The 72,089-nt window shown below is 36.7% G+C and overlaps 4 protein-coding genes and 2 pseudogenes across 4 annotated transcripts; 5 read left to right on the top strand and 1 right to left on the bottom strand.

Moving 5' to 3' along the window:
• The first annotated feature begins 30,695 nt into the window (after positions 1-30,695).
• Positions 30,696-32,513, top strand: LOC143612546 (uncharacterized; annotated as a pseudogene).
• Positions 32,514-38,092: 5,579 nt separating this feature from the next.
• Positions 38,093-38,935, top strand: LOC143612535 (prohibitin-3, mitochondrial pseudogene; annotated as a pseudogene).
• A 6,073-nt stretch (positions 38,936-45,008) lies between these two features.
• On the top strand, positions 45,009-46,567 carry LOC143612531 (putative carboxylesterase 16). The gene is made up of 2 exons (XM_077086496.1): positions 45,009-45,805; positions 45,888-46,567. Exons 1-2 carry the CDS (start codon positions 45,009-45,011, stop codon positions 46,426-46,428), a joined length of 1,338 nt encoding a protein of 445 aa, XP_076942611.1. The 3' UTR covers positions 46,429-46,567.
• Positions 46,568-46,997: 430 nt separating this feature from the next.
• Positions 46,998-49,194, bottom strand: LOC143612542 (uncharacterized). The gene is made up of 6 exons (XM_077086502.1): positions 48,947-49,194; positions 48,212-48,282; positions 47,998-48,134; positions 47,864-47,913; positions 47,715-47,789; positions 46,998-47,618 (listed from the first exon to the last, which is right to left on the bottom strand). The coding sequence occupies exons 1-6, from the start codon at positions 49,147-49,149 to the stop codon at positions 47,066-47,068; spliced, it is 1,089 nt and encodes a 362-aa protein (XP_076942617.1). The 5' UTR covers positions 49,150-49,194; the 3' UTR covers positions 46,998-47,065.
• Positions 49,195-59,156: 9,962 nt separating this feature from the next.
• LOC143612540 (myb-related protein 315-like) lies at positions 59,157-60,602 on the top strand. Its single transcript, XM_077086501.1, has 3 exons — positions 59,157-59,289; positions 59,877-60,006; positions 60,092-60,602. Exons 1-3 carry the CDS (start codon positions 59,157-59,159, stop codon positions 60,600-60,602), a joined length of 774 nt encoding a protein of 257 aa, XP_076942616.1.
• A 2,393-nt stretch (positions 60,603-62,995) lies between these two features.
• LOC143612545 (uncharacterized) lies at positions 62,996-64,361 on the top strand. The gene is made up of 4 exons (XM_077086504.1): positions 62,996-63,097; positions 63,171-63,278; positions 63,973-64,037; positions 64,129-64,361. Exons 1-4 carry the CDS (start codon positions 62,996-62,998, stop codon positions 64,274-64,276), a joined length of 423 nt encoding a protein of 140 aa, XP_076942619.1. The 3' UTR covers positions 64,277-64,361.
• The last annotated feature ends 7,728 nt before the right edge of the window (positions 64,362-72,089 follow it).

Here is a 72,089-nt window from a genome sequence, read left to right as displayed (position 1 = left end):
GCTTATTTTTCCTCAGGCCCTCGCTTATTTTGCGCCTTGCGCCTAGGCCCTAAGCGAGGCCTATACTCCTTGAGTACGCTTAACGCATTTGAGAACTACGGTTAGGAGTAGTATTAAAATTACGCTCTCGTTCAATGTCTTGTCGATGTTTATGTTTATCAAATTAGGGTTTTTATACCTTGTAATCGGAGATTAGCCATCTTGAATCAGGCCCTTTATCTTAATTTCAAGCAGTCGATTTCCAGTTGCTACATATTATTGTAATCTTTTGTGAATGTTTTATCCAGGATATCTTTTTTTTGAGTACCTGAAGGACATGACTGGTGCAGCTAAAAGAGTCCAGATATGGAACTGAAACTGGTGAGACAGGAGAGTACCAAATTGACTGAAGCAAAGATCATGTTGAAAACTTGAAATATGTGAGTTTTATGTCTTTGCAGTTATCGTTGCAAAACGCTTTTATGCCCGATATTAGTATAGAAGCATACTTTACATAAAATAAAGTCACGTGATATTCAATTTATAATCGCAAATGTGTTTTATTTTATTAAATATAATTTGAAAGTAGGAGTTGCTTATAGTTTGAAATTTTACAGATATCAATTGGTGGCTTCATATCTACCATCTTTTTACCTTGTTTTTGTTTTACAGTTATCGGTGTTTACGTGTCGTTCTAGGCTGGTGCTAAATGGGGCGGTAACCTATGTTAGGACCAGACGTCTTGAGACAGTTTAAGCTCGTTGTTAATAAGACACTCCGTTATAAGGGGCTCTGGGCTGGCACTCCGAGTGTTAATAAGATGCACACTTGTTCAAATTACCAAATGTAAATAATTGTGCACTTGCTCAAATTACCAAGCGGGTGACACTTGTTCAATTACCAAGTGTTAATAGCACATACATTTGCTCATATTGCCAAGCGGCGGGTCATGCTTGGTCAAATTATCGAGTGTTAACAAGGCACAGGCTTGCCTGAATTACCAAGCAATGGGTTTCATTTGTTCAAATTACCAAGTGTTAATAACATGTACGTTTTGCTGAAATTATCAAGTATTAATAAGACGTGCTTGCATGAATTAACCTGCTATGAAAACTTGGAATGGTTGTGGCGGTTACCCAGCCCAACCGGTGGCGAGGCTTGGGCTTAGTCACTGTGGTAACCGAAGTCACAAACCCAGTATCTTGGGGGGTGACCGTGCTTAATATCTATGAGAATTTTCGGACGAACTCGCGTAAATTTACCTACTAAACAAAAAAAGGGCAGTGACCGCTTACCCATTTAATGTACCACGTTTACCCTAATTATAAAGATGTTTTAGAACTAATTAGCCACCAACGGACCCAGCTCTTTACTTCTTTAGGTGGGAATAGAGGCCCACGTAATTTCTTAAAAAAGTAGTTTATGGCCCTGTATGAAGTCTTGTGGCCCACTATACATATTGAAATAAATTGAGTCTATGGCCCAATTGGCCCATACTAATCCTTTATAACTTGAAACTTAATTTTGTTAAGTTTTTTTCTTTGATTTTGTCTTAAACTAGTATTTAGCCCTCACGTTCCGGCGTGGGCATAAAACAATGAAAAAAGTAGTGTTGAAACGTTCTGTCGAACCAGTGTTGAAGGGTCGTCGAAATTATAAAAGATGAAAAATATATGGTTAAAAGTAAAAGATGAAAAGTATGTATAAGGTTCAAAGTAAAAAAAAAATAATAAAGTAATTATATATTATATTGTTCCCACCAACATTTGAGAGCGGTTTAAAGTCTTGAACATTCCATCTTAGCTTTGAAAGCTTGTAGAAGGGGCAGTTCAGAGCGGTTTGGTTCTCTCTTTCTTTTACGGTTTCTATTCTCCCCCGGAGCTGGTAACCGGTGCAGAAAAAGTGATTTATAAAACGTAGCTATTGAAAGCCATCATAAATAATCTGTTCTATTTGATACCCTCCTCTCTGTTCTTTAGCTCAATAATCAGACACGCTATTGATTCTGTTTCTGCTCGATTACGGTGGTGCCATATCTTCAAGGTAAGAACTCACCCTTTATTATTATGATTTATATTGCATTTAGGGTTACGCCATGGTGCACTAATCAGCTTCTCAGATTCATATTTGAAAGAAAAATATGTATTTGTTGTTTGATTTGTTCGAGTATGTGCCCTATCAGATTACAATCATGTTACTTGTATCCAACTGGTTGAAAGAAAATGTGAAGGCTCTACTTGAAATTGAGATGCGATTTCGAATTTGGATGAACTTCATTACAATTTTGACACTTGATGTAGAGTTTGATATTTGATGTAATTATGTCTAACCTTCATTTGAATTTCACCAATTATTGCTTCTATTTGTGGTTAATTTTGTGCATTAGGATGTTGGATGATTATAGAGGAGATGATCAATGATGGTATGCATTGAAGGTTGGATGATTATAAACTTCAAATGTTTTCGTTTTCTATTTTTTTTTATTTTGTTCTTTGTATTTGAAGGCTCGCTCACTTATTTTTTTTCTTTGTATTTGAAGGTAATTTGGTGTGAATGTGTTTTGGCATCTATTGTACCACAATCTGGGGTGGGAGTGTGTGCATGAGTTTTGGATCACCAAGGGAATTTATTGTAGCTGTGGGTGTCTTCAATTGGTTTGTGGTAGAATACTTCCTTTCGTGTTCTTTGCCTTCGTGTGGTGTGAGTTTCTTTTCCTGGGTGTCATACCATCATGGGGATGGTAAAACATTTGCAGGGGCGTGTTCTATAAAGCGGATCAACAAGAACACCCTAGATGAAAAAAATTGAGAGAACAAAAAGGTTACATCAGCAGCATGTTAAAAAGGTGGATAGAAGAGTCAAAGGATAGGGGAGCTGCAAAATTAGGAAGAGTGCTTAGGATGTATTGAATCTAAGAAAACAACCCCAAGAAATTAGTTCATCAACAAAATGACAAAGGGCAAAAAGGAATATCATGTAAATGCAATAAGCAAATTCAAAGGTTGGAGGAACTAGAAGCAAGCTGGTATACATTGAAGACAAAGAAAGTTGGTACTATTATCCCCGCAAAGAGAAACCTTGGCCCATTAACGAAGAAGGCCCGCTGCATGGCTGTGAAAGCAATTGATCTCTACTCAATTTAGTTGTTTTGGGTCAATTACCATGACCTAGGCATCTTATATGTTAAAGAAACTATGCAAATGGTTGTATGGCAGCATCTTGCTGAACTTGTCCATGTACCTTTTCTGTGTTAATTAATGATAGATTGCTGGAAAGAAAATTAAGCTTATTGCTTGCATTTGCTGTTGACTTTGTAAATTAAAATGATGGATGATAATAGGGTGGAGGTGATCAATGTTGGTATGCAAGAGTTTTATGCATAAAAAATACAATTACGTAAGCTTATTATTTAATAAACCCAGGGTCAGTTTTTAACTCATAAGTTAAATGAGTTAAAATTTTATCTTAAGCGTTGACTATTTGGGTTTAGAATGCAAAAAATGATTGTTTTGTCATTATGACATTAAATTACCTGGTCACCAAGCGGGTATAAAACTAGTTAAGACATATTTGTCATGAACTTTCTTGGTAAATGAATAAGTTCTTCATCGGAGAGAGTATACACATAAAAACATTATTTACAAGCAACTATGCAAGATACAATATGCATGGCACGTTATACAAGCTTGCACAACAAAGTTCCTAATTGTATATATAAATCCTAAAGCAAGGCCGTCTTTAAGAATCCTTTAAAATTTTAGGGCTTGTGACAAACAGAAAAAAGGGTATTTAAAATCGTGTTTTTAATTATGTGATAAATAATTTAATAACTTTACAAATTGGGTTGTATTTTCAAAGCCAATACGGAACAAAGCAATATAATAATATTAATAATAATAGTAATAATAAAAAGTTACTAAAATAACCAATATAAAACATAGAAAAGAAAGTTTTTTATATAAAATTAAAAAACCACCAAAAGAATTAAACCCTTATATAAAATTAAATGCACCATCAAAAGGAATCGCATCCATGACATTTTATACCGTATACTATTACTATTTCCTTTCCACCAAAGAGTCATTTTATTTGTTTATGTTTAAAAACAAAATTAATACTAAAATATATATTATTTTTTTAAACAATTATAAGCATCTTGAAAGAATAGGCCTAGGTCCATCAACCTCCTTGACCCTCCTTTGGGCCGGGCTTGTTGTAAAGTCTTTAACCCTGACATTGATATATAGGTTATTTTTTTGCTTATATATGATAAAAGACAAGTAATCAAGCGGGAAGCTTCTAAAGGACCCCCGCACCCAGATTCCTAAGTCAAGTTTCGTCATTGGTTATAATAATAAAACTATAAACTAAATTTTGTTTGTGATCACAAGATAATTTTTAAACGACTCTTCATATCATTACAACTAGTTCAATTGCTAAGATACTTAACATTGATTTAGCCCATACGGTTTTCAACCGATTCCCCCGACCATTTTTATAATGCAATAATATTAAAATAAAGTAGTTTTATAATTTTAGTTAGTTTAAATAACAAGAAAACAAAATTAATTGCTTCAATTATTACTAACATATATAACAGTAGAAGCTTCAACATGATTATTATTATTACAAAGATGACATAGAGGTGGCATTTAGTCATAAAGTTAGTTTGGTAAAAATGATTAGAGATGGGGCCATTAGGCAAAAACATAGACATCAATGAAGACTAAAGAGTGTCAGCCACATACATATGCTCCCTGTCACCTAAACCAACACACATGAGATGAGATGATAAGGATCATACTTACTAGTTACCACTTGCAACATTTAATTGACTGTACATTTTTCTTTTCTTTTTTGCTTTTTAGTTTTTACAAGTAAGCAAATAATTTCTAGTTACTATTCTCCAACTTCAAAATTTATATTCAACTTAGTTTAAATCATACACACAAAGTTCAATACTTCATATACGTACATTTTATCCCCCAAGGCTTGCTAGCTGGTTTAATTCATGTGCATATTTTCTAAGTTAGAAACAAATTAATATTTGAATGATACAAAATTAGTTGATTAACGAAGTTTATCGTGTTTACTCGTTTCTATTTTAACCACTATGTTAAAAGTCATTATAAAACAATATGGGTCGCAAAAATATCTAAAAACTCTTGGAATTAAAACCGGTTTGCCGGTTTAAACAGTTCTTATTATAAAAAAAAACCGGCGGTACGTTGTTCTCCAAACTGCCCAAAAATACCGGGTTCTAACTATCGGTTGCCTTAAAAAAATCCATTATAGCCAGTTCAACTGACCTGGTTCTAAAGCATTATATCTAATATCCATAAGGCTATGTGTAGTGGATTGGCTATAAAATTGAGCGATTTTTGACATGTGGCTCACAGTCAGTAAATGTGGAATTTTTGTTTTAGGGGTGTAGTGGTGCGTTGTAGTCCATTATATATACATATGTGTATGTATATATAGAGTTGATTTCTTTTGATAATCACTTTGAGTTTTAAAAACTCAAAAGAACTTAACGTAAATTTTTTTTTACATGTGTAATATGTAGGTTACATGTATGTAAAAAATCACAATATTTTTTTACGCACCAAATCCATTTTTTACATGTGTGTAACTAACGTTTACACTAGTGTAATCATTACACATCTTTATTATCTCACATGATTTATTTTTTAATTAGATTTAATATCAGCCACATCTTCTATACTATGTTAGCTACCCGTGTACAACACGGGTTTAAGAAATTAATTTTATAACTCCAAAACGTTTAAAATATTAATAACAAAAATTCATGATAGATAAATTTGCTTATTAAACAAAAAGGTACAAACAAACAACAATTATTAGATAAGTACAATTCTGGGTATTCTACACATGCTTGACTTTTAGCACATTTTCAGCAAGTGTATACCTATTAAAAAAATACTTATTCAAAGTTAGGAAAGTAAGTTTTAAACCCGGCTTGCTTGCGCCTTCATTCCCTGAAAGTTTAATCAAGTTATGATTGATGAATATAAAAAAATAAAAATGATGTTGAAAATTTACCTCCCCGTCCATTATAATGTCATCACATTTTGCTATGTATAACACGATAGAATTACCAAGTTGTTAATGAATTAATTTGATATAAAAATGTCATCACCTTTTGTCACGGCCCCCGACCCCTATACCCCGGGAGGGGAGCCGTGAACGTTGAGTGGTGGTATCGATGTTTATTAAAATAATTTGCAGCGGAATATTTCATCAGAACCGTAGTTAGGAAAATTAACCAGAGTTATAAAAACACCATATTTCTTATTTCATAAACTGGGATAAAAACCCATTTTTATACAAACAAAAGTTTTATAGGGATAAACCCTAATTTACAAAACACGTTTCTTTATTCTGGTGACAAGCCACTTATTTAAGCTGAAAGCCCGCAGGCATCATTCCTTTGTCTCTAACAAGTCACATGAAACATGTTTAAAAAAATTTGATCAGCAGGAAATACTGGTGAGTACATTCATTTATAAATGACACATTTTACAGTTACAGCATTAAGATGTTTTTACATTTTCCTGCTTACAAATTACCGAAAGGTACTTGTCACTCGACCGTATTTGTGACTGTGGTCATATTACTTATTGGCTAGCACTTGTCTAATAAGTAACGTGTAATAGCCCAGTAGGCAAGCCTTGTATACAAAACCCCACAATACCAGTAGTAACCATCCCGTAAGTCTACAGAGACTTAATCACTGTAATGTAGTTTAAATCCTTTGAAAACATTTAAACTATCCGTCATGAGTTTGATGGTTTTGGAAAAGCATCATGACAGTGTTGGAAAATCAATTGTCTCACACAAATGTGAGTTATGCAAGAATTCGAATGTCTCACCTTGCAATTTTATATTTAACAAGCCTTCTGATGTTAAGCACCTAGATTAAGCACAATGTAGTATATCTATATTAGTATAAACCCATAATTATAACGATAATCACGAGACATGAAACTTTACACGATGGCACAATGTCATGTCTTGGTTAGGTAGAGCTTTTGGATTCGTGTTATAAAAGTTCCTTTCGATCGGAGAGGTACCATTACAATTACTTGCTATAATACTAGCCTTATATAAGAAAATTTTAGAGAGATATCAAAAGTTTTTGAACGATTTGTGCAGTCCAACAAGCCTCCCTATTTATACTCGAAATTGAGCATCTTCGCGTATCGCGAAGTTGCAGTAGGGTTGCCGAGTCAGCCCTAGCTATGCCACGTGGCGTGACACGTGTCAGGCTACGTATCAATGTTGTGTAGCTTTCACGTCACATCTTCGCGAATCGCGAAGAAGCTTAAGCATACTTTTTCGCGTATCGCGAAGATGCAAAAACACTAAGGCGGGCTTTAAGCGGCTCGCGGCGATGCGAGCGTGCGAAGTGCGCCATCAAAGCGCCACATTGCGCCCATCGCACTTCACCCGAGCCCGTGCGCGTCGGGTGCTTCGCACCCTCCGCTAGGACTACTGGGTGTGATTTGGCACATAAGAATATTATCATGTGAACTCTCTTCCTTATAAAGAGCTTACAAGTTTTGTAATCTAGCGATGTGGGACAAGAGTTAGAAATCCTATTTATACTATGGTGGAAACCTTCCATTTTCTCCCCTCCACCAATGTGGGATGGAATTTTCCTTTACATTTTCCATTATTCCTTTTACTTCTCTTTTCTTTCTCATTTCTTTATTTCTTTCTTTGATTAGTTTATTCTTTATTATGATTTGTTACACGTTTGCTATTTATAACACTATAGAATTAGGAAGCTGTTAATGAACAAATCGTTTGCTTTGGAAACAAAATAATTATTTTGATTATTAATCAAATTTCCATAATTTGTATAATAAAACACAAAATTTGTTGTTGATATAAATAAGTTTGTAACTGAATTGAAGGATTAGATGTAATTTAGGTTGACATCTAGGTTCACATAGAAATTAAATGACACAGTCAACTTGCTAAATTAGATAGAGTCATTATAAAATCATAATTTGAATAATTTGAATTTCACACAGCAAAACGTGATTCAAATAGTTTGACAAGTTTTGTTATTTGGAAACGTTTTTAGACGACTGTAATTAGGGAGTAAAATGCGAAAACTACTATAATTAATTAATTATAATTTCTATTCATAAATGATATATTCAGTCATAGAAAAAGCCATAGAAAACCTACCAGTTAGTAAAAATTAGTAGTTATTTACAAGATTTTAATTATACAATCAAGCAAATTGTTTATCAAGAACTTAAATGTCACACCCCGAACAAAGGCGGCGGAACATGCCGGGGTGCAACGTGATTGGACAAATACACAAGACACTATTTAAAGTGACAATATTTATTCAACTCATTTTAGTTCAACAAATCAATAAACAACACATCTCATTCACACAACCAAGTTAAATACAAGTAGCAATTATATTGTTCGTTTTACTAATATCCTAATAGTCTTGGTAACGTTTTCGTCAAGTCCTCGAGTCAACAATAGTCAAACCTGTAACATTTCATAAAATAAAGTTTGTCAACACAAAGGTTGGTGAGCAATTCATAAGTTTGAGCAACAATAGTATATAGTATGAAAAGCCACAAAACTAGTATACAAAACAATAAATAAGAGCTATAAACCTGGATAAAATAGTTATCGCTAAACAAGTTAGCGACACCTAGCTATTGGCAATTAGTCTAGGATTTTATTGACAATTGCTAATAAGCTTACATTATCACCACCTAACTACAAGGGGTTGCCAAGTAGTCTAGGATTTTATAGTTATCGTTAATTGCATTACGTTAACGACACATTGCCTTTGCCAAATGGTATAGGATTTATAGTTCCACCATCCAAAAGCTGTAAACACATAGGCAAATAAGCATAGAACACCAAATCGAGCAATTATTCAAGTCAAGTATACAATCACGTTTGTGGGTTTAAGACTCAAGTAAATAAAGCATTTAGTTTGATAAGTATGAAATGTCACCCCAAAACGAAAGATGGAAAAAGGGGTATGAAAGTACTCACCTTGAAATTATAAAGTTAACGGGAAATTTAAGGATATGGTTAAGCGAGCTGACTGGTCAGAAAATAAATAAACCTGAAACTTTGAGAGAATAATATACAATTAAAAACGAGAACGTAGCCGCTGGAAACAGGTCTAACGGATGTCTAGAACTTGAGTTATGAAATAAACAATATTTAAGCGAGCTGGTACTGTTCAGAATCCGAACTGCGAGTCTGGAGTCGGGTTCTGACCACTACACTCAAGATATTATGACGAACATAAAAGTCTTCTGGTCCGAAAGCTAGTTCTAACCAGAAGATAGAGTATTCGAATTATTTCAAAATTGACTAAAATGCCCCTTAACGGGCCGGGATCGATTTGACCACCGAAAGCTCCAAATTAACAGATTTTGATTTAAGGCTTACGTTTATCATGTGAAAAATGTACATCTTTTATGTAAACAACTTTACCCAAAAGATGGTGTCGGGTGTTTAAATAAGTTATGTTCGTTATTTATATATTTACGATATATACATACATACATACATATATATATAGATTAAATTAGTTTAACGAGTCAAGCCGAGAAAACAGGTTATAACGGTGTTCGGTTTTAATACGAAAAAGTTTATTTATATTTAATATTAATTTTTATAAGTTTTATAACCCTTAAAATACTTGCAAAAAGAAATAGTCGAATAGCTCGAAACCATAACAAACGAACTCTTATTTAGGCAAATAAGATATCCACGCGACCGTCTCATTGAACTCTACTATCTGTACCTGTTTTCGTCACTGGAAAACACCTTCACCGTCGCCGGAAAACCAAACAGTCAGCAGGAAAACTGACCCGACAGCCGGAATACGAACCCTTTCTTGTTTTGCTCATAACTTGGTCATACGAACTCGAAATCAAGCAAATAATATATCCACGCGACCGCGTCGCTGAGAGTTACCGCCCTGAACCAGCGCTGTAGCCTGCAGCCACCGAAACTGTTGCCGGAAAAACGAGGGAAAGGGAATGAGAGGGTGCCGGAGGTGATGGGGTTACCGGAGAAGGAGAGGAGGAGGTTTGCGGGCTGCCGGAAAAGCCGAGAGACGAGAGATGGGAGAGTGTTGGTGGTGCGGCTGGAGGTGGTGGGTGGTCTTGCCGGAAAACGGGCCGGAGATGGCGTCGGGAGCCCGCCGGAAAACGGCAGGGGGTGGGTGGTGACGGCTGTGTTGTTGTGTGAGTGTGTGTTGGAGGTGGTGGCAGGAATAGTGGTGCTCGCCGGAGGCGGCGGCGGCCGGAGTAAAGAGAAAGAGATGGGGGTTTATGTTTAGGGTTAGGGTTTATTCTATTTATATGGATGGTGTATAAAAGTTACATTTTGGCCCCTCAAGTTCTAATAATGGTTTAATACAAGTTTAAAGGTTTTCAAAGCTTGTAACGAGTTTACGAAAATCATTTTAAACCCCTTATGTTTTTCTTAACGATTCTATAGTGTGACAAACATCGATTTATTTATGATTGAGGTATATAATAATATTATATGATAATTAAATAAGGTTCTAAAAATGTTGGATCGGTTTTATAAAATAAAATTGACAAAACGAATATATACTCGAGACTCAAATTTGACGAATGTCACAGTATCCCCAACTTTTTGGAAATTTCGTCCCGAAATTAAAATAAACTTAAAGAAAAGTAATTATTAACAAATGTTGTCTTTAGTAAGATAATTGCATGAACAAACTTTAAGCAAACGAATAACATCAAATCCTTGCATGATTTGAAAAAACGCTACAAATGAGAAACATAATAAAGACACTTATATATAGGATGTACCAGCGGCGTATCCACCATGCCCTTATCATGATTTCGCATTTTTATCGTTTTTCTGCCATCATCCTCGGGTCTGAGTTATCGCACACAAGTGTACTTACTATGGCTTCCATACGGGGATTTCGATAATTAAGTGTGCACCCATAATTATTTAGATCGTCGTATGGTCCACATGGATCGTTCCATTGTGTGGTTTAAGAGGCATATTTATATGAAATATTTAAAATGGATATGTAAATAAATTTGTTGAATTTTACCAATATTGACAAAACAGTATTAACGGTTGAAAATTTCGGGATTGACTTTTTAATAAGTAGGAAAAAGGGAATACTTAAATGAAACATTTAAAATCTTAAAGTATAACCAAAGTGAAAATAACTATTTTGGTTTAAATAAGTGAAGATGTTCGCATAAATAAAAATTCCGGGTAGGCAATTACGAGACGAGAATTGAAGTCAGATGTCCTCAGTGTGAAGGAATAAGTAAATCATTAAAATCCATGGTTTAAAGTCGGGCCACTAAATTAGTATAAGATCTGATGAGTGAAATTTTACTAATAAGAACTCTGATAGATGTAAGTGTGAAATCCAATAAGTGAAATAAGGATCCAAAGAGTGAAAAACGAGAAGACTGAAAGGTGAGTACATGAGGTCGAGGGAAACAATGTTACAATTAGTAATAGCGTGCAATTAGTTTCATATGTGGGCAAAATTGAGGTTATAAGTATTTAGGATAGGATTACTTGAAATGTAACAATATGAGGAATGCGGTGAGTTTCTTTGGGGTGACACATACGTATAACCATATAAATAAAATAGTGTTCAGTTAACAACCAAAACAATCGATGAAATGTGATAAAACGTGAATACGACCACTATTGTGAAACCATTTATATAATCGTCATTATAATATCGGTTTCTAATAGCGCCAAAACTTGTAGACAGCCACACATAGGCTGTTAATAGATTAGATGAAATGTTATAGATTAGTGTATAGAATCATGTTTACATAAATGCTCAAACATGAACAAGATAGTTATGAAAGTATCATTCAAAAGATAAACGGAAGTATCACACAAATGGGTATTGAATAGTTGAATTTGGTCATGAATAATCAAGACACAAAAATGAAATCTCATGTGCATAATATTGTCATCGAAACATCTCATCAAATGAAAGTAAAATCGCAAAAATTATGAAACTCGAATTTAATGTCGAAATATGTAAATCGCGTAGAGTATAATAGACTAAAATTGAAAACGAGGTCTTAAGTAAGGCCGTTTTATTGTTTCTAAGAAATTTACAAATAACAAGGCATCGCAGTAGCGCGTAGCTAGAGAAACATTTAAATCATTACCAAATATGAATCTTGTAAGCCAATTTGTTAAGGGAATGTGCATACATAAAGCGGTTGTGATGAAAAGTATTTATAAAATAATGCTTGCGATAATAAGATGTAATAGTTTGTGTAAATCGTTATTGAACAAAAACTTGTGTAACAATATAAAATATTTATAAGCGCGTCCCAAAAGATTTGCAAAGTCATGGTCATTGAGTTTATGCAAGATGGTGAAAAGTTGTAATTTACTATTGAATAAATCTCGAATTCGACATTCAAAATGAAACCTCATATTTATAAAGTTATTAAGAGATTTATCACTTTAGGTGACAATATTTAAAACCTTGAAAACACGCAATTAGCCGTTTAATATTTTATTTGAAGACAATTCCTCATAATAGAATTTTTGTTGCCATGACAATCTTAGATTTTTGGAAAGATGTTTTATAAGCTTTGGAAAAATTGTAAAATCGTTAGTCTTGAAAGAGCTTATAATCTATATGTGATTATTTGAACACATGAGGTTGTCATAAATACACTAGTTGTTTATACATACATAATTTTTTTTTGGGAAAATGAAGTCTGCGTGTGTATGGAGAGGTTTCAGGCTTCGAATGATGAATGGTTTGGAAATTTGGTGTAGAGAATGTGTTTCCGGTTGGCTTGCGTAATTGGGTTTTCTTGAGTTGAATCGATGGGGTTTGTTGAGTATAGGTCTTTTGAGTGGGTTAGGTTTAGATGACTCGTGTGGGTAGCGGTTGGGCTATTTAGGTGCGGTTTTGCTGATTTGAGCTCGGGTTAAGTTGATGGGTTTGATAATTTGATCTTGGCTTAGTTTGGGTTGCTATTTTGATATCAAACTCTATGGTTGGATGAAAGCGGTGTGGCGATATGGTTTTGGTGAATTGACATAGCATGAGTCGAAGAATTTGAGTCATAGTGGGGTAAGCTTTGTTGTATAATTCTTGGGTGTGTTTGTCGGTGTCTGCAAAGTATTTGGATAGTGAATGAGATAGGTTCTTATGGCGAAAGAGTGTCGGTATTTAGGGCTTGTTATTGGGTTGATTTTGTACATCTTGGATTTACATGGGGTTTGGGTAGGCGAGGATATAACGTCGAGGTGTTAGGTTTCATTCATATTGAGGAAAGATTTGAGTGCTCGGGAAACTTTGAAGTGGAAGGATAGTTTGATTGAAGGCAGTAGTTTGGGGTGGAATACGGGTGTTTGGGAACTTGTGGTTGTGTTTAGGGAGTTTTGACTAGTAATAGGTATTAAATTGGAAATATCATAATCTATAACAAGGTTTAAATATCCATGAAAATTATGTTAATTAAGATTACAAGTTATTATGTATAAGATATAATATTGAGATTTAAACTCGTGAAACACAAGTTTTATTGCTAAAAGTTTTCCACCAAAATGAGGGTTGTTACAATACTTCGGGTCGGCTTAAGTTGTAAAGTAATTTATGAGAAAATTTTGGAAGTAAACCAACCGTGTAACGTAAGTCGTTTTTGAAATGCTTAAAATTTAAGTAGTGGGAGATATCATGGAAATACTAAGGTGATATGATTTGCATTTTAAGGTTTATTGTAAAAATAAAACCGATTGTCATGGGGAGTAAAAATTTTTATAACGATTAAAATACAACCTTTTTTTTTTGCTTATGAGGAAATTAAAATAGGTAGATTAAATGTCATAATTGACTAGGAGGTACCCGTATGAATGATGAATGGAAATTTTCTTGCTAAGTTCGTTATCAAATACCGTGTAATGAAAATATAATGGTAAGTTAAAATGACCATCGTTGTAACTCGAGAAAATCCCAAGTAAACGATTTGTAAACTTGAACAACAATTTATTTCAGAAGGTAAAGTTATCAGACACTTATTTTGAAAATGTTTTCATGGCTGTAACCACTTATGCACCCGAACTCGTTTAAAAGATTACTAAAATGCCCCTAAGTGAAAGCCCGTACTTTCAGCCAATTTGCAGCAGCCATAAAATTTTTATAAAAGATCCAAATAATTTAAACCTTAAGTACATGACGAAGGTTGTCGAAAGACGAATTCGTTGATATATAGAACGTCGAAAAAACTCATTCGTTTGGACCTCCATACAGCCATTTTCGTAACAGTGCGCAGACCTGCGCAGCTGTAAATATTTACGTTTTTCTCATATTTCGGAGGTCCAAATCAAAAACTTTTCTACACGAAAGTTGATCACAACACACTAATTTAATAAACTGGAGATTTTCGGAATTTTTCAGCAACAAATGATATTTTTAACGATCGCGAACTTATTGGGGCAGAATTGAAAGTTTAACCAAATCGAGCCTCAAAGTTTATACAATAGGGGATTTACTTGAAAATTTGAGGTAAAATTTATCGTAAGACCTTTTTAATATGAAATAAGAATTTAGTTTATAAATAATCTAAATAAGATAGATGGCATATTAAAAATCATTATGAGTAGAGCAAACCATATATATACATGTATTTTTTAACTTATATCGAAGAGATCATAATGAACGAAATTTGTAATAAAAATCATTGTGAAATCAAAATGAGAAAATTGGTGTAAAACTTTACCATACAAAATCAAGATATAAAAGAATTGTTCACGGTAAAAATAACATATATAAATGAGGTCTTATGATAAGAACTTATAACAAAATACGGAAAATAGTTTAAATTCTTGAAATGTAATAATAACGTTTTAAGATTTAAAGGCGGAAAAATACTGCATGAACCACCATGACTTGATATTCCGACACAAAAAAAAAACCCTTTTTCAAAAAAAATAATACTATGTTGGAGTCTAAACATGTGTCCGAATCACCGTGACTTTTGCATGTTTTCGACTCAAATAAAAATGATAACACAATAAATCGAGATACAACGTCATGTCAAAACGCTAGAACACGAAATCACCGTAATTCTATTGTCTTGACACCGAAAAATTTGGATGGCGACCGGAACGCTCACATTCGACAACTTAAAGTGGTCATCTCATATGAGACAATCTTTAAGGAGATTTGAAACAACGGGATCCAAGTTAAGCTCGTGATCCATAAAACACAATAAAAGCTAATGTTTTCGCGGTAAGATAAGGATATCTTACGTTGTTATGAAAATGCATGTATGTGTAAATGTAAAATCTAAACAAAAACAAGGTAAGGATACCTTAGATTATTATGAAAATACAAGTGTATATATATATATATATAAATTTTATCAAAGGTAAGGATACCTTAGTATGTTTCGAGTATTTGTGTATATATACAATTTGATGAAATAAATAAGTATATAAATAAACAAGTGCATTGAACAATTAAGTAGGGTAAACATGTATAGGCAAACACGTATAAGGACCCTAAAGTAAAGACTATACTAGGTCGTTACGTCTAACCACCTATCTTATAGTATTGTGGCCCTGATACCAATCTGTCACACCCCGAACAAAGGCGGCGGAACATGCCGGGGTGCAACGTGATTGGACAAATACACAAGACACTATTTAAAGTGACAATATTTATTCAACTCATTTTAGTTCAACAAATCAATAAACAACACATCTCATTCACACAACCAAGTTAAATACAAGTAGCAAATATATTGTTCGTTTTACTAATATCCTAATAGTCTTGGTAACGTTTTCGTCAAGTCCTCGAGTCAACAATAGTTAAACCTGTAACATTTCATAAAATAAAGTTTGTCAACACAAAGGTTGGTGAGCAATTCATAAGTTTGAGCAACAATAGTATATAGTATGAAAAGCCACAAAACTAGTATACAAAACAATAAATAAGAGCTATAAACCTGGATAAAATAGTTAGCGACACCTAGCTATTGGCAATTAGTCTAGGATTTTATTGACAATTGCTAATAAGCTTACATTATCACCACCTAACTACAAGGGGTTGCCAAGTAGTCTAGGATTTTATAGTTATCGTTAATTGCATTACGTTAACGACACATTGCCTTTGCCAAATGGTATAGGATTTATAGTTCCACCATCCAAAAGCTGTAAACACATAGGCAAATAAGCATAGAACACCAAATCGAGCAATTATTCAAGTCAAGTATACAATCACGTTTGTGGGTTTAAGACTCAAGTAAATAAAGCATTTAGTTTGATAAGTATGAAATGTCACCCCAAAACGAAAGATGGAAAAAGGGGTATGAAAGTACTCACCTTGAAATTATAAAGTTAACGGGAAATTTAAGGATATGGTTAAGCGAGCTGACTGGTCAGAAAATAAATAAACCTGAAACTTTGAGGGAATAATATACAATTAAAAACGAGAACGTAGCCGCTGGAAACAGGTCTAACGGATGTCTAGAACTTGAGTTATGAAATAAACAATATTTAAGCGAGCTGGTACTGTTCAGAATCCGAACTGCGAGTCTGGAGTCGGGTTCTGACCACTACACTCAAGATATTATGACGAACATAAAAGTCTTCTGGTCCGAAAGCTAGTTCTAACCAGAAGATAGAGTATTCGAATTATTTCAAAATTGACTAAAATGCCCCTTAACGGGCCGGGATCGATTTGACCACCGAAAGCTCCAAATTAACAGATTTTGATTTAAGGCTTACGTTTATCATGTGAAAAATGTACATCTTTTATGTAAACAACTTTACCCAAAAGATGGTGTCGGGTGTTTAAATAAGTTATGTTCGTTATTTATATATTTACGATATATACATACATACATACATATATATATAGATTAAATTAGTTTAACGAGTCAAGCCGAGAAAACAGGTTATAACGGTGTTCGGTTTTAATACGAAAAAGTTCATTTATATTTAATATTAATTTTTATAAGTTTTATAACCTTTAAAATACTTACAAAAAGAAATAGTCGAATAGCTCGAAACCATAACAAACGAACTCTTATTTAGGCAAATAAGATATCCACGCGACCGTCTCAATGAACTCTACTATCTGTACCTGTTTTCGTCACTGGAAAACACCTTCACCGTCGCCGGAAAACCAAACAGTCAGCAGGAAAACTGACCCGACAGCCGGAATACGAACCCTTTCTTGTTTTGCTCATAACTTGGTCATACGAACTCGAAATCAAGCAAATAATATATCCACGCGACCGCGTCGCTGAGAGTTACCGCCCTGAACCAGCGCTGTAGCCTGCAGCCACCGAAACTGTTGCCGGAAAAACGAGGGAAAGGGAATGAGAGGGTGCCGGAGGTGATGGGGTTACCGGAGAAGGAGAGGAGGAGGTTTGCGGGCTGCCGGAAAAGCCGAGAGACGAGAGATGGGAGAGTGTTGGTGGTGCGGCTGGAGGTGGTGGGTGGTCTTGCCGGAAAACGGGCCGGAGATGGCGTCGGGAGCCCGCCGGAAAACGGCAGGGGGTGGGTGGTGACGGCTGTGTTGTTGTGTGAGTGTGTGTTGGAGGTGGTGGCCGGAATATTGGTGCTCGCCGGAGGCGGCGGCGGCCGGAGTAAAGAGAAAGAGATGGGGGTTTATGTTTAGGGTTAGGGTTTATTCTATTTATATGGATGGTGTATAAAAGTTACATTTTGGCCCCTCAAGTTCTAATAATGGTTTAATACAAGTTTAAAGGTTTTCAAAGCTTGTAACGAGTTTACGAAAATCATTTTATACCCCTTATGTTTTTCTTAACGATTCTATAGTGTGACAAACATCGATTTATTTATGATCGAGGTATATAATAATATTATATGATAATTAAATAAGGTTCTAAAAATGTTGGATCGGTTTTATAAAATAAAATTTACAAAACGAATATATACTCGAGACTCAAATTTGACGAATGTCACATTTAATGAGTCAAAATGGGTTAGGTCAACCTTGAAACACATTTTTGTACCTTATAAGAAGTGATACCAAGTTATTTATAGTAAACGTTACATAAGATATGATTTATTTATTTCAAAATCACTTAATCATCATCTTGACTATTATTTTAAAACGAAAAAACCATTTTATTAAATTTTCGAAAAAGAACATCGAATAGATATCATATGTCATATAAACACAAAATGGTACAAAAATCATATATAAAATTAAAAAAAAGAACATTTTATTTAAAATTACAAAACAAACATCAAATAATTATGCAAGTGTTTACGCTTAAGTATAACAGAAAATATTTGCAGTGAAAGGGTTTGAGGAGCCTAAAAAAAGATTAGGTCAAAAGAAAAGAAGATATATAGGTCTGCGGACAAAAAAAAGTTTGTAAATATAATTTCATTTTTGTTACACAGTCAAGATCATGGCGGTGCTATGGTTTTTTCATAACTATTTTTATGACTATAATTTCATATAAAAAAAAAATACTAGTATAGATACATATCTGTAAGCACGGTAATCAAAATTAGCTAAACATGTATAAGATAGATTACATTATAATATAAATTCAATTAAAAATTCAGAAAGATTACGAATTTATTATATATGATACCTTAGACACAAGAAAAATGATGAATGGGCAGGTGATGATTCAACTTCATTTCCTATAATTAAATATTGATTTACAGTTTCTCGAAGAAACATTACCCAAACTCTAGAAAAATGATTTAGGGTTTCTGATATGATACGAGAGAAATCGATGAAAACCATTAGTTCTAATCGCCAGTGATTTTGAAGATGAAATTCGAAGTATTGCCACCAGTGATTTTGGAATTTGGGATTGATTTGACAGACCAATGAGAGGAGAGATTGGAATGTTAAGCATTATGAAAGAAACAAGAAATAGGGTTTCTGGAAAATCACCTATGTGTTTGTTCGGGTTATAAGTAGTTAATTGGGTCGGGTAAGGATATGAACCGGGTTTGTAAAAGGAATGTGGCGGGAGGCGGGAAATTGAAATGATTGATGGGCTAAAAAGAGGACACGTGGCATAAGAAAACATTTATTTATTAATTAGTATATATATAGATTATACTTATTTAAATGATTGTGTGACTCATATTAAGTTCTTAAAGTTATTACAACTTATTAGTTCTCAAAATACCCTTTTCTGTATATACATATATATTACACACACATAACATATTAAAATTATAATACATTGAAAGTTTAAACTGGCAACATTCTCGCCGCCCCTTTATCGTCGGAAGGAGGGGGCGGTGTTCCTTCAAACATATTTCTTAGGGGCATTTACATATTGTCAATTAAGAAATTATATATATATTTTTCTTTTTTGAATAAATATAATTTATTTGTTACAAGATACATTTTAAACATTTTAAATAGAGGTAAATGGGTAATATGATATGAAAATTGAGAAATATATAATTGTTTGTTTTGGTTAGGGATACATGTAATTAATAAGGTTAGTAAAAGAATATATGTAAAATCCCCTCAAAAATTCAACCAAAATCGTCTCATTTGCAGCCCCACTACACAACCTAAAAGGGTGTTAGTTCCGTATATATATTACTATATTTTATCCCCCGTATTACGGGGTTTGTTTTATATTATTCGTTTTTAATATTTATATATGTATATTTGGATTTTAATTTTATTTATTATGAGAAAGTTAATAATTAATATACTTGAGGTTTGATAATAAAATGATTTCACAAATAAATGATATGTTATAATCCGGTTTAAAAGCTATTTGTTTGGTGATACCCATTACCCGTTTATTTTCTTTATTATAAAATTGTTATTTAATTATAAATAATAACTTTTTTTTAAATAAAATAGGATATTAATTTTGGTATATCCCTATTTTATAGGATTTTCATATCAAATATTTTATGAGATTAAATTTTAATATAATGATATGTTATAACCCATTTAAGAGCTATCTGTGTTTGGTGAGACCTATACATGTGAATTCGGGTTCAATGCGTGAGAAACCTTTATGTACAAATAAAGCAATTTGATTGCTTGAGAGAATGATTTTTTTTACATTTTTAGTTTTTTAATATTTATTTTTTTATTTTAATTTTTTGTTATTGTAAGAAAGTTAATAATATACTTTGGGTTTGATGATGAAAGAGTTTTATAAATAAATGATATGTTATAACTCGTTTAAAAGCTACCTGGATTTTGTGACCCATGACCCGCTTATGTTTTTTACTATAAAATTTTTTATTAATTATAAATAATATTTTTTTAATTAGATATTAAATTTTAGTATATCTCTGTTTTATAGGATTTTCAAATCAAACAATTGGTAAGATTAATTTTTAATTTAATGAGATGTTATAACCCGTTTAAGAGCTATCTGATTTTGGTAAGACCCATACTCATGAATTTGGGTTAAATCAATGAGAGACCTCTATTTAAAAATCAAACAATCTGTTGGCTTCCATAAAAGGAGGGAGCGACCACATCACAACACGTAGAATTTAAGGTTTTCGTTTATATATATATTATTATTATTATAGATTATAGGTAGATAGATGTAGATTTTTGCTAACCGACGTGTTATTACTGTTGAGACTAGTCCGTCCCGCGTGGCGAAAGCGACAAGGCCATGTCTCGTTTTCCGATCTCTCGATTTTCGCTACTCACTCAGATTCCCCACCAAAAACCTCTCTTCATTCAATATTCAATATTCAATAAAAGACGCTACTTTTTGTTTGTTTCTTTCTTTCGTCAACCACCACCTCCTCTGCCACCCCCCTCAACCTTTTACAGTTTTCACCATCTCCTTTCTCTTCCCGCTATATTTATATTTATATTTGAAGAGGTAGGTCCCAGCAGAGCCCAGTTGGACCCGCAAGACTCACCTTGAACAGGGACGTCTGCGCAAGGACCAACTGTTCCAGCAGGACCCACCATGCTCAAAGAACCTTACGCGCAGTACGCCAGCTGTACCCGCAGGGAAAGCCTCCCAATGGTGAAGTACCCCGCCTGTTCCCGCAGCTGCGGATACAAGCCATCAGGGAAGGCTACCCGCACTAACAGCAAGGCTACACGCACAAGGCATTAGCTACTTCAGTAGTCACATGAAGGAATGAGCAAGGCGGGAATACTCCCGCCCAAGTGAGCCAGTCCGTATGCTTCTGGAAGGTCTTTCGTACTATACCTACTAAGGTATGGGCGGAACAGACAAATTGACCAAAGCAGCCCATGAACCAATCACAGGGTGACAGCTCACCGACAACAATACGAGGAGGAGCACCCTCTAGTACTGTTTGTCACTATTAGCCGCTGCCTACTCACCAACCCTTACGAGGGGACGTGCGCAGCCTACAGTTGGTGGAACAGTGCGTAGCCGGCAGTAAAGGAACAGTATACAGCCGACCTTTACTGTTGGCCGTAGCCTACCCACCAACCAGCATGGTCTGTGCGTAGTCCACTGTTGGTAGAACAGGATTACTATTCAGCCGGCTGTACCTTCTAGGAAACCTATCTTCGGCTATAAATACTCCAACACCTTGGAATGGTAAGGACATCATCTGATATCTCAATCTTATCTAGCAATCTCTTAATATACACTTATATTCAAGAGCAATCTAGTCTGATTCTCACGCCGGAGGGTGGTCACAAGGAGGAACCCCCCCTTCTCAGTGACGAGCTTACGGTGTCTGTTTTGCAGGTCTCCAGAAGAACAACCTTCTCTGCTGGACCTCAACCTCGTGGGAAACATTACTTAACCCCCAGATTATCTATAATCTGTCCGTGGGTTCACTTAGTGTTTCTTCATTGGCGCCATCCGTGCATAAAAGCTAGAACTAATTTAGTTTTTTTCAAAATTTCTGAAGAAATGGTTAACGTTACTCCGGTCCAAAGGCCAGTAACCGACCAAGAAACCCCGGTAACCACAACCCCAGCAACTGGAGGGAACACCGGCGGTTATACAATCCTTACGAACACTACCCCGACTACCCAAGCCGGGGCAAGTGAAGTAAATATTCCACTAGGGTTCACCGATGCCCAGTTGGAAAAACGAACAAGGGTCCCTCGCCAAACACTAGATCAAGTGAAGGCTTGGGCCGAAGAACGTCAAAGAGAGTTCCAAGCTGAATTGGACGAACGCTTGCGTTCAGTTCAACAGGCTGACGAATTCGGCAGCACTCGCCAACACCTCAATATGAACAGCGAGGGCGAGTACTCAGACGACGAGAGGGAGGAGTCCGATACCGACGCAAACCCTCGCCATAAGGCGAAAGGGAAGCGTAAGGAAACGGACTCCCAGCCGAAAAGGAATTTTGGGGAAGCTTTTAAACCAACAAATGCGGAGAGAAACCCGCGTGACTTCTCCAAAACCTTTAGGCCAACTGCTACAAATGCAGGAAAGTCAAAGTTCGCAAGGGACATTGCGGAAGCAATCGCCCCGAGAAGTGCCAAACAAATGTCCAACATTGGCACTTATGATGGTCTATCCGACCCAGACGACCATTTGAACAGGTTCATTGCGGGGGCTACCGTCAGTAACTGGACGGAACCCACGTGGTGTTACATGTTCCAGATGACTCTGGTCGGAGCGGCTAGGGCATGGTTTGATCGTTTACCGGTCCACCACATATATGACTGGGCGGACTTTCAGAACAAGTTCAGCCAGCACTTCAGCCAACAGAGGAAGTACACTGAAGAACAGTGGACGATCCTCAACTGCGTGAGAGAGGAGGATGAATCTTTACTAGACTTCATCACCCGCTTCAACTCCAAAAAGCTAAGTCTCGGCAACATAAGTGAAGATCTGGTTCGCGCCGCTTTCATCCAAGGCGCCGAATACCCAGAGCTTATCCGCACATTGACGGGTAAGGATGGCATGCCATCAACATGGGATGCCATCATGACGGCGGCAAAGCGCTTTGCCGAGACGGAAAAGCAACTGGGAAGGGATCTTCCCCAGAGCACACACCTCTACACGCAGAGGACAAGAGAGAACAATGTTCGGATCGCCCGGCAGAACAAAAAGAGGAAGCTTGGTATCTGGCAGTCAAGGGTAAACTTTGACACCTCATCCAGCTCTCACCCTCTTGTTGGCGGAAGAAACTATACACACCCTTCAAGCCAAAAGCACCGGTGGACGCCACTCACCAAAAGCGTCACGGAGATATTTGCCACTGAAAAGCTACCGTGGCCAAAAGCTCCAGTGATCCGGCACCGACCTAATGCGGATCAGAGCAAATCCTGTGACTTCCACGGGACAAAAGGTCATGCTACGGAAGAGTGCACATCCTTGAAGGATATTGTTGAAGCATTCGTCAAGGATGGAAGACTGGCACACCTGGTGGCATCAATCAAGAAGGGAGGACGGAACGACAACCGGTACCGAGGCAACAGACGAAAGCCCGTTGACATCAGCATCAACATGGTTCATGGTAACGTCAGAGGAAGAAAAAGGCGAACGCCAGAACCATGTGCGTGGAAGGAAGCTGAGGTGCGCTTCCCACGAGTGCCAGGATGACCCAGCAAAGAAGGTCCTATCGTCATTAAAAGCCAGCTGGGGCACTACATCACCTCCCGCACTCTTGCTGACAACGGCGCCTCGTCAACGGTGATGTACAGGCAGTTCTTCGACAAGCTAGATGACGAAGACAAGGAACGCCTGGAAACGATCTGCGCTTCAATGGAAGGGTTTGATGGCAGCACAAACACCCCCCTGGGTATCCTATCTTTCCCCGTCACTCTTACGGATGGGAAACACTCCCGCACAGAAGAGGTGGACTTCGTCGTGATGAGGAAGCCACACCACACATACGACATTCTCTTCGGGAGAGACGGGATGGCAAGATTCAACGCCGTGGTATCCTCAGTCCACGGCATGATGGGATGGCCAACAGCTGAGGGTGTAGCGATGATCACCGGCATTCCCCAGGTATGCATCGCATCTGTCTCATCTAAACCCAAACCAAAGATGGCTAAACCGACCATCACCGAACCAGAAAAATGGGCCCTCAATGGCAAGTACCCAGACCAGGCCGTCACCATTGGCCCGACGATTGTTGATCCCACACGCACCTTACTCAAGCGCCTATTACAAAAAAACGCTGACATCTTCGCGTGGACACCAGCTGACATGACTGGTGTGCCCCGAAGTAAGGCAGAGCATAAGCTCAAATGCGATCCGGCTGTTACGCCGATCGTACAGAAGCGCAGAGTAATGGGGCCAGAACAAACTAACGCGTGTAGAACCCAAGTCAAGGAACTCCTTGACGCATGCATCGTACGCGTTAGTAGATATCAAACTTGGGTTGCAAATCCCGTTATGGTACCGAAGAATAACAAACAATGGCGCATGTGCATAGATTTCAAGGACTTGAACAAAGCATGCCCCAAAGATTGTTATCCGTTACCCGAAATTGATCTTAAGGTGGACTCGCTGGCACCGTTCCGCCTTAAATGCTTCCTGGATGCGTATAAGGGGTACCATCAAATACACATGGCCGTTGATGATCAGGACAAAACCGCTTTTCGGACGCCCGATGGCACATTTTGTTATCAAATGATGCCATTCGGACTTAAGAATGCCGGGTCCACATACCAACGCCTGATGGACAACCAGTTTCATGCCCAAATTGGGAGGAACTTGGAAGTCTACATGGATGACTTGGTCATCAAAAGCCCTGACCCAGAAGTGATGTTGAAAGACATCGAGGAAACTTTCAACACGCTCAGGAAGATAAACATGAAGCTCAACCCGAGCAAATGTGCCTTTGGAATGGAAGAAGGGAAGTTCTTAGGGGTCATCGTCACTAAAGATGGCTTCAGAGCGAACCCTGAAAAGGTCGAAGCCATTATCAAAATGGAATCACCTACTACCATCAAACAGGCTCAGACACTGAATGGACGACTGGTGGCACTTAATCGCTTTTTGGCAAACCACGCGGATAAGTCGTTTCCCTTCGTGTCAACGTTGAGAAACTGTTTAAAGAAAACGCACTTCCGCTGGACACCAGAAGCGGAAGCAGCTTTTCAGGAGATTCGGTCACGCTTGATCGAACTCCCAACACTCACAGCACCAGAAGCGGGAGAGGAATTAATCCTATACCTTTCCGCAACAGATAGAGCAACCAGGGCAGTCCTGCTAGTAGAGCGGAAAAGCATCCAGATGCCAATTTATTACGTCAGCCGTGTCCTAACAGGCGTAGAAACCCGGTACTCTACCCTCGAAAAATTAGTCTTAGCACTTATACACGCTTCACGAAGGTTAAGACGATATTTCCAGGGTCACCCAATCACCATTCTCACCAACTTCAAACTTGCAAACGTTCTAGGCAAACCCGAGTTATCGGGACGCCTAGCCAAATGGGCAATTGAGTTGGGAGAATACGCGATAAAGTATAAACCAAGACTAGCCATAAAAGGCCAGGTTCTGGCCGACTTTATTGCAGAAGTGCCTGCATCGCGGGAAAAAGAGTGCCAAAAAGAGGTTCAACCCTCTCCAGCACAAGACATCAATGATGTCTGGCAACTCTACACTGATGGAGCAGCCAGTAACGAGGGTTCAGGCGCAGGGCTGAAACTAACCAACCCAGCGGGCCAAGAATACACTTACGCTATTCGACTGGATTTTCCAAGTACGAATAACGAAGCCGAATATGAGGCATTCTTGGCTGGGTTGAGAATTGCGCGTAAGATGGGGGTGAAAAACTTGGAAGCCCACGTGGATTCCATGTTGATAGCCAATCAAATCAACGGGACGTACACGGCCGTAAACGACACAATGGCCCTGTACCTCGCACAAGCAAAATCCCTTATGCGCGATTTCAATAACTGCAAAGTCATACACGTCAAGCGAAGTGAAAACAAATCTGCGGATGCGTTAAGCAAGCTTGCATCGTTAGCCTTCACCCACTTAGGAAAGGATATCCGCATTGAACTCCTCGAGACACCTTCGGTCCCGCACAAGGAAATTTGTGTCATCCAAACCGGCACGGAAACGTGGATGACACCAATAATAAAATACCTTGCGGCAGGTACACTCCCAGAATCCAAAACACAGGCAAGAAAACTACGCTGTAAAGCACTGAATTATCAACTCATCGATGACATCCTTTACAGACGTAACTTTCTTGGCCCACTCTTAAGATGCGTGGACAACCAAGATGCTGACTACCTCCTAAGGGAAGTACACGAAGGCATCTGTGGAGTACACGCAGGTCCCCGCGCTGTTGTAGCTAAGCTAAACAACGCGGGATACTTTTGGCCGGGGATGCATACGGATGCACTGGCATACATCAGAAAATGCAGGTCGTGCCAGCTTTACGCACCAAACACGCACCGCCCGAAGAATGAACTTGTTCCAGTCACTTCTTCATGGCCATTTCAGAAGTGGGCCATCGATGTGACAGGCCCATTTCCTACAGCAGCAGGAAATGTTCAGTTCCTTGTGGTAGCCATCGACTACTTCACCAAGTGGATAGAAGCAAAACCTTTAGCCCAAACAACCGCAAAACATATCAAAAAATTTATTTGGGAATTTATTATTTGTCGTTTTGGACTTCCACAGAATTTGGTGAGCGATAACGGCACCAACTTTGCTGACAAGAAGCTACAACAGTGGCTGAAAGAACTTCAAATCACCCACACCTTTACCTCAGTGGCACACCCGCAATGTAATGGTGAGGTGGAAAGAGCAAACAAGAGCATCGTCGAAGGCATCAAGAAAAGACTTTTGAAACACAGATCCGGCTGGGTGGACGAGCTTCCGCACGTCCTTTGGGCAAACAGGACGCTGAAGAAGGCCAGTACGGGAGAAACCCCCTTCAGCCTCACTTATGGCACGGAAGCCATGGTCCCGGTCGAAATCGGTTTACCCTCACCAAGGATCTTGATTCAGCCAGAAGACAATGATGCGGAAAGACGGTTGGATCTTATGCTGACCGAGGAACGCAGAGACTTAGCCGCAGTGCGTGAAGAGAACTACAAGCGACAAATGCAAAAGTACTACAACACGCGGGTAAAACTCTGCAACTTCAGTATAGGAGACTACATACTGCGTAACAACGAGGCTTCAAACCAAGAACGCCCAGGAAAGCTGGCCCCGGTCTGGGAAGGGCCATACATTATCAAAGAAGTCCTGGGAAAAGGCGCATACCGGCTTGAAAGGCTCGATGGCACTCCCATCCCAAGAACATGGAATGGAGCTCAATTACGCAAATGTTATATGTAGATCAATTCCAAACTTGTAAAGAAAAGGCCTAGAGCCACTTCTAATGGAAATGATTCTCCTTTCACAATGTGTTAACTTTACCTTTATACTTATGAACTTCCCACGCTGGTGCCGGTATTCACCGCATAAATGGGGGAAGAAGTAAGTCGTTACGTGTGGAAGGCGGCAAAACCCGCATAAACACAACGCTAAAAATAAGGAAAACCTACACGCAGGTCAGATGTAAGTAAAGTTTAGCCATCCTTGTAAGTGCAAGTGACGGTCTTACCCGCACAATCACAAACAAGGAAGCAAAACTTCAACCTATCATCTACCACGTTCAAAGGTTAACTTATTTTTATCATAAGTTAACCTACACGCAGGTCAGATGTAAGTAAAGTTTAGCCATCCTTGTAAGTGCAAGTGACGGTCTTACCCGCACAATCACAAACAATGAAGCAAAACTTCAACCTATCATCTACCACGTTCAAAGGTTAACTTATTTTTATCATAAGGAAAACCTACACGCAGGTCAGATGTAAGTAAAGTTTAGCCATCCTTGTAAGTGCAAGTGACGGTCTTACCCGCACAATCACAAACAAGGAAGCAAAACTTCAACCTATCATCTACCACGTTCAAAGGTTAACTTATTCTAAAACACTTGGAAAATTGCTAATTTAAACTAAAGTATGCAAGTCATATAAAGCAAGGAATCCAATGAAAGAAGCGGTCTTAGCCGCACAAAGATTTATATTTCATAAATGTTCGTTACAAGAATGGCCGGGTAACTACCCGCCTACAAGAAAGAATCTATACAAACTAAATCTATCCTAGCAGCGGGAAGGGATCTTCAGGATCAGGCTTCAGGGCCACTTCCACTTGGACCAGCGCCGTCATCAGCAGCAGCAACTTCATTCACCTTCTCCACCACCGGATGCGGGAAGGCAGCATACTGGTTCACTGCTTGGTCGTAAATAGCTTCAGTATCCACATTATACAAAGGGAAGTTGGAAGGCGGGACGCCTTTCTCAACGAACCCTAGACCAAGCAGGAAGCCGGCCCGTTCCCCATCCTCATGAGAAGCGTTGAGGGCTGCGCTCATAGCATCGTCGTAAGATGTCTCTGAGAAGACCCGATGCACAACCTACAAAGGAAAATATACAAGTGTCAACACCCTTTATATTTACAAAGAAAAGCGCAAAGACATGAAAACTTACCTGAGACAACGCTTCTCGAAGAAGCCATTCCTTGGTAACCAGAGCTTCTTGGAGGGCAGCTTGAGCTTCGTTACGGGCGCGTTCGGCTTCACTCTTTTTAAGGTTGGCGAGCAACACTTCTTTAGCCGCATCCTCTTCGACGCCCTTTAGCTTCCGCTCAGTATGGTCAAGCACCCTTTTGGACCCACAACCCTTTTCAAAAACCCTAGCTAAGTCCAAAAGTTCACCTCACTTATTAATAATTCGTGAGAAGAACATTGGACTGGGGGGACTTGAAGAGGTAGGTCCCAGCAGAGCCCAGTTGGACCCGCAAGACTCACCTTGAACAGGGACGTCTGCGCAAGGACCAACTGTTCCAGCAGGACACACCATGCTCAAAGAACCTTACGCGCAGTACGCCAGCTGTACCCGCAGGGAAAGCCTCCCAATGGTGAAGTACCCCGCCTGTTCCCGCAGCTGCGGATACAAGCCATCAGGGAAGGCTACCCGCACTAACAGCAAGGCTACACGCACAAGGCATTAGCTACTTCAGTAGTCACATGAAGGAATGAGCAAGGCGGGAATACTCCCGCCCAAGTGAGCCAGTCCGTATGCTTCTGGAAGGTCTTTCGTACTATACCTACTAAGGTATGGGCGGAACAGACAAATTGACCAAAGCAGCCCATGAACCAATCACAGGGTGACAGCTCACCGACAACAATACGAGGAGGAGCACCCTCTAGTACTGTTTGTCACTATTAGCCGCTGCCTACTCACCAACCCTTACGAGGGGACGTGCGCAGCCTACAGTTGGTGGAACAATGCGTAGCCGGCAGTAAAGGAACAGTATACAGCCGACCTTTACTGTTGGCCGTAGCCTACCCACCAACCAGCATGGCCTGTGCGTAGTCCACTGTTGGTAGAACAGGATTACTATTCAGCCGGCTGTACCTTCTAGGAAACCTATCTTCGGCTATAAATACTCCAACACCTTGGAATGGTAAGGACATCATCTGATATCTCAATCTTATCTAGCAATCTCTTAATATACACTTATATTCAAGAGCAATCTAGTCTGATTCTCACGCCGGAGGGTGGTCACAAGGAGGAACCCCCCCCCCCTTCTCAGTGACGAGCTTACGGTGTCTGTTTTGCAGGTCTCCAGAAGAACAACCTTCTCTGCTGGACCTCAACCTCGTGGGAAACATTACTTAACCCCCAGATTATCTATAATCTGTCCGTGGGTTCACTTAGTGTTTCTTCAATATTACTTTCCCTCCTTCCTTCCCTCCCTGAACAAGAGGTTCTTTTTCGAATCATAATCCCCCTTTTTGTTTTCCGATCTCAAATGAGGTTGCTTACCTTTTCTTTTTTGAAAGACAAATCTCCATTTTGTAATCACTCCCATTCTTTCTTATTATACTACTAGCTTTGTCTTATATTATTCCTATGTCTTTTAGGATTTTTATTTTATTTATCTAGCATAACATCGAGTCAACCAATAATCCAATATTTCCAAACATTAACGGTGGAATCCTTTCTATTTCAGCTCTCCATACCAAAATACCCACCTTCTTGCGAACCAAAGATGAAAGGGTGGTTTGGCGAGATCCATTGTTTGGCTTTTTAACTATACAATTGTTTTTTAATTATAAATATTTTTTATATTAATTCTTACTATATATAATTAACTGGATTTCATATCAAATACTAAGTTTTATCCCCGTATTATGGGCTTGTTTTCATTTTTTTTTTTTAATATTTATATATATTTTAATTTTAATTTTAATTTTATTTGTTACAAGAGACTTAACAATAATATACCCGTTTAAAGCTTGTGCTTGGTGTGACCTTTATCCCGTTTATTTATTTTCTTTTATAAAATTGTTTCTTAATTATAAATAGTAATAATATATTTCTTTAACAGTTTGTGCTATTTGGATTTGATGAGACGATACCCGTTTAATATAATGTGATGTTTTGTTTTCCGCCCACCATTTAAAAAATAAAACATGAGAGAATGTAATCTTTATATATATTTAAGATACTATACTTTCACTGATTTAGTTACCATAATTATGAATTATATTTACATTATTTCAGTTGAGCATGCTTATGCCTCTGACAAGCTATCACATGCTGTTTGTACTTTGATTGATTATGTTTCCCTTAATTAACCTTTAAGATTTTAATTTAATAGTCTTCTTCTGTTTCCAGGATTTGAACTTTGAAAGCTGAAATTGAGACCATTAGTTACTGATCAATGCCAACATACTTTCCCCTGCGGTGGGAAAGCACCGGTGACCAATGGTGGTTCGCCTCACCCATCGACTGGGTGGCCGCCAACGGCCACTATGATTTGGTCCGGGAGCTGCTCCGCCAGGACGGCAACCACTTAATTAAACTCACGGATACGCCGACTCGAAGTCGTCTGGGACGACGACCAACGGTTCGATAACGTCGCCAAGAACCGGTCTTTAGTCGCCCGGAAGCTGTTATTCGAAGGCGAATGCAAACGAGGGAAAAACTCGTTGATCGGGTCCGGGTACGGCGGGTGGCTTCTGTACACTGCTGCTTCTGCTGGTGACTTGCTTCTGTACAAGAGTTGTTGCAGAAAGACCCTCTTTTGGTTTTCGGTGAAGGCGAGTACGGTGTGACTGATATACTTTATGCTGCTGCTAGGAGCAAGAACCATGAGGTGTTTTGGATTGTTTATGATTTCGCAATGTCTCCACGGTTTACGCCCGGTCGAGAGTTAGAGGAACATATTGGGGAAATCCCATTTGGTTACAAGCAGGAAATGAAGAACCGGGCGGTTCACGCGTTGGCACGAGGCGGTAATTTGAAGATATTAAAGGAACTTGTTGGTCATTGTTCTGATGAAGATGTTTTAGCTTATAGAGATGTTCAATGCTCGACTATCTTACACACCGCAGCTGCACGCGGACAAGTTGAAGTAGTTAAAGATCTTGTTTCGTCGTTTGGAATGATAATGATAAACTCGACTGATAAACAAGGTAACACGGCTTTGCATATTGCGGCTTACCGAGGACAGTTATCGGCGGTTGAGGTTTTGATTCAAGCGTGTCCTTCGTTAATTAATTTAAGGAACGGTTCAGGAGAGACGTTTTTGCATAAGGCGGTGACGGGGTTTCAAACGGCTACTTTTAGGAGACTCGACCGCCAGATTGCTCTTATGAAACGGTTAGTCGGGGCAAAAGCGTTTAGAATCGAAGAAACGATTAATGTTACGGATAATGAAGGAAGAACGCCTCTTCATTTAGCGATTAGTGGGAACTTGCATAGTGACTTGGTGGAACTGCTTTTGATTGCGGGTTCACTCGATGTGAATATTCGTGATAATAATGGTATGGCTCCGCTTGATCTTCTTAAACAACGGCCTGGATCGGCTTCATCGGAGATGCTCACGAAGCAGTTAATCTCAGCGGGTGCGACTCTTGGTAGCCAAGATTACACAGCAAGAAAGCTTTTGGCTTCTCGTTTGAAGATGGGCGGCAATGGTGGCGGCGGCGGCGGTGGTGGTGCTAGTCCCGGGACTTCCTTCAAACTTTCGGATTCGGAAGTGTTTTTGATCACTGGAATGGATAGTGTTACCTCCACTGCTTATGGTACACCGACTTTCAGTGCGCATTCTCCCGAGCTGAGTCAACTCGAGTCAAGTTCTAACTCGAACTCAAACCCGAATGTGGAATCCAAAATGAATAAGAAGAAGGGTATACAACGGTTCCTTCGGTGGATTAGAACGATAAAGAAAGGAAAACAAGGTTCGGTTTCAATGAAAAACTTTAAAGAAATCCCCATTCCATTACGACAGCAATATTCGACATCATCCTCGCTTCCAAACAACAAAAGAACACTTGCTGCAAGGAGTAATCTTCCCAGTCCAACTGTTAAAAAGAAACTCGCATCCGGATTGGTTAATGGTGTTATGCAGGCAATGCCACATTTATCCCACGGGTCCCTCTCGAAGTCGTCATTATCTTCAGAGAATTCGGTGGATAATAAGCATAAGGGTATTGACGTTGTGATGACGAAGTTGATGAAGAACAAGGGGTGGTGAATAGCAGGCCATCAGTGAACCAGTGGTTGTGTTTTGGTGGGCCCGGGCTACCAACCGAAGGGTCGGGTGGTGGTCATGGGCAGCATGAGATCTTTGATCGTTCGACAGCTTAATAATCGGTGAGTGAGAAGGCTAATCTTGTAGTTGGTAGTCTGTCGAATCCGTGCTTGTTTGTTTAAAATGTGATGTTAGTTGTTTGAATATTGACTTGTTAACAAACAAACAAATTAATGGGTACTAGTACTACTGCATGATATGATATGTTCTTGTGTTCTAGCTATTGTTTTGATACCTTTGATATCATATCTTGTCGGTATTCTATGTTCTTTACATGGTTAATGATTAAGAGGGACGGGTCGGATCGGGTCAGGTGTAAACGAGCCAAATTGCTAGTGAGCTACTGGAAACTAGCTAGTTAAAAGTTAGAGTTCAAACTGAGTTGAGTTTTAGCGAGCTTGAGCTCAAGCCTGCAAGTAAGTTTGTTTAATAAACAAGGCGAGCTTTACTTGTTGACCTTGACGGCTTTGCTCGCGAGGTTAAACAATTCTATTATTTATTTAATTTGTTTAGTATGTATATTAAATATATATTTATTTAATAGTTATTATATATAAAATCATGATAAAAATAACGAAATCTACCTATTCTAATAAAGTAAAATAATTGTGAACACTTGTCATGTTTTGGTTAATTCTTACAACTCTTTTCCTCTAAAACTAAGATCATAATTAACCTTAATATATGTAATATATCAATAATTATTCATTTTCATTTTATACTCTATTTATATCTGTATATTTTTATAAAAATAAATATTAACATATTGTTTTACTATATATTCCAAAATACTTATTGTACTATATATATATTGTAGGAGATTGTAAAGAAAAACCTCGAATATGCTTTAATTTTACAAAGTTATTTTTTAATCATTAAATTATAAATATAAGCTTAAAAGTCGATCCATTTTTTTAAAAATCAATCAATTTATCTATTATTGTTGTTGTTGTAAATTGTCATATAAATTTATAAATTATAAATTATAAATTTATGTTTTAAATCTAACCATTTATTTTTCGGTTAATTTAGTAAACTTTATATATATTAAAATGTAACGATAGTATATACCAATCACTCTAAGACATAACAAAGTTTATCATATGTAATTTCTTAGTATTTTATCAATGATTGTTTCGGGTTTTTTGTAGAACTTAAATTTGATTTTTATGGGTCAAAAGTTGGTAAATATATTGTTCGATACAAGTTAATTACATCTGTGATCAAAATTTGTTACAGGTAAAAAATAGGAAATCTAAGTATTTTTAAAAGTTTGAGAATGCAAATAGATTTATTATCAAATTTGTTACGATTTCAAAGTGTTGACTTAAAAATATCAAACGGATGAAAGTTAGAATTTTAAATATATTCGGGTTTCAAAATTATTTTCAAGGGTATTTTTGGAAATAATCAAGAGGTTCGGAATTTGGCAAATTGACTATTTTTCCCTCAACTATTAAAATTTAAGAAAAGATTGTGAACACTTTCGATATGCCACCCCCAGACCTATCAATGCTTTTAACTTTTATCAAATTTGAAATAGTTGTGTAAGCGCTAACTTTTCCTTCAACGGTGATCAGAATGTTGTAAGAGAAGCCTGTCATGCAAAACTATGCTCAAATAAAGCAAAATAATCACAAAATTGAATGAGTTAACATGTTATTTTTTATGTTGTCATTATGATAAAGTCGAGAAGATCCCTGAAACTTATCAAAATCTTTTTCATGGTGTAGCTCAGAAAAACATAGTTCATGAAAAACATCCGTTGTTACAATTTAATGTTTCCTCTTCATCCAATTGGTGGTAAATTAATAAATATATCAATAAAGGTAACACTTATTTTGTATTTAGGTCGAATTGTTAAAACTACTATTGTATGAAAAGTCTTATTCCTGAAATTGGTTAATAACCAAAATTCTTTCAATTATACGTATTTTACACCGAGAATGAAATTTTCAATAGAAAGATTATTCTCGGGTACATTTATGCACATGCATTTTTTTTATTAAGTTCATTTAAAAAAAATCATTTTGTGATTTAAATAAAATTAATTTATGTACACAGTATAGAAACAAGCATATATATAATACATTTTTTGTATACGTTATGTAATTATTTGATTTACTTGTAATTTTATAATTTGGATAAATCTCGTGTGTGACACGGACTCTAAAGCTAGTTATATATAATGCAGAGTGACATGTACAAATGAAAATATCATACAAACTACATGAGGTAATGAAAAAAAATAGACGCTTTGATAAAATTATAATTCCTCTTTATTGAGCAATTACCTTGTAAAAAATATAAAAAAACCAAGTAGAATAATAATAATTACGCTAAACTTTATACGTAAAGTAATTATTATTACTTTATTTCACTTGGTAGTAGAATAGTTATTATTACACTACATGAGGTAAAGAAAAAAAATGGACGCTTTGACAAAATTATAATTCCTCTTTATTGAGCAATTACCCTGTAAAAAAATATAAAAAACCAAGTAGAATAATAATAATTACGTTACACTTTATACGTAAAGTAATTATTATTACTTTATTTTACTTGGTAGTAGAATAGTTATTATTACACTACAACAAATATAAGTTGAGTAAATATAGTTATGTCAAAAATTACGTTAAACATTACAAGCAGAGTAATTATTACTCACCTTGTACTTTGTTGTGACGTAATTACGGAAAAGTCATCGCTCCCAATTTCTTTTCAATTCGTACCATTCACACGGAAACTCTTATTTGTATTAGCTCCAACTTGCAATTCTATATATTAAATTAAATAATTAATAATTAACAAATGAGCTGAACCCATGCCCTGTTCGTGCTAGAGATTGTAACTTGCAAAATAAATAGTATCAATGATCTATTGGTCTAGTGACTAGTAGTAATGGTGTTCCTTTTCATAAATATGAGGTTGTGAGTTCAAAATTTGCAAGTATCAAATAAAAGCGAATTTTTGGTATTAAAGAAAATTGATGTTAAAAAAATTAGCCAATAAAGAAATTATAATTAAAAAAACATATTATATTTAAGTGTCATAACAACTTTTATAGCTTTTGGTACCTGATGACAAAATCTAATGCGTATGGATAAAGAAATAATGATGCCATAATAATTTTAGATCGTTGACAGGTTTATGAAACTTGAAACCTACGTTGGTGTATACACGGTTGCAAACGAATCAAGCTAGAACTCGACCAGCCTCAAATCTGGCTTTACTTATTTACTATTTATTTGTTAATTAATTTTTATATATTTATAATAATTTTAATATATTTTTCAATTATAATTTTATATATAACATAATATACAACGTTATATTTATTAATGAATAATTATTTAGTTAGTATATAATAAAAATCATATAATTTTTATTAATGAATATTTATTTTTTCATAGCATTATAATTATCATTTTTATAATTTACAATTTTTATTATATATATAATAAAAATTGTAAATTATAAAAATGATAAGCTCAAGAGCCTCCTCGAACTTGACAAGTGAAGTCGGGCTCGGGCTCATTTAAGCTTAGCTCAATCGAGCTTTTCACGAGCCGACCTCAAGTGCCTCGCGAGCGGTTTGGCTCGTTTGCACCCCTATGTATAGTCGCTAGTGTATCATATTAACAACATAGTAAAATCTTTGAAAACAATATCATTTACCAAACCATATGTACTTCCGGCTCACTGATCCCAGTCAAAAGAAAAGGTTCCAAGAACTTTAGTTTAAAACTTAATACTTTGAAAATAATCATATTTCAAATTTCAAAAATGAATTAACTTAATTCTAAAACATTCTTCCTCATTATGCAATTGATCAAAATGGATGCCATTTTTCTATAATGTATGCTGTCATGTGAGAACAATTTCACACATATAGTTATAACATACAAGCATATATGACATCTTGGTCATATCATCTTTTTACTCAAATATCATCTCCTACATTTAATAATAGCATTGAAAACATACAAATAAGTATTACACGAATATTGTTTGTGTATCTGCTTTCCGGATCGCATAATCAAGAAACGTATGTTATATCCCACATGTAAGCATTTTATGTATGTTCACAATTAACATACTTATAATTATCTTATAGTTTTTTTTTATTATACATAATTTTTATAGTATATATTGGTGTGAGTTATGAACATTAGATTTTGAATTTTGTGATTTTCTAGGATTTTTAGCAATCCTATCAATTTTTTGGCTATTTAGAACATTTGTGATAACCTCACGTTAACTAATTAAGCTTAAAATTTGGACTTCACCAACGGTAACATTCATTCATACCTATCCTATTTCTCTTTACTCTCTCTTCATACCTACTCTTTTTTCACCTCTTGTATCAAATAGCTGATTCTTACGCTGGAGGTTGATCGTCAAAGACCTCCTCATGTGGTGAGACTAATTGGTCGTGTTTCTTTGATCTTAGCAGGTTAGGAAGCCCTGTTAGTGTCATACTCTTAGACTGTCATACCTTCATTGCCATTATACTCGTTGTAGCATCATTCTTTTCTATATCATACCAGGATGCCCTCTATTTTAATTACACATTCTCTAGAATTTGGTTGTGTTAAAAAAAGCTATGTTTGATATCCATTTGATGGATGCATATTGTATCTCAAAGTAGAGGAGGTCCAAAAATCCTATTCTGGACCCGACCCCCGACCTGCGTGTACGAACCAGGTATTGGTTCCTTAGAAAAATCATACACGGACCCGCCATAACCAGTTCCACATTTACCCAGTCAAAACCCGAACCCCAACCCGATCATACCTTGAACCAGTTCCTACCCAACCCTGATAATTGATTTTTATTGACTAAAACAAGATACGGTTTCTACTAGAGGTGTACAAAGAAACCGGTTTCACCAAAACCAATTCATGAACCAACCCAAACCGTCAACTTTGGTGAAATCAATTCCCCCTTTTGAACAACCAAACCAGTTTTAAAACCGAACCAGTTTGAGAAAAACCGATTTTAAATAAGTTAAACCGGACCGAACCGACCTAGACCAAGCCGGCGTATCCTACTTCTAAACCGGTTCGGTTTGGGTTTAAAATCGGTTTTGTACACCTCTACTTTCTACGAGGGCTATCACTTTTACCCGAAACCCAACCCGAGAAAACCCGAACCCAAACTAACCTGACCTGAAAAACCCAAACCCGAGAAAAGACTAACCCGAACCCAAACCGAAGTAATCCGGGTTGGTTCTCGGCTTTGATTTATAAGTTTCGGATCAAGATTTAAAACTTTAAAACCCGAAAAACCGACCCAAAAAACCCGAAAGTCAAAAAATGAACTTAAAGAAAACCCCTAGTTGCACCTTATCTTAAACTTAGAAGAAACAAGTTTAACTATATGGGCTCAAATGGGCCAAAACAAACTTACTTGCCATCCTTGTTGACCTAGACCACAAACCAAAACCATGTCTAAAACCCTTGTTCCACACTTCCACAACCTTCACTCTCATTCTCATTCTCATTCTCACTCACACCAAAATGGGTAGCAACCAAGCAGCATTCACCTTCTTAACCAACATCGCACGCGCCGCCTTAGGCCTGGGCGCGTCCGCCACCCTCCTCAACTACTCCCTCTACACCGTCGACGGCGGCCAGCGCGCCGTCATCTTCGACCGTCTCAGCGGAATCATCGACGACACCGTCGGCGAAGGCACCCACTTCCTCATCCCAGTCCTCCAAAAACCCTTCATCTTCGACATCCGTACCAGGCCCCACACTTTCACTTCCATATCCGGTACCAAAGACCTCCAGATGGTCAACCTAACCCTACGTGTCTTATCCCGTCCAGAAGTGAACAAATTGCCCGATATTTTCAAAACCCTAGGTCTCGAGTACGACGATAAGGTCCTTCCGTCGATCGGTAATGAGGTTTTGAAAGCTGTGGTTGCTCAATTTAATGCTGATCAGCTGTTAACTGAGCGTCCGCGTGTGTCGGCTTTGGTTCGGGATAGTTTGATTAAGCGTGCTCGGGATTTTAACATTGTGCTTGATGATGTGGCGATTACGCACCTTTCGTACGGTGCGGAGTTCTCGAAGGCGGTGGAGCAGAAGCAGGTGGCGCAGCAGGAGGCGGAGAGGTCGAAATTTGTGGTGGCGAAGGCGGAGCAGGAGCGGAGAGCGGCGATTATTAGGGCGGAAGGGGAGAGTGAGTCGGCGAAGCTGATTTCGGATGCTACGGCGGCGGCGGGGATGGGGTTGATTGAGCTTAGGAGGATTGAGGCGTCGAGGGAGATTTCGGGGACGCTGGCGAGGAGTGGGAATGTTATGTATCTTCCAAATAGTGGGAGTCAGATGCTTCTTGGGCTTAATGCTTCGCGGTGAACGGGTAATAGTTGCTTTTGTTTGGTTAAATGGTTGTTGTTTATGACTTTAAAACTTTTAAAGATGCCGGTTTTTCTGATTGATCGATTATGTAATTGAACCTTGAACCGTTATGCTTTGTTGGCTATCGTTGCATGTTGTTCAATGTTTGGTTTATTTTGGTGACTAATTTGATTTACTTGTATAAGCATTTGAGCATGAATAAAGCATTCAATCTCGGTGGTATTATCGGTCCTCATGTGAAATATCGGCCATAATATCAGGACAGATAATATCGGCGATATTGACCGATATTCACCGATATCTGTGTTTTAAGTCTTAATTTTGACTTTTAGTGTTTAATGTTGGTGTTTCGAGTCTTAACCAGTTTCTACTTGCTACAATTGTCAGTGTTGCAAAAGGCTAATTTGTTAATAGTAGGAGAATATACTGAATTGTTAGTATTAAATTGCTATATATATAAATTCTACATGATATTAAAATTACTGATGTCCCACCGATATCTCACCGCGATAACAAATATCTCAAATATCGGTCTTTGACCGTTATCCGATATTTTTCTGCATTGACTGCTTAGGTCACGATTAGATATGATACTTGTAAGTTTCTTTAGGGTTATGGAAATAGATTCTCTCATCAAACATTACAGAAAACGGCGTATCCGTAGGATAAAGTGATTAAAAGACTTTTAGGATGAATGCAGAGTTTTTGTTTAGAAATGTGTCTTGTGCTAAATGATACATTTATTAATTATTAACAACACAATTCTATCTATCTATTCATTATTATGACTACTGTTATTATCATTACCACTACCTTTTATTTATTTCACACATGTTCTCAGAGCCGGGGGTCTTTGAAAGCAACCTCTCTATAACTTGGGTAGAGGCACGGTTTGCCTACATCCCACCCTCCCCCCAAACCCTGCTACTAATACTATTAGTGGGATTTTTACTGGGTACGGTGGTGGTTGTTTAAAACGTACCATGAGACAGCTTTAACCAATCTGTTGTTCAATGTAATGCCACCTTTAGGTCCTAGCAAATTAGCATAGACCTGTTAGTGTTACTACCAAAAACTTATCAACCTAGTTCCTCATAACAGTTATGTTTGAAAGGCCATCCCTGCAAGTTTGTCGTTAGCTTTTCCAAAGGCTTTCAAAATCACCATCGTTTTAGTACACACATCACTACATATTAATCAAAAGGAACAGCCGTCAAATAGATACTACCTTTGCAGTTCCAGTACTGCTGGGAATGATTCTAATAGAAGCAGCCCTTCCAACTTCTCCAGTCTTTCATCAATGAACCGGACTGGACCATCAGTAGTCGATGTACATACCCAATAATGATACTGCATAAGAAGCATATGAAACCTGCTATGAGTGAACTATGGCTATAAGTCTCAACTATACCAAATCTTTCATGGCAGTCCGCATTGGAGAATTGTGATATCGGATTTGTACCAATCACATGCATGGGTTCATGTGCGTGGGTCCATGTAAGATTTCAGGTTCATTCAGGTATGACCTGCGATGCGAACACGACTCCTTCATTTAGCAGCCCTATCCCCAGGCGACAATTACAACCTATTTTGTCATTTAGGGGGTGTTTGGGATTCCTTATTTTACCTCCTAATGACTTAAAAGTCATAAGTTACTAAGGGGGTGTTTGGGATTTCTTATTTTCATCAACTTATAACTTATAAACTTTTTGAAAGTTAATAAGGTGTATAAGATGTTTGGCAAACCATAAGGCCTTATGGATTTTAACTTATAGAGAAGGCAAAATAAAGGGGTTTTGAAAAGTTAGGAATTTATAACTTATTAACTTAATGGGTTTGATTTACGTATTACACCCCTCTAACCCTTAAACTCATTACACTCCTTTTAAAAAAGAATGTACTTTTTAGTCATTTTGGTTTTTCCCAACACATAAGCTAATCCAAATATTTTTTTCAAAACTTCTTTTAAAATATTCCTAAGTTAATAAGTCCTTTTAACAAAAAAGTCCTTTTTCTCTTAAATAAGCAATCCCAAACACACCCTAAGTTATGACCTCCTTATTTGATGTATTGATTTCTTTATATGGAAATTATGACCTTTCATTAAGGGTTAGTTTGGGCAAAACAAAAGGGTTATATATTGGTGTATATGGGTGAACCGGATCAACTCAAGTTAGATAATGATTCGATTTGAGTTAACCCAAACTAGATGAGTTCAGATGGGTCTAAATAAGCTACACTATCAATGATCATTGTTCGTCTCTATCATGTACTCTTCGTCAACCCCACTGTTGCTGCCGACACCAACACCACGTTGGCCTCTGTATGTCTCTGCCTGACTGCCTACATCATTGGCACCTCCACTAACATGGTTGCTGCCTTCACCACCAGTACCCACCACGAGCACCGCTGTCACCACATTATTGTTGTCATCGCCACCACCATGGGCATCGATGCTGCCTCCACCTATTACCACTAGCTGGCATAAGAAAATGTAGCCGGGGAATATATTTTGATATATTTTTTAGAGTAAACCGCGTTTTCGTCCCTGTGGTTTGTCCAAATCTGCGGTTTTAGTCTAATAGTTTCAAATTTGCGATTTTCGTCTCTGTGGTTTCATTTCACTTGCAATTAAACCTAAATTCATTAGCCCTGTTAAGTCTGGTTGTTAAACCACCAGCGTGCCCCTCATGTGAGGGGCAGTTTTGTCTCTTTTCTCCCTAAATAAACCCCAGTCCTAATTCACAAGCCCCCTCACGTGAGGGGCTGGGGTGTATTTTGGGGGGGGGGGGGAGAACGAAACTTCCCCACACGTGAACGGTACGCTGATAGGTTTAACGATCAAACTTAACGGGATTAATAAATTCAGGTTTAATTGCAAGTGAAATGAAACCACATGGAGGAAAATTGCAAATTTGAAACTATTGGATTAAAATCGCAGATTTGGACAAACCACGGAGACGAAAACCACAGTTGACTCATTTTTTTTAAAACGACTCATTTCAATTTTGGTACATTTTAGTTGTAAACTTTTTTACCCAAACCATATCGTTACTTTTCTAAAACGGCTTGTTTTTTTAGAACTTGTATTGACATGAGACTGTTTTGATCCGTTGGTCGACCAGCTCGTAGTTTTATCAATGAAAAATTTTCTTTTTCTTGTACCAGTTATATATATTTTCCAAAATAATAAACTAAAAGGTGGAATGATCTTATTCCAATAATAGCAACTCTTTTCTTTTTGGGTTTAGGTAGTTCAACCTCTTTTAGCTTGACACTCTCCATATCAAAAGGTCAACCTGCTAGCTCTCAGTTTGATCAACAACGCCCACCAACCTATATCATGCATCAAAGACTATATATACACGCAGGCATTACATGTAAATCATCACAACAATTCAAAGAAACATATACAACAAAGAAAACACAGTATTCAACATGAAGATGTTTAAGTGTATGCGCGCTATGATAATTATGATGATGATCACCATGGCAGGGGTATTCTTTGAAAACGCACACGCTCAAGGCATCATTGGAGGCAACAATGGTAGCACCATTGGTGGCATCATTGGTGGCATCATTGATGGCAGCATGGGTGGCAGCACTGGTGGCAACAATGGTGGCAATAATGGTGGCAACAACGTTGACAGTAATGGTGGCAACAATGGTGGCAATAACGGTGGCAACAATGGTGGCGGGTCAACGTGTATTAATCAACTCACTCCATGCCTTAGTTACCTAAACAACCAGCAACAGGGACGAGATCCACCTGACAGCTGTTGCGATCCTCTAAAATCGGTGATTAAGTCTAACCCGGAGTGCCTATGTAGTATGATAACTAATCAAGGAACGAAAAATGCTGAGCGAGCTGGTATTAACGTCACTCAGGCACAAGAATTACCGGCGAGGTGTGGTCAACGTGTCAATCCGATCTCCTGTTTAACCACCACGTCTAAGAATAATCCAGGCACAAGTGATTCACAACAAATGAGATGTTCCAAGATCTACCCATTCATGATGTTTGCAGCTCTATACTATTGGTTCATGTGATGTCATGAATCATGATATTTAGTTATATAGCAAGTGTTCTTTTTGTTTTTTACTTTGAATCTTGATTATTGTTATTATTACTATTATTATTAATAATATTATTATTAAAGAAGCACGTACAATTTAGTGAGATTTTAACCTAGCGATGTTTCATATACCAATGATTTACCATGGAATCATGTACTTTTAAAATAATTTTTCCATCAAGTGAGATTTATTCATAAATCCTGCTTTTACTAAGAGATTTGATCAAGATTATTATCAAGATGCTAAAATAAAAGTTGCGTGTCATTGTAAAATTCGATTATCAGCCTCATATATGCTAAAATAAAAGTTGTCAGGTCAAGGTATCTGGGCTGTTTTCTAAAAACCCGATCGGGTTTTGCAGGTGGCGGTCGGCCCAGACTTGGTGACCCTTAAAACCTATTTTTTCATTAAATCCAAAATGAAACATGCATTCCAGGATTCTACTAATAATAATTACCCCATGAGCCAACCAACCATGTTTTATTGATGTTTTTTTTATCAAACAAAAATCATGAATATTCAAAAAGCAATTTATAAAACATAAACAAACATTAAAGTTTGTTATTATTATTATTTTTGGTCATTATTGTTATTTATATGTATATGAATCATACACACACATATATATAAATATATAATTAAATTATTTATGACGTTATCCGAGTCAAATACCTGCCCGTTCTTTCGGATCAGTCTGACCCTTAACCTGATAAGGTGTCCGGACCGAGTCTGAAAATATTGAAAATGTGTGCTTTCCTTATCTCTTTAGAAACATACAGCCAATCAAATCTCCTAACTATTATTATAACCAAACTTAAATCTCTTAACCATGACCTTGTAAATTAAATCAGAGATTATTGTTGATTGAAATTTAAAAAGGCGTTGTACATTCAATTGTACAACACGTAAAGCACAAACCATCATACCAAGACGTGCGACGTATTCTATCATTACCTTCCACTAGCAGCATTTTACACTATGTACACACATAGAGTTGTAAACGAACTGAACGAACGGTTCACGAACACTTATCGAACGAGATATTATGTTCGTATTCGTTCATTAAGGAAATGAATGTGTTCACGAACGGTTCACGAACACAAATAAAATCGGCATAGCCTAGAGGTTGAGACCGATTAATTAATCAATGTGAATAATGAAAACCTATAAACGAATCGAACGAACACGAACAAGGGCATACTCGCGTTCATTCATTTAACTTTAAACGAAAATGAACAATTAATCGAACAAATATTTATGTTCGTGTTTGTTTGTTTTAAAAATGAACATTTATTTTCGTTAATGTTCGTTTGTTTAAAATCTAAATGAACATAATTGAGCAAAGATAAACGAACATATATGAGCAATTATAAATGAAGACAAACAAACATAAACGAACATAAATGAAAACACCTAAACGAACACAAATAAACAGACATCAACGAGCATAAGTAAGCAACGAAAGAACGGAAAATGTGTTCATGCTCGTTCATTTAATTAAACGAACACATTTGTTTTGTTCATGCTCGTTCCGTTATTAAACAAACAAACATAAATGAATTTCTCGCCGACTACCACTTGATATACGTTGTGTCACCACAAGAGTAGAGCTTTATGACGTAACACACGATGAAACAAAACCCGAGTGAATTTGACTCGAGCCGACAACCTTTACACAAGTCTCGGCTCAATTCGTTGCTAATATCCACCTAAACCGAGATTCAAACAAAATGCCAAAACACGACACAGCGCAAATGTGTGTGTGCGCGCCTGGCACGATCATTTACCCCTTTTCATCACTCTCTCTCTTCATCCGCCATTGAAGAACCAAGCTTCTTCTTCATCAACACTCAACCACAATCTGGAATCACATTAATGGTAAATCAATCCATTCACATTGTTTGATAGAGTGAGGTAAGGTAAGGTAAACTACTGTATGCTATTAATTAATTATAATTAATCAATTAATTAGGGTTTGTCCGATCAATTAGAAATGCCTAGCGTCAGTGTTAAATTATACAGTCTGTTTTTCAAATTAATATTAAAGCGACGGTTACAGAACCGAATCCAAAACCCTAATTTAACCGATACCTCATTCGGCGTCACATCTCGCCCTGAAGACACCACTGCGCCTGCAAATCCTGTCTTCACCGACGGCGTTGCCACCAAAGACATTCACATAGATCCTTCTTCCTCACTCTCCATTCGCATCTTCCTTCCCGATTCGTGCCTCGTAAAGCCAGATGTTCGAACCAAGCGATCCGGATCCGGATTAGAATCCAGGTCCTTCCCTAGCAATTCTGACAACCGCATCCCTCGCCGCTACAGCTACGGCTCCCCTGAAACGTGTAATGTTGCTTCTACTCAAGGTAATAGGAGGAATAGTTGCAGTATGGAATTGGAAAGTTGTGCTTACAGAGGCTATACGCCGTTTACTCATAAGTGTAGGAAGCTGCCTTTAATGGTTCAGTTTCATGGAGGGGGGTTTGTGGCGGGAAGTTGTGATTCGGTGGCGAATGATTTTTTTTGTCGGAGGATTGCGAAGGTGTGTGATGTGATTGTGGTGGCGGTTGGGTACAGGCTGGCGCCTGAGAATCGGTATCCGGCTGCTTTTGAGGATGGGATGAGAGTGCTGCATTGGCTTGCAAAACAAGTGAATTTGGCGGAGTGTGGGAAGTCGTTTGGGAAGAAAGTTGAGTTGAGGAAGGCGGATGTTCAAGGGCATGTTGTGGATGCGTTTGGGGCATCGTTGGTCGAGCCGTGGCTTGCTGCACATGGAGATCCATCCAGGTAGATTATTTTTATTATTATCATTTTCAATTAGTTAATAGTTGGTTTCAAATTTTCAATTATTGGTGAATATTGCATACAGATGTGTTCTTCTTGGAGTGAGTTGTGGTGGAAACATTGCTGATTATGTGGCTCGAAAATCAGTCGAATCTGGTACATTATTATCTCCACTTAAAGTGGTGGCTCAGGTGTTAATGTACCCGTTCTTTATTGGAAACGCACCCACACGATCGGAAATAAAACTATCAAACTCTTATTTCTTTGACAAGTCAATGGGCATACTGGCATGGAGACTCTTCCTCCCAGAAGATGAGTTTAACCTGGACCATCCTGCAGCCAATCCCCTCACTCCCAACAGAGGCGCCCCCCCGTTAAAACAAATGCCACCTACACTAACCGTTGTCGCAGAACATGATTGGATGAGGGATCGCGCTATTGCGTACGCACAGGAGCTAAAGAAGGTGAATGTAGATGCACCAGTTCTGGATTACAAGGACTGTGTTCATGAATTTGCTACTCTAGATATGCTTCTAAGGACACCTGAAGCGCAGGCGTGTGCAGAAGACATTGCTATATGGGTTAAGAAATATATCTCACTTAGAGGCCATGAGTTCTCATATTAAGCAAACTGAAAGATATCATTCAGGTTTTGTTCTGGTTTTTGTATGATACACGGTCATGTTAGCATATAGTTGAGTTATGAGAGATACTACTTACCTCCGTGTTGATTGATATCGTTGTGGACATATTTGTTCTTTCCCTTGTAACAAACAATATTGTAACATTGTACTGATGTACAATTCAAGGCTGTTTGTTGTATTGTACAATTCAAGGTCTTTCTCGAAATCATTTGCTCTACTGGTTATGATCTATCTAGATTGGCATCAAATTAGGAGAGTCAATGCCGGGATGGGTTGGTTATGGCAAGGAAATTGCGGTTTGGTTATATTGTTGGGTGTTAAACAAGCTTTTGTGTGATGTATTTCTGGTTCATTTGCTTTAACTTCATCCAAAACTATGAAGGTATCAAATGTGTTTTCATTCTCACTAATATGGTTACAGTTAAGAAGATTAAAAGAAACATAAAAAGAATTTCACCCAAAATGATTACATAATAAGTCAAAATATGCCAACCAAAAACCACAAGACACAGTTTCAAGTATGCTTGACCTTCAAATGAAATTAGTAACAGAAGAAATAACACCTGGTCATTTACTTTATCACAGAAATTGTGACCAAAACAGCTAACAAGTCTTAAATTCACCGGCCACGAAGATTACGAAGACGAATGGCTCTAGATGCCATTGCCCTCAAATTACTAGAAGCTGTTGCAACCGAGCTTCCTCCACGTTGTTGCTCTTGTTGCGGTGCTTCAGGCCCTCCAAACGCCCCCATAAACTCCTCTCGCTGCAATCTCAGAGCCAAAGCAGCATCCTCATCCTCCCGCGGTGGCGGCACCACCGCCTCCCGTCGCCTCCTCCTCCTGCTCACACTATCATCTCCAGCCTCTCTACTGTTCAGTAATACAACAGAAGCAGGACGGAAACTTTGGTGTCTCAAATTGCGGTTGTGGTTGCTATTACCGCCCGTCCTCCGCCTCCTTTCCAAACTTAACTGTTCTCCCTCGGGACTATTTAACGCTTGAATTACACTCCGGTATTGGTTCCTTCGTCTTGGCGGCGGGCTTAGGAGGTCGAAAGATTCTGAGGTGGTTGAATTTCCGACCGATACCTTTCTTGCCTCTATTTCTTGTGGAAACAAAAGCTGTATCGTGTTCCATAGAACTGTATTGATGGTGTAAGATCTTCCATTGCTGAAACACACAAACCAAAGATTTACATTAATCCATTATGAATACTTATAAAAACGGTTTCAATCACCTGGCGTAAAACCAGGTGTACCGCAGTACCTGATGAGTTGCCTGCATTTCGGGCAGCGCTTGCCACACTTATCCGCCGCAGATCTCAAACATTTTTTGCAAAAACTGCATGATTCCAAAGTTAAATTAAAACCCTAACATAACTAATAATGGTTGATAAAGCAAATTATGAACTGTACCTGTGCCCGCAAGAAGTCGTACTCGGTTCAAAACAAATTTCTAAACAAATCTGTAAAACGCAGAAACATACTCCCAGTTAAAGATTATAAAAAATCAGACTGCATCTTTACATTAAAGAAGCCGAATCACTTACTGCACATGAGAGTTCTTCACGAAGTCGATCCATGCACGGAATCAAGGCGTTTCCAGAGCTCGACTCATTCGATTTCTCAGCCCTTTTACCATTAGCATCCGCATCAATCTTCGGTTCTTTCTTCTCTTCTAAAGTTTCTATTAACAAATTAAACCAAATTAGGGTTCAATTTTGTGAAATATCACCAAATTAGGGCAAAAAATTGTAACCAAACCTTCTTGTTCAGCAAGATCAAGAACATTCACAAATTTTGAAACAGGACTCTTCTTCTGATCTCTACGTTTCCTAAAACAAAAAAAGTAAAAAAACTAAAATGTTATCTCCGTTGTCCTCGTTCCAAAAAAAATAAAAAAATAAAAAAACCCACCGAGAAATCGAACCAAAACCGAAAAAATCGACGAAAATGAAACAAAAAGCCAAAACTGAACCAAATCAATCGAAATCGAAAAAATCGATCAAAACGAAACTAAAAATTGAACCTAAACAAAAACGAAACTGAAAAAACGGAAGAAAAAAGGAAAAAAAAAGCGAAACAAAAAACCAAAAATGAGTCCGTAATCGACCAAAATGAAACAAAAGAAAGCAAAACTCAACCCGCCCCGTGTGAAAACTCGTGTTGGCTTGAAACCTAAACCGAACCCGTTCCAATCTGAACCCCGTTTCGTGACGAACCCTGTCTCGTGCGGAAACCGTTCCGATCCGAAACCTTCCACATTTCCTTAGTACACTAACCCACATCGACCCATTTCTTTGAATTTGTCGACCCATTTTTCCCCGAAAATAACAAGATGGAATTTCAAATTTGTCGACCCATTTTGACCTGAAAATAACATCGACCCATTTCTTTGAATTTGTCAACCCATTTAGTTAAAATCTCTGACCCAAACCAACTGATTATTATTATTATTATTATTATTATTTATAATAACTAATTAGGGTTTGGTGGTACCTTCTAGAATTACTAGGTGGGGTTTTGAACATCGGATCGGACCGTCTCCGCTGCTTGGAATCACGAACCGGCGTGTCTTCGACAACAAGTGAAGCCATTAACAGTGCTTCTTCGTCCCAGCCGGCCATCGCGGCCGTGGATCTAAACCCGGGGCTGAGTAAACAGGTCCCGGTTTCGGATTGTTTCGGTTGCTCATCCACCATCTTCTCAGGGTTATTAGATCGCCTGTTGTCTTGCAGAGAACGATTTTACTGAATGGACATAACGGCTGAAATTTTGAATTGCGTTTCTTTTGTTATTACAACGGCTATAATTTGGGTAATTTAATTATTCTGTGAAGCAGGTGTGTAGGCATTGGATGGTGGGCCTTCATCTACTACCGTCGATTTAATTGGGCTTTAGTTTGGGCTTTCCACTAATAGATGTGTTGGACGGTTCAGTCTGTTTTGACGACGACATGCTGGATGATTTGGTTGCTGAGGAATGATGTAGTCTTTCATAACACACCCTTGTCGATGTCCAAGATGATGTTTGAAATCAGATCGCCGTCTTTCTAATGGGTCAAGCAAAGGAGCAAAAGGATTAGTCTCGACTGGGAGAAGTGGTGTCAGTTTAATTTCGTTAATTTCCCCTTTATAAACTTTGTTGCTTAGCATTTCCGTTTTTCTAGGCTACTTGCCTCTTGTAAGTGGTTCCTCTTTGTTTATTTAATATATTTGGCTTTTCAAAAAAAAAAAAACAACTAAATATTATACTACATATAATAGCAAACCTAATTGATGCAGTAAAAGTGTGGAGGTCAGTAAAGGTTTTCTTTTTTATATAATATTTCAAATTCTGTTTTTGTATTTATAATATTGAAACTAAGGAAAATAACAAGTAATTAAGATGGTGTGGTGGTAAGTCTATTGCGTGTAAACTAGTAGACCAGGGTTCGAACCATACTAGATTAATCTTTGGTGTTTTTTTTTCTAAAAAACAGCAGCACTTTTTGTATTTACACATTAGAAACTTAATCTATCGTAAAAAATGTAAGGTGGTGTGATGGCAAATGTTAACGACGTTTTGTTACAATTTCTTAGTTTCCAGGTTCGAAACTTACTCGCATGTTATTGTTTTTTCCTTTTTTGTTTTTTTTAATAGAAATGTTTAGATAAGAAAGTAAAATACCGGCGCAACGCATCGGGACCACCCCATAGCATTATATATTAGGGAGACTGACACCCGATCCGTCTTACCACAGTGACAATAGCCTAATAACATCCTATTTTTTAAACTAAAATAAAGGTAAGGGTTAAAATAGGTTTTAAAAAATAAGAAGGATTTGTAACACTAGATTGTTGAGATTTTCCCCTGCTGTACTTGTTAAAAAAATAACCCAAGAAATGTCGATTTAGCTTCATGTGTTTAGTTTTTGAATTTAGATGAACTTTTTCAGTTTGGGTGTGGGTGTGGGTGTGGGTGTGGGTGTGGGTGTGGGTGTGGGGAGTTTAGATTTTTTATTTAAATTAAGCTACACCTCTTGACTTTTGTTGTGCAATGGTAAAAATGTTTGTGTTATTTAGTAAAGACCGGATAAGGTGAAAAATAAAAATTAGCTATTAATAAAAAAAAGGTTATTTAATGTTAAGGAGTTATTTAATTTTAAAAAATATATATCAATAATTGAAGGAATAATTACGGAATCAAAACGTTATGGTCTCATCTCCCTACCAATCAAAATGCTCTAAGTAATGTTTCAATTCTCAAATGATACGATGGACGAAAAACCACAAATAAAATTATTTATTGAAAACTTGATTTTATAAATGTTTTTCTTTATGAAAAATACTAAATTTATTTGGATCCACCAAATTGTTTATTGTAACGTTTTAAAATGCACAATTGCACACTATATAAGTTAATCTGTATGTGGTAGTTTTATCTGGGATATGGTGTCCATCGGCAGTCATCGACTACCGATAGGTTTTTAAACAATTTCTTTTTCCTATATTTTAGGTTTTTATAGGTTTTCTGTAGTTAGCAATGTATGTCAATGGTAGCTAGTCATCCATGATAATCATGTCTTTGTAGTGTCGCTCCAAAGTTAAAAGTTATTGCCCGATGTAAACCGAAAAGATAACCTTGATGGTGGATTTGGTTCTCCATGAAGTGAATGTAAGATAATGTTTGAAACATTCTTGTTTGAACCATTCGATATCGTTATGTTTGTTTTCTTCTTATTTTCTACTTTGATCTTTATCTTGTACATATATATATTATAGTATTATTGCTTGATATTTCTTTCTTTGTTGAAATATTTTTGATCGAGTCAATAGGCTTTTGGTTATTTAAAATCTGTTAGGACTTGACAAGCACCAAGCTACGTGCAACAAGTTGAATTATATTAATGCACTACATGTCAAACCCGACTCGCTTTGTGACATGTCCTTTGCAACATGTATTTTCTTTTTGGCTGTTCATATAAAGTATTACATGTTCACCAAAGAACATAAGTACTTGTTTATTTAAGGGTTCATTTCATGCCTGTCACTTCATGTTTAATGTTGTTGACTCCATAATTGCATATGTGAAACATTAGTCAAGACTAAGCCAAGATTCCTATCGGATTTTTACCGATCACCGCTAGCTACAAAGCATAAAGCTTTTATTGTGAGAAATCACTAATTCCCTTATGTCTGGTCGTTAAACCCATCAGCGTGTCCTTCACGTGAGGGGCAGTTTTGTCCTTTTTTTTCAAAAATAAACCCAGTCCTAATTCGCAAGCCCCTTCATGTGAGGGGCTGGGGTGTATTTTGGGGGGAGAAAATGACAAAACTGCCCCTCACTCAAAGGACACGCTGATGGGTTTAACGAACAGACTTAACGGGATTAGTCAATTCGGGTTTAATTTCAAGTGAAATGAAACCACAGGGACAAATCGCAAAATTGAAAGTATTGAACTAAAACCACAGGTTCGGACAAACCACATGAACGAAACCACGTCGTTTTTTCATCAATCACCACTCACAACAAAACATAAAATCATCCGTTGTTGATACTTGTTTTCTAGTTTTCCTAGCAGGACTTAAACAAACATTTTTCCGCTTCAAGTGATGATCTCTTTGACCAAAAAATTAGCCGGCCGTCAACTCCACTCATGTCCCATTTCTATCAAGAAACTATAAAGAAGCAACATGTTTATCGACAAAACTAAAAACCAACCTCATAACTATTAATTAAATACACCAATCAATGAATGCAAAAATGGTATCTATGGTGCATAAAGAGTTTCCCTCCAAAGACAAAACTGGCCAGCTCTTTAAGGGCTAAACGAATATAATTTTAATTAATTTGTTGAGGCATTGTGTAAGACCATTCGTAAATGGTTAATGTCTCTGAACGGAGCATTTTCCATCGCATTATCATCACCTTTTTTTAGTCAAAAACATATGCAATGTATAATTCTTCTTATTGTCCTTCAATCATTGATTCATTTCCACTCCAAAGACACATATGAACTTCACGCTCATGCTCTTATAACGTAACGGCTTTAACCTCTCATGTCACACATGGCCTAGAGATATGTCGGATAAGCAAGGAACAGAAACGGTTAAGCACAAATTGAATACATATGCTCTTCAAGCATTTAATTGGCATGTCATACTTCGCTAAATAATGGTTATTAAATTTTTACACCATGAGATAAAGTCTAAGATTTAGTTTTAAGGTATAAGTTATCTTCAAATGCTATAATTATTATTTTGATTATAAATTTGGCCTAATTATAAAGTGTGTTACTTTTTTTAACTAAATAAATTGATACAATAAAGAGTAAACTGCGGTTTTTGTCCATGTGATTTGTCTAAATATGCGGTTTTAGTCAAATAGTTTCAAATTTGCGATTCTCGTCCATGTGGATTCATTTCACTTGCAATTAAACCCGAATTCATTAACCTTGTTAAGCCTGGTTGTTAAACCCATCAGCGTGCCTCTCACGTGAGGGGCAATTTTGTCTCTTTTCTCCTCAAATAAACCTCAGTTCTAATTCGCAAGCCCCCTAACATGAGGAGCTAGGTTGTATTTTTTTTGGGGGGGTGGGAGGGGCGAGGACAAAACTGTCCCACTCGTTAAGGGCACGCTGATGAGTTTAACGACCAGACTTAACGGGATTAGTGAATTCGGGTTTAATTGCAAGTAAAATGAAACCACAGGGACGAAAATTGCAAATTTGTAACTATTTGACTAAACCGCAGATTTAGGGTATGTTTGGCAATGAGCTTTTAGAAGCTTTTAGGGGCTTCAAGTTTCAAGTTTTTAAGAAAAAACTCCTACTTAATTAAAATCTTTGTTTGGTTGAAGGAGCTTGAATCTTTTAATTTTGGAGAAAGAAGCTCCTTTTTTAAACGTCACTAATACTAGCGTTTGAGGAAAACTAGAAGCTTTTACATTTGAATTTACAATTTTGGTACTTGAACTTTCATCAACTTTTGTTAATTTATATAACAGTTACATATTTTACCCTTATTCAAAACTAACTACCCCATGACTCTTTAAAAGTCCATAACTTTTTCACACGTTAATATTTTTTTAAACAAATACATCATAAAAAAGAGCATTGTATTCTCTTTAATTTGAGTATGATATTGATATACTTCTTTACCAGTTATGATTGGCAACAATTCGAGTCAGACAAGCTCGGGTCATGTGTAAGACCAAATTAGGGTCGGAACGAGACGATAAAAAATGGTTAATTTAGTTCGGTTCATGTCTGTACGGTTTTGAATCGAAAGGTGTCACAACCCGACCAATGAAGGCGGAAACGTCGAGGCGCGACATGATTGCTCATTGCACAACGACACTATAAAGTTACAATATTTAAACAATTCATTTAAATCCATATCATCATAAATAACACAACAATTGTTCATACAAAATGCCAAATAGATAGATAAACAAATAACTTGTTCTTTCATTTTCTAACATCCTAAAGCCAAGATGATAAGTTTCTTCAATTAATCCAATCAAGCTAACATCAAACCTGTAACATTGCATAAAATAGAGTTTGTCAACACAAAGGTTGGTGAGCAATTTTCATAGTTTTGGATAATAAGTATATAGTATGAAATCCACAACTAGTATATAAAAACAATAAATAATAGCACAATTTAGATAATAAAACCGTCAATAAGAATACATTGACGAACCGTCAATAAGAATACATTGACGACAATAATGAAATCGTCAATAAGAATCCATTAACGACACCTTTCTATATGGGGATACCATATATACTCGGAATTAACGTATGATCATACTTTGATAAGGCTACCCGCCTTAGCATTCAAGAGGCTACCCGCCTTATCATTTAGGAATTTGCACATAATCATGTAAAGCATATAACACCAAATCGAGCATTTATTTAAGTAAACATATACAATAAGTGTTGTGGTTTAAGAATCAAGTATAAATCATTTGAATTTGAATAAGTATGCAATGCCATGAAAAACGGGGGATAAAAAAGTACTCACATTAACAAGTAACTTGAAAGATAGTGTCGTGAATAATCGGAGAGATCGGTTTAACGAGCAAGACCTATATTAAACGGGTCTTGTGTTAGTAGGTAGTCTTGGAAGGGTTTAAAATAAAATACATGACAAATAAAGTAAATAAATAAAGTTTAGGATTTAAAATGTAAATATTTGAGAAATTAAATAAACGAGTTTTGTAAAATAAGTTTACTCGAAATCGGGTCTCGGTATTCTATTTGTTAGTTTTTTTTTCACTCAACCTATGTTAAGTGTAAGGCCCCGTTACCGGTAACCCTACTTTCGTGTTGGATTTACTCATAAACACAGTTCTAAATATCAGAGTTAATTAAAAACTTTACGCGGAATATAAAACTTTCATAAAACATTACATATCGATTCATAATCATGTCTTAAAACATTCCTCTTGTCTTTCAAAATCAAAACATAACTTATAAAACATATCAGATCTTCAGATGCCAGGCTTTAGTCTTCTGCCATGTGTCCTCCACTCAAGCCAGCTGTCTCAACCTACTCACCTGCGTGCATACTAAAAGTCAGCTACGCTGAGTGAGTTCTAGTTAATCATACAATACCATACAATACCTTATTACATACATACGTACTTAACCTCATAACTTTCTTTCATACACACATAAGTACTCATGCCTTCATTCTTACTTACATACTTTCTTTCTTATTTACATACTTTCTTTACATTCATAATCATACGTTTTAAAGAGCCTTTCGCCCTATAACCTCACAGATATTATAAGGGTCTGGTCCCTAACATCACAGATATTATAAGGGTCTGGTCCCTAACATCACAGATATTATAAGGGTCTGGTCCCTAACATCACAGATATTATAAGGGTCTGGTCCCTAACATCACAGATATTATTAGGGTCTGGTCCCTAACATCACAGATATTATTAGGGTCTGGTCCCTTGTTTTCGAATATTAGTAGGGTTCGATTCCCTCTTCGTTACCATACAACCATACATCATACCTCGAGTATTATTAGGGCTCGGTACCCTTTTCGTAACCATACAACCATACAACCGTCATTTCCTTCTTTTATTAACTTTATTACGTTCATACACATAAACATACATATCATACTTGCCATATTTATAACGTTACAACCTGACAGTACGTGCAATATCCGAAGATCGTTCACGTACCATCAAGCAATCGTTCATACCTATCATACTTACCATATTTATAACGTTACAACCTGACAGTACGTGCAATATCCGAAGATCGTTCACGTACCATCAAGCAATCATTCATACATATCATACTTACCATATTTATAACGTTACAACCTGACAGTACGTGCAATATCCGAAGATCGTTCACGTACCATCAAGCAATCGTTCATACATAACATACTTACCATATTTATAACGTTACAACCTGACAGTACGTGCAATATCCGAAGATCGTTCACGTACCATCAAGCAATCATTCATACATATCACATATATCACATATGGCATACACTTATCACTTAGGATAAATGTATTAACAACACATCAAGTATGCACACAGCCCCGAAAACATAACAAGGAATGGGGCTAGAAACTCACCTGGATCCTGTTACGCTCGCCGTTGATCGTAATTCCTTTCTTTAACTGGGCTCAGCTAACTGTATAATATTTACACATATCAATTAACTACTACTACTCGTTTTGTATTTCTATCTATATATGACCCACAACGAACGGGGGTCCGGGGGCAGCGCCCCTGGCAGCGGGGTTCTAGGGGCGGCAGCCCCTAGCGGGGTCCAAGGGGCAGAGCCCCTGGCTGGGGTTAAGCTGCCAGGTCAGCTTGGAAAAATTTTATTTTCGATAACTACCTTAACACATTTTCCATTAGGTTTTTAATTTATTTTATAAACGAACTTCGCTTCAGGCGAAGTTAAACCTTAGGCGAACTTGGCTTCAGGCGAAGTTAAACCTTAGGCGAACTTGGCTTCAGGCGAAGTTAAACCTTAGGCGAACTTGGCTTCAGGCGAAGTTATACCTTAGGCGAACTTGGCCGTAGGCGAAGTTATCCTTAGGCGAAGTTACGCTTGAAGGCGAAGTTACGCTTGAAGGCGAAGTTCATCAGGCGAAGTTATCGCGCTGCAGATCTGTTTGCCCATAAATCCTTCGTTACTTAGCCAAATAACTCGATTTTGGTACCCACGGAATCGTATGATCGGCGCCTACAAATCCCAACCATCAAATCGGCCTAAAATCGACGTTTTAGGGGTCCGATTTGGGCAGTTTGGGTTTCGGGTCCGGTTAACCCATCAAATCCTAACCATTTTCAGTACTATAAGCTTTGGTGGATTTGTTCTTACCTTACCAACTCAGATCTATCAACAAAATCTCGGGTCTCGGCTTCGAATCTTGATCGGTTAGTATGTGTGTGTTTTGAGGAGTGTGTGGAGTGTGTGTGGAGTTTGGTGAGAAATGAGATATTTTGGGATTTTGGGGGTATTTATATCCTTGAAATCCCATTCTCATTTATCCTATCTCAATTAATCCAAGTCCATGACCCGCTCCTACTCGATATTAATAATTAAAACGCGAAATCACTAACATAACTTTCTTTATTCAACATTATAAATTTTAGGATGTTACATTAAGTAATAATGTGGGTTAAAATGCAATATTGCAAAACCCTGGGTTATAAGAATACCAAAACGAGGTTTAAATGAGTGTTCGGGTTTGTCGGTTCGAGACTTGATAATTGACCAAGCTCAAAGTTAACTTCCCAAAATAATAAATGTTATGAGATAACTCAATAAAATCAAAATGTACTTAACCAAGTATGTAGTTCTATTGTGAAGAACCTTAACGTTCGTTAAGCGAGTATACGACTTTATCGGTCCGAACTTGTTATAAGATCAAGTTGGTTACCGACATGCCAAGTATGTTTAGAAATTAACTAAAATTGATTTAAAATATAATCTTGAAGAAAAATATGAGTTTTGGTGGCTAAAAACACACTTGTGTGTCTTAAGCGAGTGAACTTGGTTTAGTTCGGTTTTTGGTTCGGTCCTTGACTCGGAATAAGACCGAGGATGGTTACCACATACCCAATTACCATGGAACTTGTAAAGTAACTTATAAATAATAATACTCAAGTTTTACATTCAAAAAGTTAACAATAAAGCTTTTAAACGAAAGTTTGGTTTTTGGTTCGGTTCTCAACACGGGATGAAACCGAGGCTAGTCACCACATACCCAATACCATGGAACTTGACAAACATGAACAATAAACTAAAATATGCAGAAGTTAAGCAAGTATAACAAGTTATATGGTTAGATTTGTTAAATATATAAACAAGGACTACAAAGTCTTCCATGTAACCTTGCCTTACTAGCCCGACATTTCAACCGGCCGAGACCGGAGAAATGAAAGACCGAAGGTAAACAAGGAGTGTATATTATATATATGTTGTAACATCAAGCTTTAAGTATCGATAAGTTAGTTAAAATGAAAGATTAGCTTAGTTTGACCTTGAGAGTCAAACTATGAAGAACAACCTTAGAATTCAAGAATTTGAGAGAGAAATGAGGAAACGAGCAAGCACAAATGAAGAAGATGGGTGTGTATATATAGGGTAAGTTGAATGGGTCTTTCATAAATGGTGTTTCATGAAAATGGGTTGGATATAGACTCAAGAAAGCACAAACTACAAATAGGTCTTTCAAGTCTTCATTTTGGTAGTTTTAGTCCCTAGAGTTCGTTTTTGAGCGTTTTCGGGGCATTTTAAGAACCCAAAAGGGTGTTTTTTTAGATCCGACAACTATAAAACAAATATATAATATAAAATTCATCATTTTGATAATATCGAAAGGTTCGGGATACAAAACGGGTCGGGTTTACATTAAGAATACAAGTATAAAATAACCCGAAATTGACAAATGTCACAAAAGGGGCCAGGTCAAAACATGTTTTAGATTTAAATGGTGTCAGGTCAGAAAGGGTTTCAAATCAAAAGAGGCTAGTTTAAAAAATTATCTATTTGAAATTACTGTATAGTTTAACTTTGTTTCTTGATTTTCATCACCGATCACACGCTTACTGCCTTTGCACGAAGTACACGTCTGCATTCGGGTTATGCGTGCACTAATATCAAGTGAATCACGTACCGACACTGATTATGCGGTTTATGTCATGTTGCGCGCACACTCCGCCACACCGCGCTGGCACCCAATTAGTTTTATTAAAAGTTCCAGCTACTCTGCCAAATATTCAAATATATCTAAAAAGCTCTAGCTACTCTGTCAAACAACTAAATAGATCTAAAAAGCTACAGCCAACAGCTACCAGCTTCCAGCTAACAGCCACCAGCTAGTTATGCCAAACATACCCTTAAACATATCACGGGAACAAAAACCGCATTTCACTCCACAATAAAACTATGTGGGTTATTACCAAATTACAAACATAAAAGAATCCGAGTCTACAAAACTTAAAATAACTAAAAGAGTGGGTGCCATCACATTATACAATATTCATGAATCTTTCCAAACAAACTGTACATGCTAATTATAATATCCATAAACTGCCTGTCCGGGAATCTTAGCTTTGTTTATAAAAGGGTTTGTTTGGTTATTGGACTGGTACGGAAAAACAAGAGCTCGAACCAAGTCAACAAGAACACAACGCGCGGTTTTGGAATTCGTTTGTTTTGTGGTGTCATGGGAAGACAACCTTGTTGTGATCGAGCTGGATTGAAAAGAGGGCCATGGACGATGGAAGAAGACCGGAAGCTTATGAATTTTATCATCAACAATGGCATCCAGTGTTGGCGAATGGTTCCTAAGCTTGCAGGTTTTTTATTCTTTGTTCTTCTTATAGTATAAAACAACGTATGATGTATGGTAGGGTTCATGCTCATGGATTGGCTTATCAAACGTCTAGAGGCATATCCAAATATGGCATGAACTGGAAAATCATGTTAGACACACAAACTTGACACAATGTGATTTTTTACGGGTTGACAAGAATGTGACTCTTTTAACACATTTTTTTGTGTATTCAAAATTTGTAATTTGAGACAAAACTAAAATAAATATTTATAAAATAACTGTGTTTAATTTCTAATTTCCAATATTCAATTATCTTCGTCATATTACTTTTGCATAAAAAAATATTTTGTCTAAAACTTATAAACTTAAATGGGTCAACCCGTGAACCCACCAAGTCAACCCAAACACGACTATTTAGCTAAACATGTTCACAAGTTTCACACAAAAACTCACCCTAACCCGTTTGGACTAAATCAAAACCTGTGAGTTTCGTATTAGCTTTGTGTTGTGTTTTCGCTATTCACACTTCTATAAAGTTATATGGTTAGAAAGCGGATCAAACCCCTTTTTGCATGAAATTTGGATTATGAATTTTTGTTTTTCATGAAGGTTTGCTAAGATGCGGAAAAAGTTGTAGATTAAGATGGATTAATTACTTGAGGCCGGATCTCAAAAGAGGTACATTATCAGAAGCCGAAGAGGATCAGATTATTGAACTTCATGCTCGTCTTGGTAATAGGTAAGTAGCTAGCTAGTTGTTTATCTTTATTTATGTGGTGTTATCTTTATATGCAATTAAACGTTAACTGATTCTTAACATGTAGATGGTCTAAGATAGCCTCACATTTTCCTGGGCGTACTGATAACGAAATCAAGAATCACTGGAATACTCGAATCAAGAAAAAGCTTAAGCTTCTTGGAGTAGACTCAAATACCAAAAATCATGTTATGGAAGAGAAGAAACATATGGGAGCCCATAATGAACAATGCAACAATATTGTGTCAACTAATGAAAATGACCAAGTGGATTGTGCAAAGATATATGAGCTAAAACTTGAAAATGACATGAACTCCAAGAGTCATTACGATAGCGTGTGCAAGATATTCGATGTGGATTCCTGTACGAACACTGCCCAAGAAAAATCATCGTCGAATTCAAAAAGTGATTCCAATTCACTTTCTTTTGAACAGTCAAATTCAATCAACCCCAACTCTTCCTGTGGAGAATCCTCCTTTGTTGAAGGAGATTATTCTTTACAACAATGGGTTGATGGTGTAGATTCTTTGTTGTTATGGGATTGTTTCAATCAACAAGATGACATGTTTTTTCTTTAGGATACAATTAGTTGTAAATGTAATCTTTTTCATCCACTTATGTTGTGTGCTAGGTCATTATTATTCAAGAAAACTTAATTGAAATTCGAAAGGATCGCGGTTAATACTTAATTGTGTTACCAACTAGGTATTCAAGTTTTCATTAATCTCTTCTTCTGGTTTATTTCTTTGTTATGTGTTTTAAACTAAAATAACACATACAAATGCATGTTTATGTTGTTTTCACAATTCGCGCTTATAATTGATTTTCTATATTGAACGACACTATATACATGGAGGGCCTACTTGGTCACGAGTGTTTACTAGTAAAATAATTTTGTTATTTTATTTATCTATGAAAGCCGAGTGATATGATATATTATAAACAATGAATCCTATAAGAAAGTTAACTATGACAATTTTGATTTAGTGGTTAGTCACCCATGTATTTCAACACCAGGACTCTTCTGACCATTCTTATTGTTTAGTTTATCTAGTGTTGAAACTAATGTGGTCTCACATTTTGTGTCTTAGGACGTAGTAAGACGAGGAGTAGCGGGATGACGCCCCTGTCACCTGAATACCTGATCCTCCTTTTTTTCAAACAAACCATTTCACCACTTTCCAAATGGACGTCAAAGAAAAGACAGCCTCATTGTATGCCATTGCAGTCACGGAATAAGGGGCCTAAGAGTGTCGGGCCAATTACTAATCCAACCAATCAAATTAATTCATTCATATTTTTGTATGTAAAGGGAGATTAAATAATAGTTGTGTTGTTAGTTAAACCGGTATGCATTAAGAAAAGATTAGTGAGAGCTCTCATGCAGGGCCGGCTTCGAGAATTGAAAAAATATTTTGGGCCTTAAGTAAAAGAAATACTATGTTGGGTTTAAACAATTCAATTTTCAAATGAGTTTATTTGGTTATAATTTGGGTTGTGTAAAAAATTTTGTATAAAAATAGGCTTAAACATTGTTCATACGAGATTAGAACCCACAACCTTTTGGTTGAGCGTCATATTCTTGCCACTAGACCAAGCTAGTTGTTATGTAATTGAGTTTAAACAATAAATATACATATCTGTTTTCATAAAAATACATATAATTTAAAAAAAATTCGGTCCTAGCGGGGTGTCGGGCAGGAGGCCATCGACCACCCAAACCCCCTCTAGGGCCAGCCCTACTCTCATGCCTAAATGACATGATGTTTTTACTCTTTTAGTTAAACTACTACACATAGTCTAAGTGTAGATGCTCCCCCAAATGTAGTCTTGGGTAGAGGTGGGCAATTAAACCGGTTAACCGAACTGACCTGAAAACTGAACCGAAACCAAACCGGTTTGAAACCGATTTTATAGAAACCGGTTTGGAACCGATTGAAACCGTAGGTTCGGAACCGGTTTGTATTTTTCTCCACTAAAACCGGTTACAAACCGGTTAACCTAACCGAACCGAAACTGGCCAAAAATTGGCCAAAACCCGAACAGAAACCGATTGTAACATGGTGAGAAACCGGTTTCAACCCAAACCGAAACAGATCATAAACCGGTTTTGACTTTTGTTGACCAAACCAAACTGGTTTTAACCCAAACCGATTTTGAGTTTTAAACCGGTTTGTGCACCTCTAGTCTTGGGTGCATCATCATAGAGGTGGGCAAACAAGGTGTTTTTCAAGAACTGGAATATGTGGTCAACAAAAATCAAGAACTGGGTTCAGTAGGAACTAGTTCCAGGTTTGGTCGGGTTTTTTTACTAGGTTATGACCGATTTTGCTGGGTTTTTATCTGGTTTTAGCCGGACTACATTCACTTTTTGACTTGGGTACAGGTGGAACCAGAGGTGCACAAGAAACCCGAACACGAAACCGGTTTTTTATACCCGGGTTTTTAATACTCGAACCTGTACCCGACCCTACCTGTAGGGTATGGATAAGGTATGCACTTAAATACCAAAACCCGTACCTGAACCGGACCAGGTAATACCCAAAAACTGTAACTGGTTCCATACCCTGAACCAAATTTTTCCATACCCGAAACCGAGTTTTTTCAAATACCCGAAAAATACATGAAAAGTACCCGAAAAATACCCCTAAAAATTGCAATCCCTTAAAAAAAACCCGAAAAAAACCCAAAAATATGGTTTTTTCAGTACCCGAAAATAAGGTATTCAAATACCCGATTTTAGAATATCCTTAACTATACCCAACCTGAACCCGATACATAGGGTATGGTTTTTAGAGACAATACCTGAACCCGAACCCAACCCGAATACTGCTAATACCGAATTCTCCAATACCCAGTCATTTATGCACCTCGAGATGGAAACGGTTTCAACGGGTCCGGGTACAATTTATCATAGAAACCAAAACTTGATTAGGGCATGATATCCCTCCCAATAAAGAAATAAATAAAAATGTCTTCTGCCGTATGGAGGAGAACGAGACAAACCTTAACCACGACTGCCGGAGGAGACTCTCCTCGATTAATCAGATTTGCTCTCCATCCTCCAAACAGTGTATGTATTCAATTTCTCTTATTTTTTAAATATTTTATTTTATTCATTTCTCAGTTAGTTATTCCTGAATTAGGTTGAGGTGCAATTTGCAAATGGAAGTCTGTACAAATTGCCGGCTGAATATCTCAGAGTCTTCAGCCCTGCGGTTGATAGTAAGATCAGATCAATTGCTGGTGAAAAGGTAAGTTGGTCTAATCAAGCCGAGTCTCGGCTCGTTTATTATTTATTAATGAATAAAATCGAACTTTCCCAAACACCTTATAACTTATAACCCATAAGTCTTATAACCCATAAGTTATAAGCTATAAGGAGCTAAAATAAGGAATCCCAAACACCCCCCTATATACGTTTTTAAAAACTTTTATATATTTTGAGAAAAACCTTAAACGAGCCTTGAGCTCGTGTAATACCTTAAACAAGTCAAAGCTCGGGTCGAGCTCGACTATGCAATGTGAAGTTAATATATAGAAGTCCAAAAGAGGTCAAACTTAAAAATACACAAGGCTAGAGCTTGGGCTCAAAAACCAAACGAGCTTTATTTGAGGCACGGGATCAGCTTGTTTCTAGCTTTTTTATCGATTGAGCAGGTTGGCTTGTTTGCATCCCTCTCAACCAGTGGCGAAGCTTGGACGAGTTCGTCCGGGGGACTCAAAATGTATTAAAAAAATCATAAACGAGGGGTCTGGGCTCAAAACGGGTAAATTAACACTATGTATACAAATTTTTGTGCGAAAAAGGGTCAATTTACACTACTGCGCGAAAAAACGGGGGGGGGGGGTGGCTCCGGGCATAAGGAAGCTTTGCCCCTGCTCTCAACTTAATATTTTCAGGCTTACATTAGGTTCTGATATAGCGGTCAAATATTTTTGAACCAGGTCATTTATGGGCGCCGTTACGTAGGGATCATGTCTGCAGAACCCGTAGGAAACTACGGGGTAAGGTAGTTTATTTGTGGTTTGATGTAGCTTAGTGATAACTGCTACAATTACTAGCTGAATAATTTTATTTTGTTTTTGGCGTGGTTAATTTAGGTTGCTTTTTGATGACTTGCATAAAACTGGGATATATACATGGGACTATTTCTATTATCTTGGAAGCAACAAGTTCACACTCATGAGAAGTTACATCGACACGTTGAGGAAGCATGGTCTTAGCCGTGACCCTCGTGCCAAAAAATAAAATGCAAATTTTCTTGAACGACATGTTCATAGCACATAGAGGTGATGGTTTCGACCCATTTGTTGTGAACAAGATGATTTTGTATCTCTAAATTGTGACATTTTGTTTTGAATTCCTTTGACTGAAATGCGGTGTTACAGTTATTTATTGGAATACTGAAAATTACTTGATGTGTTCTTTGTTATTTTGTAATTTTAAAGTTATTTTTTTTTTAATGTAGAACAGTTAAATTGTAATGCACAATGAATTGTGGGCTGCAATGAATTGATCAAGATAGTCTGTCAATTGGTATATACAATTGTAATGCAACGGCAATTTGCAACGCATGAGAATTCGCTATATGCATAGAACATAAAATAATGTTTACAATAGTATCAAAACTAATTAAATAGAAGTTACAAACATAAAGCTACTAGTTACCGCTTTCAATATAGGTAACGGAAAAAAAACGAATGTGTATTACAAAATTTAAAAGTATGATTACACAAAAGTTGACTTGCATATCGCTAAAATTAAGTCATAACATACCTAAAATGATATCGATACATGCTTTAAATCAACCAAAAATCATAGAAACGAATACCGGTAGTGGTCTCAACAATGCCAACACCGGCACCTATGCTTGTTCGGTCGTTTGGTTCGTTATGATACTGGTATACTCGGTATTGTTTACGCTACTAAAATGCTTTATTTAGGATACAACTCCGTTTTTAATAAACTTTATTTCGAAATGTTGAGGAAAGAAATTAATCACAACCATGTATTTAGTGTGCTTTATTATTTTTATTTTTTTAAGTTGCATGTTATTATAAAAAAAATAAAATTATTTAAAAATTTAATTGGTAAAAGCAAATTCTATTTATAGTATAAAGAGTGAGAATGAAATTTAAAAGAAAATATATATTAAAATAAAAAACACATGCATTAGTACACTAGTTTTTATATATTGTAATTTTCTACCCTTCAACGAAGAGTAGATAGTACACAAATTTTTCTTTACTTTACATGTATATATATAACTAGTTTTAGAACCCATGCATTACACGGAATTTGTCAACATGCAAATTAATACAGTAAATTATTTGAAACAAATAAAAAAAACTAAATAGAAATTTTAGAAACAATTCAAATTTTGTTATATTGTATAAATATTTGGTTGATCAGCTATTAATGCCATAAATACCTAAAATTCTTCTTTTTATGTAAATCCATTTTTTACATATGAAAATATTTTTTAAATTAGATAATATATTTTATATATGTTTTTGTTGTTATGTTACAAAATATAGATATTTAAAAAAGTTAAGATATTAAGGAAAATAATTTAATTTTTAAATGCACGTGTAATCTAAGAAATTGTAGATTATTATTATTGTTGTTGTTGGTACATTTTTTTATATTATTATGCATGAAATTATTATATATTGCAAATTAAACTTTAGGTTTATATTTTCACATGTACATTGCATTAAACTTTATTTGTTTTATAAGGAATTGTTCAATTTTAGAATATATAATCTTTATTTAAAATATGAAAAGTTCTTAGAATGTCTATAAATAGATATTAGGAATTTGAGCGGGAAGATTTAGCCAAGAAAGAATATGGAGCTGTCACGTCATCCTCATTGTTTTCTTTTTTTAGTATAGATAGATTTGCAATATTAAGAATAGTATATTACACTCTTCTAAATTTTTATAACTAGGTTGGCCTACGCTTCATCATGCCATCATGGGTTTACGCTTACTCGATCAGGTTTAAAAACTAGAGGTGCAAGTTAACTTATAAGGTTTTTAGTCGATGCACTTGCTATAGTAAATGAATGAGAAAATCTAAAAATATAGTAATAAGATAGCCACAAGGATAACAAAACATGTTTATTTTGTTTTTTTTTTATTATGTAATATCCAAACCCAGTGCTACGACATGTAAAAAAAATAAAACCCCAAAAACTAACATCTTCGGTTAATTGGTTGGCATAATATGTGAGTTAATTAAAAAATTTTAAAAAGAAAAGAATCAAACAAAAGTAAAAAAAAAAAAAGAATTAAAATTCAAACTAGCACGTTATGGCGGAACCCATATAAAACCAAAAAAATATATATAACTTTTTTATATTTAGTTGATAAGCTTAACATGTGAGTTAATTAAAATTAAAAATAATAATAAAATAAATTTGAAATCATATACTATAAAACACATGGAACACCATTCATTAAGGTATGTTTGGTTGGAGGTAATGGAATGAAGGAGGAATGAAATGGAAGAAGGAATGGAACGGGCAAGGGAATAAAATGAATAATTACCATTCATTTTCCTTGTTTGGTTAACCTATAGGAATGAAATCGTTTTTTTTATTTTTCTTGGATAATTTTTATTGTTTTGTATCCAAAAAAACTGTAGAAATGAAATAAAAATAATAAAAACACTTCTATCTCAAAATACTTTTTAACCAAAAGAAAAAAAAACCTACAATGGCGACGGTGGTAGCTAAGGCGACGAAAATGGTGGTGGTGACGACGGTTGTGTCGGCGGAGTTGGTGGTGGTACCGATGGTAGTGGTGGTGATGGTTGTTAGGTGATGGTGTTGTTGAGAAAGTAGGGTGAAGGATGAACGGAATGAAAAAAAAGAAGGGGGTGGTAAGGAATGGTTTTGATGGAATGGGATTCCATGTGTAATAGATGATTCCATTCCATTGAGCAACCAAACACCACTTTTTTCATTCCGACGTAATTAATCATTCAATTCCTACTGTCATTTCTGCATACCAAACGCTACCTAAACTTCTAAATTTTACACTCTAAGTTAAGGAGAGAAAGGAAAGGAATCATTTCCTTTCCTTTCTTTTCATTTTCAATTTCTTTCCTCTTTTCCTTTGCTTTTCTTTCTATCTAATTCTTTCCAATTTGAAAAGAAAATAAACCCGTCCAATTTACTCTTTATTTGCCTTGTGTTTTCCTTTCCTTTTATTTCATTTAATGAAACTCAGGAACACATATTTTCTTTGTTTATTTTCCTTTCCTTCCTTTAATGAAACTCGAGAACACCACTCCACTTCTGAAATTCATTTTTTATTATTTCCTTCTGATAAAAAAACTCAGGAACACGCCAACTAGCAAATGCACAAACATGCTAGCAAGCCATACAAACAAAAGAAGCAGAGTTCAAATAAAATAAAATATATAATAATAAATAATAATAATTGCATTAAATCTTATTTCCTATATTACAAATTTCATAACTTATTTATCATAAAAGGGTGACAAAACAAGCCCAAATGAGTTGTTTTGGGTCATAACTCAAAATATAAATAAAAAACAAAAAATTAAGAAAAACCAAAATGTTTCCTTTGTCAACCCCATTTCGCTGAAAATGAACAACACAATGATAAATAAAAAAGACACAATAGATCGTAAAATATAACACAATGGCGAACAAAACATGACACACTATTGAGTAAATTAACACAATATCAAGGAAAAAAACACAATGTCAAGAAAAAAAAGACACAATCAATGACAAAAATAAACACAAAACACAATGATAAACAAAAAGACACAATGATATTTTTCACTCAACATAGTTTTTTAGAACGAGAAAGACGGTGAAAACATTTTTGTGTTTTTACTTTTTCCGTTTTTTTATTAAATTTTGAGTTATGGTTTTTTAAAATTTTTTCAACAGGTTTTTTGAATAGCTACAAATCATTTTCATCATTTTCATTTTTGTCCTCCTTTATAGAATAACTTGAACCTCGTAATAATATCGCATCTAGCTTATTACATATATTCTAATTCTAAATAATAATATTACACATTGTTTTTTGTTTTCTTACGAGATTTTAATTTGTTTTTTTCTAAGAAATTGAAATGATGTAAAATGTGTAATATTATTATTTGAATGCATGCAATAAGATTATATTAACCAAAGTGGGCGTCTTTTCTTTTCTGCTGCAATTAATCATCAACTCTCCACACTCAATTCCTTTCAGCAAACCCACATTGATTCATTGATGGCTCATTCCTCGGGCATCCAACAACAGTTCCCGGATAAAGGTGACTGCTTGTTTTGCCTCCGCACCGGCAAGTTCAATCACCCTGCTGTAACGAAAAATCTGGTATTTTTTAATCAATTTGGGGGTTTTGTTGATAAATTACTGATTTTTGGTGAGAAATTGATTTGGGTTTTGTTGTGAAGGTTGATGGTGTTGGAAGCTCGTCTAAGGTTCCGAGTCAGATGCCGTGCAAGGTACAATGTGATCGTGTGATTGTTTACCAGTGTTGTAGAACTCGCTAGACGGGATGTAGATTTGTTGGATTTCTAGAATTGGAATTTTATATGTAACTTTATGAAATTATTTATACATACACACACAAAAATAAAAAGGTTTTCAAAATTTTATATGTAGTTTTTTAAAATAAGTATAATGTTTTAAATGCTTCGAAGAATTTAACAAAAACATGACCAGTTTTGACCAAAATTTGATCAAGGATGACTGGTTTTGACCGAAATTTGACCATTTTGACCCAATTTTGGTGAAAGATTTTGACAAAATATGACTGATTTTGACCAAATTTAATCAAATACTTTGACCAAATACGACCAATTTTGACCGTAATTTGACCAATTTTCACCGGATTTCACTAAAAATTTCATAGATCGATGTGGGATTGTGGGCTGATTAGGGCTGTTCAAAAAGCTCGAAGCTCGGGCTCGTGGCTCGCTCGAATAAAACTAGCTATAAAAAGTTGATTTGAAACATCCTTGGTTGATTTGGATCATTATTGTAACCGAGCCAAAATCGACCCCGGCTCGGCTCGCTGGCTCTATCTTAAGCTCGTTTAACTTCAAAATCGAGCTAGAACCTAGCTAAGTTGCCTTGTTTGATTTCGAGCCCGAGCTCGAAACCACCCTGGCTCGACTTGGGCTCGACTCGTGAACAGCCCTAGCTGATTTTGGGTGATTTGGACCGATTAGGTCCGGCTTTGACCGACTAGCGATTATATGGTCCGATTTGCTGAAATCGCATCGGCTAGCCTTCTATTTCCAACTAATCGGTACCTAGGATAGATTTTTACAACACTGTCTTTTATAGATTCATCTATTCATAATTGTTTGTCTTAACATATAGAGTTAACCGAGGAGGATTCGATTATAGGTGTCTTCAGCAAAAAAAGATATATGTATATTTATTAGAACGATAAGGGATTCCATGAACTGATTTGCAACATGACATAAATATAATAACAGCAAACTTTGAAATGCTTCATTTTATGTATTTACATGTTGCTTATGTTTTCATACATGCTGCAGTTTTACCCTGCTGGTCTTTGCAAGTATGGACAGGCATGTAAGTTTGAGCACACCAACACCGAGGCAAAAAACCTATCCCAGAACTGAACATTCTCGGGTTACCTAAAGATTGGTAATTTACTTCTTCTGATCTTTTCGACCATGCCAATTAGTAATATGTTTAAAGCATTTTTGTCTGTAGTAAATTAAATTATCTTCTTAATCTTGACCAGGGTAAGATGAATTGTGCTTTCTACATTCGTACCGGTTTGTGTGGTTTTGGTGAATGCTGAAGGTTCAACCATCCCGATCCTGTCATGATTCTCTATCCTGAATCCGTGAATAAACGCAAAGAAGTTGTTCAATCAAGTCAGTCACGCATTTCAGTGCCTGTGATGAGACGCAATCTTCCAATTGTGCATCAAAACTATGCAGTGACTAAGTCTCAGGTATGTGTGTCTAGAACCAATCGTTTCAGTAATGTTTTGATTTCTGTTAATGGGATTACAGATTATTCATATGTTGGTAATTCATTGCAAAATGTAAGTTGTTACGTTTTTTCATTTCTGATGCGAGAAGTGCTTTATGATATAAATAGGCAGCAGACTGCAAACTGAGGATTGAAATTACTATCGATGTTACTCCAAAGCGAGAACCATATGTTCTCAATGGTGTTGGTCTGCCAATAAGACCTGTAAGTACCTAAATGTTTTTACATGGTTTGATGATAGCATATTAGTTATATTGATCACAAAAAGAAGATCGAGTATCACATAAGTTTTAAGTTTTGTGATATTCATCACCTTATGTTTTATGAATCAGGGAAAGAAGGTATGTTGGAATTATGAAAAGTTCGGTCTATGTAAGTTGGGCCGTGCTTGTGTATACGACCATCCCGAGAAGCGTTTGGGGTCCACATCAGCAGCTATTTCCTGTGTTAAGACACAGGAGACTGGCGCACCACAGGAGTAAGTTTCAGGAAATGATGTGGTGATTTACATAAGGTTCTTTTTTACTTGACTTAAAAATATAACTTATTCTGGCTAAGACTTAAACTGTGTTATGTTGTGTTGGAAAAACAACTTCTCTTCCTGAACTTGAACTTTATCTTTAGTTTGTTGCTTTCTTTGACGATACTATGATATACTTGATCAGTGAACGTTATAAGCTACTTGAATGTTTGCCATAACTAATTTGAAAGATATCGTTGTTATGCTTCTCTCAGTCTTTTTTCATGGTGCTGAAAGATTACAACAACTAAGACCCTAAGGCCAAGCTAAGATAAAACTGTATTCCCCCCCCCCCAAAAAAAAAAAAAAAACCTTTGACCTTGACCTTTAGGGGAGTGTACAGTTTTTGTCTTTGCTTGGTCTTAGAGACTTTGTTTCTAGATACATTAGGCTGTCTTTGCATGCTAGCTTCTTCCTTTTCGTGTCTTCTATAATGCTTTGCCTGTTACAGTGTTACTCTATGTGTCTTGTTTTCTTATTGTGTCCATATATGGTTTATGGAGCCGGGGGTCTCACTGGAAGTGGCCTCTCTATCCTTCGTGATAGAGGCATGGCTTTGCCTATAGTAGATCAAAACGATACTTTTGTTGTATATAAACGACACACACAAGGTGGAAGGTGATATGAACTGGATCTATTATTATGATAAATACGGGCAAAATAGGTACTAAATCATAAAAGGTTTAACCGACGCGTGAGAGACGATCGACTATGCTTATTGGTAAATACCAAGTAAAATAATCATGGTCAATCATATTAAAGTACATGTCTAAAGTCATATTTGTATATTTTTGGATGAGAATCCATTACTAATAAAACTCTAGCTCTTAAGCATCGAAAAAGTAACTTGCTAGCTTAGTTAACTTACTCCTAAGTGTTAACAATAGTTAATTTTTAAAGATCACAATATACCAAATAGGCTTATCTAGTAATACTAAAATAACAATTTCTATAATAAATAACTCGAGTCTTGTTGAAGTTTTGGGCGCATAAACTTTGTAAGCATTTCGTTATAGCTTATAAGAAAGGTTGTTTAGTATCATTGTGCCTTACAATATGGAATTTGGACATGCTTCCTTTTTTACTTTACATGGTGCTACAACAACATCCAAATCGGGTCTTGTAGTTGGATTTTACGATGTCTTGCGTAGTCGACACAATTCCGAAATCTAGATTTGTGTTGCAACATGTAGAAAAATCCCTAGAGAGGCTTAAACTCTGGCCGACAACGGCCAAGTTACACACCATAAGCATCAACGATAAAGACGTATGTATGCATGTAAGGTAAGAGAGTGTGGAGAGAAATATTACGGTGAGAAAGCTAGGAGAGCATATATTTGGTGAGAGCATGAGAGAAGGGAGAAAGGTATTTCCTTATTCTTGAAGGGTCATTTTCCCTATATAAGAGGGTGATAGACCTAAGCCTGAGTGGTATATCGGCACAAATAGGATGATGTAGTTCTATCTGCATCATGCTAGATTCATAAAACGTTATGTGTGCTAGATGTTGGT

The sequence above is a fragment of the Bidens hawaiensis genome, unplaced genomic scaffold (genome assembly GCF_021521415.1).
Source record: "Bidens hawaiensis isolate Kalapana, Puna unplaced genomic scaffold, B.hawaiensis_p1.1 tig00034742_1, whole genome shotgun sequence".
Taxonomy (NCBI): domain Eukaryota; kingdom Viridiplantae; phylum Streptophyta; class Magnoliopsida; order Asterales; family Asteraceae; genus Bidens; species Bidens hawaiensis.
Note: the sequence above shows the minus strand (reverse complement) of the source record. Positions and strands in the feature narration are given on the sequence as shown.

Excerpts from the sequence above, each read along its gene's own strand:
- LOC143612540 (XM_077086501.1), top strand. The coding sequence starts at position 59,157 with ATGGGAAGACAACCTTGTTGTGATCGAGCTGGATTGAAAAGAGGGCCA. Across the intron at positions 59,290-59,876 it reads AATGGTTCCTAAGCTTGCAG|GTTTGCTAAGATGCGGAAAA; the intron begins GTTTTTTATTCT and ends TTTTTCATGAAG. Across the intron at positions 60,007-60,091 it reads CATGCTCGTCTTGGTAATAG|ATGGTCTAAGATAGCCTCAC; the intron begins GTAAGTAGCTAG and ends CTTAACATGTAG.
- LOC143612542 (XM_077086502.1), bottom strand. The coding sequence starts at position 49,149 with ATGGTGGATGAGCAACCGAAACAATCCGAAACCGGGACCTGTTTACTC. Across the intron at positions 47,914-47,997 it reads GTGAAGAACTCTCATGTGCA|ATTTGTTTAGAAATTTGTTT; the intron begins GTAAGTGATTCG and ends TGCGTTTTACAG. Across the intron at positions 47,790-47,863 it reads ACGACTTCTTGCGGGCACAG|TTTTTGCAAAAAATGTTTGA; the intron begins GTACAGTTCATA and ends GGAATCATGCAG.
- LOC143612545 (XM_077086504.1), top strand. The coding sequence starts at position 62,996 with ATGTCTTCTGCCGTATGGAGGAGAACGAGACAAACCTTAACCACGACT. Across the intron at positions 63,098-63,170 it reads CTCTCCATCCTCCAAACAGT|GTTGAGGTGCAATTTGCAAA; the intron begins GTATGTATTCAA and ends TTCCTGAATTAG. Across the intron at positions 64,038-64,128 it reads GTAGGAAACTACGGGGTAAG|GTTGCTTTTTGATGACTTGC; the intron begins GTAGTTTATTTG and ends TGGTTAATTTAG.
- LOC143612531 (XM_077086496.1), top strand. The coding sequence starts at position 45,009 with ATGCCTAGCGTCAGTGTTAAATTATACAGTCTGTTTTTCAAATTAATA. Across the intron at positions 45,806-45,887 it reads GCACATGGAGATCCATCCAG|ATGTGTTCTTCTTGGAGTGA; the intron begins GTAGATTATTTT and ends TATTGCATACAG.